Source organism: Apodemus sylvaticus, chromosome 9 (assembly GCF_947179515.1).
Source record: "Apodemus sylvaticus chromosome 9, mApoSyl1.1, whole genome shotgun sequence".
Classification (NCBI taxonomy): domain Eukaryota; kingdom Metazoa; phylum Chordata; class Mammalia; order Rodentia; family Muridae; genus Apodemus; species Apodemus sylvaticus.
The window spans coordinates 113,846,861-113,918,949 of NC_067480.1; the positions used below are offsets into that span (position 1 = coordinate 113,846,861).

The 72,089-nt window shown below is 38.4% G+C and overlaps 2 protein-coding genes across 2 annotated transcripts; one reads left to right on the top strand and one right to left on the bottom strand.

Moving 5' to 3' along the window:
- Positions 1-7,792: 7,792 nt before the first annotated feature.
- On the bottom strand, positions 7,793-55,750 carry LOC127692020 (PRAME family member 8-like). The gene is given in 6 exon segments (XM_052191898.1): positions 7,793-8,209; positions 36,909-37,106; positions 53,263-53,572; positions 54,462-55,049; positions 55,462-55,593; positions 55,595-55,750. Coding segments are annotated over 6 exon segments (1,797 nt in total). The 5' UTR covers positions 55,747-55,750.
- A 10,720-nt stretch (positions 55,751-66,470) lies between these two features.
- LOC127692021 (leukocyte immunoglobulin-like receptor subfamily B member 4A) lies at positions 66,471-68,872 on the top strand. The gene is made up of 6 exons (XM_052191899.1): positions 66,471-66,504; positions 66,645-66,680; positions 66,886-67,170; positions 67,314-67,616; positions 68,586-68,621; positions 68,847-68,872. The coding sequence occupies exons 1-6, from the start codon at positions 66,471-66,473 to the stop codon at positions 68,870-68,872; spliced, it is 720 nt and encodes a 239-aa protein (XP_052047859.1).
- Positions 68,873-72,089: the final 3,217 nt, after the last annotated feature.

A 72,089-nucleotide genomic window follows, 5' to 3' on the forward strand; every position in this document is an offset into this window, starting at 1 on the left:
TGGGCTGTGCTGCCATGTCTGCTCTGCTTATTAGCACACAAAGGAACATGAACGAATTCACATTGTAGTGTGTTTTGTGTTGCATCTATGTTAAAATACCTTTCTTTCAACTATAACACATTGCACATTTTTTCTGAGAAATGCTTGTGAAAATACAACACAGAAATGAAATACAGTGTTGTACAGTAAAGACAATCACATACGAACAAGAATTTCCTATCGCATTTAGAACAAATCATATATTGTGCAAAACACTCTCTTTTTCTGCTTAACAAGTCTAAATGCCTAGAGTTTTAAAACTCACAGTACATATAAGGTGTAAAAAAAACACTCTTCTGGTTTTTAGCACAGAAAGGAACATGAATGAATTCACATTGTAGTGTGTTTTGTGTTGTGTCTATGCTAAAACACTTTTCTTCCAGCTATGACACATTTTACAGTTTTCTCTAAGAAATTCATGTGAAAACACAATATGATAATGAAATACAGTGTTGGACAGTAAAGACAATAAAATAGGAAAAAGAACTTCCTAGCTGCATTTAGAATGTGTTGTTTACTGTGCAAAACGTTCTGGTTTTCTGTTAAAAAAAAAAAGCCCACGTTTAAATGCCTAGTGTTCCAACTTCACAGAACACGTAAACTGTAAAAGAAACGCTCTTCTGGTTACTAGTACAGAGAGGCACACAAAGGTATTCACATTGTAGTCTGTATTGTGTTGTGTCAATATTAAAATACTTTTCTACCAGCTATAATGCATTGTACAGTTTTCTCTGAGAAATGCTTGTGAAAATAAATAGTGAAATTCAGTGTTGTTCAGTAAAGAAATTCACAAATGATTAAAACCTTTCTCATTGCATAGCATATCGTGTATTGTGTGAAATGTTATTTGTCTTCTAAAGAACATACGTTTAATACCTAGTGTTTTAAAATTCATATAAAATGTGAACTGTAGAAGAAACTCTCTTCTGGTTACTAGTACAAAAAGTAAAACAAAGGCATTCACATTGTAGTGTGTTTTGTGTTGCATCTATGTTAAAATACTTTTCCTCCAGCTATGATGCATAGTACAGTTTTCTCTAAGAAACTCCTGTGAAAACATAGTACAGTGATGAAATCACTGTTGCACAGTAAACATAATCACATATGAATAAGAATTTCCTAATTTCCTTTAGAATGTATCATATTGTATTGTGTGAAACATTCTTGTTTTCTGCTAACCAACACATTTAAATGCCTAGTGTTTGAAAACTCACAGCACATCCAAACTGTAAAGGAAACACTCTTCTGGTTATTAGCACAAAAAGTAACATGCAAGCATTCACGTTGCAGTGTGTTTGGTTTAGCTTTTATGTTACAACAGTTTTCCTCCAGCTGTAATGTGTTGTACAATTTTCCCTGAAAAATACATGTGAAAATACAATATAGGAATGAAATGCAGTGTGCACAGTAGACAGTCATATACAAATAAGAATTTCCTAATGGCAAGTAGAATATATGTATTTTGCGAAAATTCTTGGTTTCTGCTAAACATATTTAAATGCATAATGTTTTATTTATTAATTTATTTTTTGTTTGATATATTCTTTATTTACATTTCAAATGATTTCCCCTTACCAGGATCTGCCCTCCCCAAAAGTCCCATAAACCCTCTTCCTTCCCCCTGTTCCCCAACCAACCCCTTCCTGCTTCCCTATGCTGGTATTCCCCTACACTGTTGCACTGAGATTTTCTAGGACTAGGGGCCTCTATTTCCTTCTTCTTGGGCATCATTTGATTTGTGAATTGTTTCCTGGGTATTCTAAGCTTCTGGGATATCCACTTATTAGTGAGTGCATACCATGTGTGTTCTTTTGTGGTTGGGTCACCTCACTCAGTATGACATTCTCCAGTTCCACCCATTTGCCTAAGAATTTCATGAATTCATTGTTTTTAATAGCTGAGTAGTATTCCATTGTGTAAATATACCACATTTTCTGTATCCATTCCTCCATTGAGGGACATCTGGGTTCTTTCCAGCTTCTGGCTGTTATAAATAGGGCTGCTATGAAAATAATGGGGCACATGTCCCATTACATGCTGGGAAGTCCTCTGGGTATATGCCCAGGAGTGGTATAGTGGAGTCCTCCAGTAGTATTATGCCCAGGTCTCTGAGGAAACGCCAGACTGATTTCCAGAGCGGTTGTACCAGCTTGCGACCCCACCCGCAGTGGAGGAGTGGCCCTCTTTCTCCACATCCTTACCAGCACCTGTTTTTACCTGAGGGTTTGATCTTAACCATTCTGACTGGTGTGAGGTGAAATCTCAGGGTTCTTTTGATTTGCATTTCCCTGATGACTAAGTATGTAGAACATTTCTTTATGTTTTTCTCAGCCATTCAGTATTCCTCAGGTGAAAATTCTTTGTTTAGTTATGTACCCCAATTTTAATAGTTATTTGGCTCTCTGGAATCTGTCTTCTTGAGTTCTTTGTATCTATTTGATATTAGCCTCTGTCAGATGTAGGGTTGGTAAAGATCTTTCCCAAATTTGCTGGTTGCAGTTTTGTCCTTTTGACTGTGTCCTTTGCCTTATAGAAACTTTGTAATGTTATGAGGTCCTGTTTGGCAATTCTTGATCTTAGAGCATAAGCTATTAGTGTTCTGTTCAGGAACTTTCCCCCTGTGCCCATGTGCTCAAGGATCTTCCCCGGTTTCTTTTCCATTAGTTTCAATGTGTCTGTTTTATGTGGAGGTCCTTGATCCACTTGGAGTTGAGCTTAGTACAAGGAGATAGGAATGGATTAATTTGCATTCTTCTGCATGCTGACCTCCAGTTGAAACAGCACCATTTGTTGAAAAGGTTATTTTTTTCCACTGGGAGTTTGTAGCTCCTTTGACAAAGATCAAGTGAACATAGATGTATGGGTTCATTTCTGGGTCTTCAACTCTATTTCATTGATCTACCTGCCTGTTATTGTACCAATACCGTGCAGCTTTTTTTCTTTTTTCTTTTCTATATTCTTTGTTTACATTCCAAGTGATTTCCCCTTTCCCAGTTCCTTCCTCCCCATGAGTCCCATAAGCCCTTTTCCCTGTTCCCCAAAGAACCCCCTCCCACTTCTCTGTTCTGATAATCCCCTACATTGCTGCATCAAGACTTCCCAGGACCAGGGCCCTCTCCTTCCTTCTTCTTGGGAATCATTTGACATATGAATTGTGTCTTGGATATTCAGAGCTTCTGGGTTAATATCCACTTATCAGTAACTGCATTCCATGTGTGTTCTTTTGTGATTGGGTTACCTCACTTACGATGATATTTTCCAGTTCCAACCATTTGCCTAAGAATTTCATGAATTCATTGTTTTTTAATTGCTGAGTAGTATTCCATTGTGTAAATATACCACATTTTCTGTATCCATTCCTCCACTGAGGGACATCTGGGTTCTTTCCAGTTCTAGGTATTATAAATAAGGCTGCTGTGAACATAGTGGCACATGTGTCCTTATTGCATCCCGGGAATCCTCTGGTTATATGCCTGGGAGTGGTATAACAGGGTCCTCTGGAAGAGTTATGCCTAGTTTTCTGAGGAACCACTGGACTGATTTCCAGCGTGGTTGTACCATCTTACAATCCCAGCAGCAGTGGAAGAGTGTTCCTCTTTCTCCATTTCCTCGTCAACACCTGCTGTCTCCTGAGTTTTTAATCTTAGCCATTCTGACTGGTGTGAGGTGACATCTCAGGGTTGTTTTGATTTGCATTTCCCCAATGACTAATGATGTTGAACATTTTTTAAGGTGCTTCTCAGCCATCCGAAGTTCTTCAGGTAAAAATTCTTTGTTTATCTCTGTACCACATATTTTAATAGGGTTATTTGGTTTTCTGGTGTCTAACTTCTTGAGTTCTATGTACATATTGGATATTAGCCCTTTGTCGGATGTAGGGTTGGTGAAGATCTTTTCCCAATTTGTTGGTTGCTGTTTTGTCCCTTTGACGGTGTCTTTTGCCTTACAGAAACTTTGTAATTTTATGAGGTCCCATTTGTCAATTCTTGATCTTAGAGCATATCTATTGGTGTTCTATTCAGGAAAATTTCCCCTGTGCCCATGTCCTCAATGCTCTTCCCCAGTTTCTTTTCTATTAGTTTCAGTGTGTCTGGTTTTATGTGGAGGTCCTTCATCCATTTGGACTTGAGCTTAGTACAAGAGCTAAGAATGGACTAATTTGCGTTCTGACCTCCAGTTGAACAAGCACCATTTGTAGAAAAGGCTATACTTTGCCCACTGGATGGTTTTAGTTCCTTTGTTGAAGATCAAGTAACTGTAGGTGTGTGGGTTCATTTCTGGGTCTTCAATTCTATTCCATTGATCTACCTGCCTGTCACTGTACCAATACCATACAGTTTTTAATACTATTGCTCTGTAGTACTGCTTGAGGTCCAGAATACTGATTCCCCTGGAAGTTCTTTTACTGTTGAGAATATTTTTAGCTATCCTGTTTTTTTGTTATTCCAGATGAATTTGAGAATTGTTCTTTCTAACTCTATGAAGAACTGAGTTGGGATTTTGATGGGGATTGCATTGAATCTGTATATTGCTTTTGGCAAGATGGCCATTTTTACTGTATTATTCCTGCCAATCCACAAACATGGAAGATTTTTTCATTTTCTGAGGTCTTCTTCAATTTCCTTCTTCAGAGACCTGAAGTTCTTGTTATACAGATCTTTCACTTGTTTGGTTAGAGTCACATCAAGATACTATATATTGTTTGTTTCTATTGTGAAGGTGTCATTTCTGTAATTTCTTTCTCAGCCTGTTTATCCTTTGAGTATAGGAAGGCTACTGACTTGCTTGAGTTGATTTTATAACCAACCGCTTTGCTGAAGTTGTTTATCAGCTGTAGGAGTTCTCTGGTGGAGTTTTTTTGGGTCACTTGAGTATACTATTGTCCCAACCCGCAGGGTCACTTAAGTATACTATTGTCCCAACCCAGTCAACAGGGTCCCTGGACCACCTAAGGGATAATGGGGGACAAGAGATACAAGAGATGGACAGCAAGACAGAATTCTGATGAAGCTGTCAGATATTATTGTTTTACATACCATAATATAAAGGAAAGCAAGCAGGATGTAGGGAGGGCGTATGAGGGGGAAAACATTGTCTCTGGGAAACAGTCTCTCAGGGGGCAAGCACTGTCTCTAATCATTGTCTCTAGGAAGTAGTCTCTCAGAATTATCACTCAGAATCTCATGACAATTGAGATTCATGGACTTCTAGGAAGCCGGCAAGCTAATATGATCAAGAGGAAGGTGAAATGGCAAGAGAATGCTATAGTAACCTAACAGCAGGTGAGCTCTGTTTGTTCTTACAAATGTGAGCTCCATATGTGCTGACCAACTTGCTATTTGGCATACCTGAAAGCTATTATTTTTCCTTCTAAAAGCAGGCTTGAACATGTAAGATGGCTGAAAGGAGGAGGTTTTGAGATCCATGTGAGAATGGTTCCTGGCATCTCTCCCTTCTCTGTATTATAGAGAGCAGAGGTCAGACAGCCATTGATGAATAAAGCAGATGAGGCACCACAAATATGGAGTAGTGCCTGTCTTAGGATTTGTATGATCCAGTCATCCATCATCCCTTTATCATCATTGGATAGCTCTGCCAGTCTCCAGAGATTCCTGTCTTAGGGGGACATGGTCCTAGGAAGGTACCATCATTCTCTAACTACTCAGCAATGGTATAATTGCTGCTGTCTTGAGTTTGAGGGCTCCTTCTGGAGTCCCAACTGGAATGGTTGTGATAGGAATGCTCTCTCTGCTGGGGCACATGATTGTGCTGTTTTGTAACTGCCCTGGGAGGCTAGGTAGCCATCTCTTAATCCTCCATAGTCAAATGATGGTAATGTACCTGAATAGGCTTGGCTGCCAAGTCATCTACGTGTTGTTTAATAAGGGTAATGAGGTGATTAAAAGCCCACGGTTCAAAAGAACATAACAATAATAGACATACAAAGGGTCCTAGTATACTGGGTAAAAGTGTAGTGAGCCATGGAGAGGTGGAAAACCAATTTTCATACCAACTTTCTGCCTGTTCTCTTTCTCTTTTGTTTTTCTAGTCCTTCTTTTACTTTTTTCATGCTATCTTTTATAACGCCTGTTTTTACTAGTATAGAAGCAGCATTTTTATTTTAAACCTACATAAAGTCCACCTTGTTGAAGGAACAGGAGATCAAGTCCTTGCCTATTTTGGAGAATGACCTCAGCTATGGAGTCAGTAGAGTCAGAGAGATCATCTATCCCGTGTTGAAGGTGTTGGACATCTTGATCGATGGAGGCACTGAGTTTTGTGTACCTTGAGTTAGAAAGAACAAGGGAAGAGATACTTGTCCCTGCTCCCACAGCTCTGAGGCCAAGCAGGACAGATAGTAATGGCAGAGAGAGGTTCTCTACAGGAGCATCTCAAAGAGTTGGAGCCATCAGTGGATGTGGATTGATCCCATAGGTGAAAAAAATTTCAGAGTGGTAATAAACTCAATGAGGAACCACCTTAATAAGAATGCAAAACTCAGGGATCTCTGCATTCTTTCTATTTTGAAAAACTGAGGTGGAGAGGCAAGATGTGAGGCCATCAAAGCACACCCACTAGGTTCCATTTGGTTGGAAAATAAAAAAAAAAATGCCAGGAGGGGGAGAAAAGATTTCATTATACAAGTGGGCGTAGGCTGAGGAGACATTTGTTCCACTAGAGGTCACACAAAGTCCCAGGCCAGATATTTGGGTTAATGAGAGACCTGGCCATGTGCCCCTCTGCCAATGGCAGTGTTGTGGATCATCAACATGGAGGAGATCACCAAGAACAGCAATTCCTTCATAAAAAGGTGGTTGGGAATGGTAGCACAACCAGCAATCTTCAACAAGTTCAGGAGAAGTCCACTTTCTGGGAGGAACCCTTGTGACAACATTTGTTTGGTAACAACTTCACTAGGGCTACACATGATGACATTCATTTGAGAAAGACTATCTTGGCCCCAGAGGTTAACAGGGAGGTCTGCAATGACAAAAGGGGTAACTGTCCCTGAATTTCCTTCCTGATCTGTCCAAGTAAGTGTCTTGACACTGATCTGTGGGTTATTTGAGTGACCTTGAAGGTGTGTTGTGGAGACTGTCAATGGCCAGCTACTAGACCAATGTTTTGAGGAAATGACAGGAGCATCTGCTCCTGAATGAAGGAGACCTATAAAAGCCTTGCCATCTAATTTCAAGGTGAACATAATGTAGGAAGGAGTAATCTCATGTTCCCCCCAAAACATCTGCTATCCCCATTTCTCCCTGGCCTCTGTGTCCCTTATTAACCGAGTTGTGGAGGACAGGTTGAGGAAGGAGTAATTGGGCTATAGGTTGTCCTGGAAAGATGGACATAAGTCCTTCTAGGAGTCTGGCCAGTACTACAATTTCACCATCATGTGACAAGTCCACAGGAGTGGGAATAACATGAAATCCTCCCTTTGACAAGGAAGTCATTCCAATGACTAAGCCAAATGTCCCAAGTGGCAGAGGACTGTAAACTCTAGTTGGAAACACTTGTATGCCATGTTCAGGTTTTAATATTGAGCTGGTGGTGGTGCACATGTCCAGGCCTGTGCTGCTGGGGGTGGCCCATTGCAGTTGGGAGATTGAACAGGGCTGTTGGCTGGAGGGACTGTTAATTGTTGTTGTTGTGGGACAAACCCAATTGCCCCAGGTTGGTCTGTTGGTAGGAGGCCAGTGGCTGCCCCTGGAGGGAGTTTCTCGATGGCCGGGGAAGGAGAGGACAGCCAAATTTATCTGTCTTGAAATGGCATTCCCATTGCCAATGGCAACCTGTGTGGCAGCGAGGACAAAGGGTAGTTGGAGGTCTTTGCCTCAGGGCAGGTGGACCTGTAGATTGAGGAGGTGAATTTTGGGGCAAAGAATTTCTGGTGGCTCAGAGGTGAGGACATCCATGTTGAAAGTGTCCGGACTGTGCAATTAAAGCAAGTCTTTGCATCTGAATGCCTGCTTTCTGAAGAGACTCCTATTGCCAGCCCTATGGCATGACTGGGTCCCATGCCCACACATAAGCAAACGTATTCTGCCAAGGCTTTAGAGAAATAATGTTTAAGCACATCCTGAAAGGCTGGGTTTGCATTTTCAAAGGCAAACTGTTTGAGGAATGGACTATCAGGGTCCTGAGGTCCAAAGATAACTCTCAGCAGCCTCTGGGAAGTACGGGGGGTGGAGTTCTTGGAGATTTCTCTCCTATTTCTCCCTCCTCTTCACCCTTATTCTCACCCAGACTCTCCTGGTCAGGGTTTGGGGCTTCATGGGGATCAGTGGCCCTGCTGTGTGAAGAGAATGGGAAAGCCAGGACTGGACTTTTCTGCAAGGATTTTTGGCTCTGGCTTTTTCTGGGTTTCTGTCTTTGAATTAAATCCTGAAGTTAGAGTGACCATCTGTCCCTCTAAAGCTTATAGTGCTTTTAAGAGGGCTACTTGCTCCCTGCCGCTTTCTACCATTTTTTGGAAAGAAGAAATCTCTTCAGTGGCTCTCTGGTGGGCTGCTTTCTCCTCCAAGCTGGCTTCCTCCCAGGGTGATAGTGTCAGCACCTGGATTATGACTAGATTTCAGAGTTTGTAGAGAAGGATAGAGCTTCCACCTACATGCTCTTTTTGAGAAATTAGGAGAAAGAGCAGATGTAAACAGAGACTGTTTTAAATGTCCCTCCTCCATTTCAATCACAACAGAGCTGTGAGTGGTAAGTCACCAGAGATGGTGTCTGGGACGAATGCTTTTTCAGAGAACACTCTCCCTCAGAAACTAAATCCTGGAGGTCAGGCCATTGTGAGGTATTCTTAATAATAGCATTAATTGGGGACCAATAATTAAAGGCAGTGATAGGGATTTTTTTTCAGGACCAAAAGTCTTAAAGGACTAAAACAATCACTTACTCTTGTCCATGTTTTCTTATCTATCACCCCTTCCTCTGGGAACCAAGGACAAATTTGTCCAACAAAGTCTAAAAGATTCTTAAGATCCTTTTTCTTAACCCTGGTCCCTCACATCTTGAGAGATTCTTTAAGCCCTGAAATGAACAGGGATTGCTGAGTGAATGCTTGTCCCATGTCTTACCTTCCAAGACCTGTACCATGACTATTAGTCTCTGGTCGAGCACCAGTGGGTCAACCATGGCTGGACCCATCTGCTCCTGGAGCTGCAATGAAGGGCCCTTCCAATATGTAGCATGGCATTCTCACCTTGCTGACTCCACAGGGGCCTCACTATTGGGTGCCAGAGTGTTCCAACCTCCAAGACAGTCATTGGGGTCCCTGGACCACCTAGGAGAGAATGGGGGATGAGATGCAAGATACGGACAGCAAGACATTATTCTGATCAAGCTGTCAAATTTTATTGTTTCACACACTGCAATATAAAGGAAAGCAAGCAGGATGTAGGGAGGAGGTATGAGGGGGCAAACATTGTGTCTGGGGAACAGTCTCTCAGGGGGCAAGCACTGTCTGTAAACATTGTCTCTAGGAAGTGTCTCTCAGGATTATTCCGCAGAATCTCATGACAAAGCTGGCTGGATTTCAAGGAAGTTGGCAAGCTAAAATGATCACAAGGAGGTGAAGTTGAAAGAGATTGCACCTGGAGGCAGGCTGGGAGGACACAGCGTGCTCTGGTGGGTCCGGCCCCACAGAGCTTAGGTTCCAGTCGTGAGGCCTCTGACAGGAGCCTTCAGATCTCCGCTTTGGGATCCAGAACTGCCTGGACTACAACACCACATCACCAGGCCCTGCAAGAGGCCAGAGGGGCACCTGGGAGGCCGGTTGGGAGGAGACAGTGTGCTCTGGTGAGTCCAGCAGGCCCCAGGCAGGAGCCTTCAGGTCTCTGCTTCGGGATCTGAACATCCTAGGCCACAGCACTCAGTCTCCAGGAAGTGCAAGAGGCCTGCTCTGCACCCGGAGGCAGGCTGGGAGGACACAGCATGCTCCGGTGGGTCCAGCCCCACAGAGCTTAGGTTCTAGTCCTGAGGCCTCTGGCGGGAGCCTTCAGTTCTCTGCTTCAGGATCCAGAACAGCCTGGACACCACATCTCCAGGCCCTGCAAGAGGTCAGAGCGTCACCCGGGAGGCCGGCTGGGAGGAGTCAGTGTGCTCTGGTGAGTCCAGCAGGCCCCGGGTGGGAGCTTTCAGGTCTCTGCTTTGGGATCTGAACAGCCTGGGTCACAGCACCCTGTCTCTAGGTAGTACAGGAGGTCAGCTGTGCACTGGAGGCCAGCTGGGAAGAGGCACCTTGCACTGGGGAGTCCAGCATTGACAAGAAGACCAACTAACACCAGAAGAACTAGATGGCAAAAGGCAAACACAGGAATGTCACTAACAGAAATTAAGGCAATATGGCAGCATTTGAACCCAATTCTCCTTTAACAGCATGTCCTGGATACCCCATCACACCAGAGAAACAAGATTTGGATTTAAAATCACTGGTCATGATGCTGGTACATGAACACATGAAGGACATACTTAAAGAAATTCAGGAGAAAATGGATCAAAAGTTAGAAGCCCTTTCAAAGGAAACACAAAAATCATTGAAAGAAATTCAGGAGAATACAAAAGCCAATAAGGAGGAAACACAAAAATCACTTAAAGAAATACAGGAGAACTTTGGTCAATAGGCTGAGGTCATGAAAGAAGAAACACAAAAATCTCTTAAAGAATTACGGGAAAACACAAACAAGCAAGTGAAGGAGCTAAGTAAAATCATCCAGGATCTAAAATCAGAAGTATAAACAACTAAGAAAACTCAAAGGGAGACAACTTTGGAGATAGAAAACCTTGGGAAGAAATCAGGGGACATAGATGCAAATATCAACAACAGAATACAAGAGATAGAACAAAGAATCTCAGATGCTGAAGATACCATAGAAACCATGGACTCAACAGTTAAAGAAAATGCAAAATGCAAAAAGCTTGTAACCCAAAACATCCAGGAAATCCAGGATACAATGAGAAAGCCAAACCTAAGGATTATAGGAATAGATGAGAGTGAAGATTTACAACTTAAAGGGGCAGCACATATCTTCAATAAAATTATGGAAGAAAAGTTTCCTAACCTAAAGAGAAAGATGCCCATGAATATACAAGAAACCTACAGAACTCCAAACAGACTGGACCAGAACAGAAATACCTCCCGTCACATAATAATCAAAACCCCAAATGTACTAAACAAAGAAAGAATATTAAAGGCAGTAAGAGAAAAAGGCCAAGTAACATATAAAGGAAGACATATCAGAATCACACCAGACTTCTCACCTGAGACTATGAAAGCTAGAAGATCCTGGGCAGATCTCATGCAGACTCTAAGAGAACCAAATGCTAGCCAAAACTACTATACCCAGCAAAACTTTCAATCACCATAGATGGAGAAACTAAGATATTACATGACAAAACCAAGTTTACCTGTCTTAGTCAGGGTTTCTATTCCTGCACAAACATCATGACCAAGAAGCAAGTTGGATCTCATGGAGGCACTTCCCCAACTGAAGCTCCTTTTTCTGTGATAACTCCAGCCTGTGTCAAGTTGCCACACAAACCAGCCAGTACAATTGACCCCTTGTCAACTTGACACACAAACACATCACTATTAAGCCTCAACCCTTACTTTCTTATTCATCCCCAAGATCTAAATTACTTTTAAAGTCCCACAGTCTTTACATATTAAAAGTTCAATCACCTTAAAATGTCCAATATCTTTAAAATTCAAAGTCTTTTAAAAATTTAAAATCTTTTAACTGTGGGCTTCACTAAAATACTTTCTTCCTTCAAGAGGGAAACATATCAGGGCACAGTCACAACCAAAAGCAAAACTCAAACTGCAATGGTTCAATGTCTGGGCTCCTCCAAGGGTGTGGGTCACTTCTCCAGCTCTGCCCTTTGTAGCACACAGCTTGTCTTCTAGGCTCCAACTGCCTGTACTTCACTGCTGCTGCTGTTCTTGGTGGTCATCTCATGGCACTGGCATCTCCAAAACGCTGCTATCTTCCACTGTAATTAGGCTTCACCAATAGCCTCTCATAGGCTCTCTTCATGGTGACAAGCCTTTGCTCCTATGCATGACCTCTTCAAGTCCTGGGCCATCAGTTGCAACTGAGGCTGCACCTTCACCAATGGCCTTCTGTGGCCTCTCACTGTGCCAAGAGCCTCAGCAGCTCTTCATGACCCCTTCATGCCTTCAAAACCAGAACCATCTGGGTAACTCTTACACAGTACCAAGTCCAGTCACAGCACAAAATACAACTGTGGCTATCTCTGGAATATACTCTCTGTGCTCTCAGAAAACACTTCCAAGAAGATTTTATCTCAGTGATGCTGGTCTCTCTTCTTAATCACCACTAATTTCTTAGCTCCAGCTAACCAGCATCAATAGTCCCAGTAACACAAAGGTTTGCTTTAGTGGTTCTGGTATCTCGTTACTTACAGCTGATTCTTCACCCCAGCTAACCAAAACCACAGAATCTTCACAATCAAAACATGGCGACTGTTAGAGTCTTTAATCTTCACTCTGAAATTTCACAAGTCAGGCCTCCATCTTCTGTATTGTTCTTAACACTATCTTTCAAGCTCCTACAAAACTTTCCACAGAGTTCTTAACATCCTAATGGCTCTTCTAGCTCAACGTTCCAAAGTCCTTCAACAGTCCTCCCCAAAACATGGTCAGGTTGTCACAGGAATACCCCACCTCTAGTACCAATTTGTCATAGTCAGGGTGTCTATTCCTGCACAAACATCATGACCAAGAAGCAAGTTGGATCTCATGTAGGCACTTCCCCAACTGAAGCTCCTTTCTCTGTGATAACTCCAGCCTGTGTCAAGTTGACACACAAAGCTAGCCAGTACATTACCCAATATCTATCCACAAACCCAGCCCTACAAAGGATAATAGGAGGAAAACACCAATATAAGAAGGGAAACTTCACCCTGGAAAAAGCAAAATAGTAACCTTCTTTCATCAAAGCCAAAAGAAGATAACCAATCAAATTTAAAAAGTAAAATAAAAAGGGATAGGAAGTAAAATCACTATTCCTTAATATCTCTTAACATCAATGGGCTCAATGCCCCAATAAAAAGACATAGACTAACCGACTGGATACGTAAAAAGGACCCTACATTTTGCTGCATACAGGAAACACACCTCAGTGTCAAAGACAAACACTACCTTAGAGTAAGGTACAAGCAAATGGTCTCAGGAAACAAGCTGGAGTAGCCATTCTAATATCAGATAAAATTGACTTTCAACCCAAAGTCATCAAAAGAGACTCTGAGGGACACTTCTTGCTGGTCAAAGGAAAAATACAACAAGAAGAACTCTCAATCCTGAACATCTATGCTCCAAATGGAGAGGCACTTTCATTCATAAAAGAAACTTTACTAAAGCTAAAGCACACATTGCAGCTAACACAATAATTAGGCATAACTTCAACACTGCACTTTCTTCAATGGACCGATCAGGAAAACAGAAACTGAACAGGGACACAGTGAAAATAAATGATTGAAGCTTTGGACTAATTAGAATTAACATATATGTATATATATATATATATATATATATATATATATATATATATATATATATAACACTTTATCCCAAAGCAAAAGAATATACCTTTTTCTCAGCACCTCATGGTACCTTCTCCAAAATTGATCATATAATTGGTCACAAGACAGACATCAACATGTATAAGAAGATCGAAATAATCCCATGCCTCCTATCAGATCACTTTGGAATTAAAGGGGTCTTCAATAGCAACAAAAACAACAGAAAACCCACATACACGTGGAAACTGAACAATATTCTACCCAATGATACCTTGGTCAAGGAAGAAATAAAGAAATTAAAGACTTTTTAGAATTTAATGAAAATGAAGACACAACACACCCAAATCTATGGGATACAATGAAAGCAGTACTAAGAGGAAAACTCATAGCCCTGAGTGCCTCCAAAAAGAAAATGGAGAGAGCATACACTAACAGCTTAATGACACACCTGAAAGCCCTAGAACAAAAAGAAGCTATTTCACCCAGGAGGAGTAGAAGGCAGAAAACCATCAAACTCAGGGCCGAAATCAATCAAGTAGAAACAAAGAGAACCATACATAGAATCAACAAAACCAGGAGCTGGTTCTTTGAGAAAATCAACAAGATAGATAAACCCTTAGCCAGACTAACCAAAGGGCACAGAGAAAGTATCCAAATTAACAAACTTAGAAATGAAAAGGGGGATATAACAACAGAAACTGAGGAAATTCAAAAAATCATTAGATCCTACTACAAAAGCCTATACTCAACACAACTGGAGAATCTGGAGGAAATGGACAGTTTCCTAGACAGATATCCAACACCAAAACTAAATCAGGATCAAATAGATCATCTAAATAGTCCCATAACACCTGAAGAAATAAAAAGGGTCATGGAAAGTCTCCCAACCAAAAAAAGCTCGGGACCAGATGGCTTCAGTGCAGAATTCTATCAGAACTACATAGAAGACCTAACACCAATACTCTTCAAACTATTCCACAAAATAGAAACAGAAGGAACTCTACCCAACTCGTTCTATAAAGCCACAATTACACTGATACCAAACCCACACAAAGATCCAACAAAGAAAGAGAGCTTCAGGCCAATATCCCTTATGAATACTGATGCAAAAATACTTAATAAAATTCTTGCCAACCAAATCCAAGAACACATCAAAACGATCATCCACCATGATCAAGTAGGCTTCATCCCAGAGATGCAGGGAAGGTTCAATATAAGAAAATCCATCAATGCAATCCACTAAATAAACAAACTCAAAGAAAAAAATATGATCATCTCATTAGATGCAGAAAAAGCATTTGACAACATTCAGCATCCTTTCATGCTAAAAGTCTTGGAAAGAACAGGAATTCAAGGCCCATACCTAACCATCGTTAAAGCAATATACAGCAAACTGGTAGCCAACATCAAACTAAATGGAGAGAAATTTGAAGCAATCCCACTAAAATCAGGGACTAGAGAAGGCTGTCCTCTCTCTCCATATCTTTTCAATATAGTACTTGAAGTTCTAGCTAGAGCAATTAGACAACTTAAGGAGGTCAAGGGGATACAAATTGAAAGGGAAGAAGTCAAATTATCACTATTTGCAGATGATATGATAGTGTACTTAAGTGACCTGAAAACCTCCACCAGAGAACTCCTATAGCTGATAAACAACTTCAGCAAAGCAGCTGGTTATAAAATCAACTCAAGTAAATCAGTTGCCTTCCTATACTCAAAGGATAAGTAGGCTGAGAAAGAAGTTAGGGAAATGACACCCTTCACAATAGCCACAAACAATATAAAGTATCTTGGTGTGACTCTAAGCAAACAAGTGAAAGATCTATACAACAAGAACTTCATGTCTCTGAAGAAGGAAATCGGAGAAGACCTCAGAAAATGGAAAAATCTGCCATGCTCTTGGATTGGCAGGATTAATATAGTTAAAATGACCATCTTGCCAAAAGCAATTTACAGATTCAAAGCAATCCCCATCAAAATCCCAACACAGTTCTTCACAGAGTTAGAAAAAGCAATTCTCAAATTCATCTGGAATAACCAAAAACCCAGGATAGCTAAAACTATTCTCAACAACAAAAGAAATTCTGGGGGAATCAGTATCCCTGACTTCAATCAATACTACAGAGCAATAGTGTTAAAAACTGCATGGTATTGGCACAGTGACAGACAAGTGGACCAACGGCATAGAATTGAAGACCCAGAAATGAATCCACACACCTATGGTCACTTTATCTTTAACAAAAGAGCCGAAAACATCCAGTGGAAAAAAGATAGCCTTTTCAACAAATGGTGCTGGTTCAATTGGAAGTCAGCATGCAGAAGAATGCGAATTGATTCATTCTTATCTCCATGTACTAAACTTCACTCCAAGTGGATCAAGGACCTCCATGTAAAACCAGACACACTTAAACTAATAGAAAAGAAACTGGGGAAGACCCTTGAGGACATGGGCACAGGGGAAAAGTTCCTGAACAGAACACCAGTAGCTTATGTTCTAAGATCAAGAATTGACAAGTGGGACTTCATAAAATTACAAAGTTTCTGTAAGGCAAAGGAAACTGTTAAAAGGACAAAACAGCAACCAACAAATTGGGAAAGGATATTCACCAACCCTACATCTGATAGAGTGCTACTATCCAATATATACAAAGAACTCAAGAAGTTAGACCCCAGGGAACCAAATAACCCTATTAAAAATGGGGTACAGATCTCAACAAAGAATTTTCACCTGAAGAAATTCGGATAGCCGAGAGGCACCTTAAGAAGTGCTTAACATCATTTGTCATTAGGGAAATGCAAATCAAAACAACCCTGAGATTTCACCTTACACCAGTCAGAATGGCTAAGGTCAAATACTCAGGAGACAGTAGGTGTTGGCAAGGATGTGGAGAAAGATGAACACTCCTCCACTGCTGGTGGGGCTGTAAGATGGTACAACCACTTTGGAAATCATTCTGGTGGTTCCTTAGAAAACTGGACATGACACTTCCGGAGGACCCTGCTATACCTGTCCTGGGCATATACCCACAGGATTCCCTGGCATGCAATAAAGACGCATGCTCCACTATGTTCATAGCAGTCTTATTTATAGTAGCCAGAAGCTCGAAAGAACCCAGATGTCCCTCAAAGGAGGAATGGATACAGAAAATGCCTATCTAACTTTTTAAAAACGTTATCATATTTGTGTGAGATGTGTGCATTGGCATGTGCATACCATGTTGGTTGCAGAGGTCAAAAGACGATATTTTTGTGTTATTGTTAATGCAAATAATGCCCTCATAATGAAAGCAGCTGCTCATATTTATCTCGATCCATTGGGTATGCACATATCCTTTCCCCTCTAACTTCTGGATATCCAATCTGCAACTGAGTGTTCTATGTACTCTCTGCTGGGCTCAGCTTTTCTGTAGGTCTGCCTGGTTGCCTCCTACAGGTAAACTGGGGTGGTGGTGGGTCATAGGAAGGCCTGATGGGCACATTACTAAGTGTGGAAACCACAGTGGCACAGATTGTGGGCTGTCTGGTTTCTTCAGACTCTGGAACAGCTTTTAAGGGTAAAAAAAAATGGAATCAAGTCAGGCATGGTGGTGCACACCTTTAATCCCACCACTTAGGAGGCTGAGGCAGGTGGATCTTTATGAGCTGGAGGCCAGCCTAGTGTACATCATGAGATGGTGTAGACTCATCAAAATTAATTATAAATAAATTATTTAAGACACGTCCCATCTCCAAACAGTGCAGAGGGTTAGTGGTGCATCTGGAGGCTGGCCACGGGGAGGCATCTTGCTCGGGTGAGTCCGTCTGACCTGGCAAAGCGGAGGATCCATCTGGCGGCCTCTGGCGGGAGCCTTCTAGTCACCACCTCTGGATTGGAAGCAGCCTGGGCCACGCACCCCATCCCCAAGCAGTGCAGAGGGCCAGCGGTGCATCTGAAGGACGGCTGCAGGGAGGCATCTTGCAAGGGTGAGTCCTGCATTGACAACAAGACCAACTAACACCAGTGAGATCTAGATGGCAAAAGGCAAATGTAGGAATGTTACTAACAGAAATCAAGGCAATATGGCAGCATCTGAACCCATTTCTCCATTAATAGCAAGTCCTGGATACCCCAACACACCACAAAAGCAAGATTTGGATGTAAAATCACTGGTCGCGATGCTGTTACAAGAACACATGAAGGACATAAATAAATCTCTTAAAGAAATTCAGGAGAAAAATGATCAAAACCTAGAAGCCCTTACAAGGGAAACACAAAATTCACTTAAAGAAATTCAGGAGAATATGGATCAAACGATAGTAGTCAATAATGAGGAAATGCAAAAATCACCTTAAAAAGTACAGGAGAAATTTGATCAACAGGTAGAAGTCATGAAAGAAGAAACACAAAAATCTCTCAAAGAATTAGAGGAAAATACAAACAAGCAAGTGAAGGAACTGAGCAAAAACATCCAGGATCTAAAAACAGAAGTAGAAACAACTAAGAAATTGCAAAAGGAGACAACTTTGGAGATAGAAAACCTTGGGAAGAAATCAGGGACCATAGATGCAAATATTAACAACAGAACACAAGAGATAGAAAAAAGAATCTCAGATGCCGAAGATACCATAGAAAACATGGACTCAATGGTCAAAGAAAATGCAAAATGCAAAAAGCTTGTAACCCAAAACATCCAGGAAGTCCAGGACACATTGAGAAGACCAAACCTAAGGATTATAGGCATAGATAAGAGTGAAGATTTACAACTTAAAGGGCCAGCAAATATCTTCAATAAAATTATGGAATCACACCAGACTTCTCACCAGAGACTGTGAAAGCTAGAAGAACCTGGGCAGATCTCATGCAGACTCTAAGAGAACACAAATGCCAGCCAAAACTTCTATACCCAGCAAAGCTCTCATTCACCATAGATGGAGAAACTAAGATATTCCATGACAAAACCAAGTTCACCCAATATCTTACCACAAACCCAGCCCTACAAAGCATAATAGGAGGAAAACACCAATACAATTCAGTTCCTTCAGTCCTTCCCCTAATTCCTTCATTGAGGTCCCTGAGCTCAGTCCGATGGTTCAGTGCAAGCATCCATATCTGTATCCAGAAGGCTCTGGAAGAGCCTCTCAGGAGACAGCTATATCAGGCTCCTGTCAGCAAGCACTTCCCAGCATTTGCAATAGTGTCCAGGTGTGAAGACTGTATATAGGTTGGATCCCCAGGTAAGGCAGTCTCTGGCTGGCCTTTCCTTCAGTCTCAGCTCCACACGTTGTCTCCATATTTGCTCCCATGAGTATTTTGTTCCTCCTTCTAAGAAGGACTGAAACATCCACATATTGGTCTTCCTTCTTGAACTTTCATGTGGTCTGTGAATTGTATCTTAGGTATTGTGAGTGCACACCATGTGTGTTATTTTGTGATTAGGTTACCTCACTCAGGATGATATTTTCTAGTTCCATCCATTTGCTTAAGAATTTCATGAATTCATTTTTTAATACCTGCATAGTACTCCATTGTATAAATGTACAACATTTCTATATCCTTTACTCTGCTGAAGGACATCTGAGTTCTTTCCAGCTTCTGGATATTAAAATAAGGCTGCTATGAACATATTGGAGCATGTGTCCTTGTTACATGTTGGAGCATCTTCTGGATATATGCCCAGGAATGGTAGAGCTGGGGCCTCATTTAGTATTGTGTCCAATATTCTTAGGAAGTCCAGACTAATTTCCAGAGTGATTGTACCAGCTTGTAATCGCACCAGCAATGGAGGAGTGTTCCTCTTACTTCACATCCTCACCAGTATCTGTTGTCACATAAGTTTTTGATCTTAGTCATTCTGACTGGTGTGAAGTGAAATCTCAGGGTTGTTTTGATTTGCATTTCCCTGATGACTAAGGATGTTGAACATTTCTTTAGGTGCTTCTCAGCCACTCAATATTCCTCAGTTGAGAATTCTTTTTTTTTTTAACCCTATACCCCATTTTTAATAGAGTTATTTGGTTCTCTGGATTCTAACGTCTTGAATTCCTTGTATATATTGAATATTAGCCCTCTATTTAATGTAGGATTGATAAAGATCTTTTCCTAATTTGTTGGTTGCTATTTTGTCCTATTGATGTGTCATTTGCTTTACAGAAACTTTGCAGTTTTATGAGGCGCCATTTCTCAATTCTTGATCGTAGAGCATACCTATTGGTGTTCTGTTCAGGAAAATTTCCCGTGTCCATGTGCTCGAGGCTCTTCATCACTTTCTTTTCTATTAGTTTCAGTGTGTCCGGTTTTATGTGGAGGTCCTTGATCTACTTGGACTTGAGCTTTGTACAAGGAGATAAGAATGGATCGATTTGCATTTTTCAAAATGCTGATCACCGGTTGAACCAGCACCATTTGTTGAAAATGCTGTCTTTTTTCCACTGGATGTTTTTAGTTTCTTTGTCAAAGATCAAGTGACCATAGGTGTGTGGGTTCATTTCTGGATCTTCTATTCTGTTCCACTTATCTACCTGCTTGTTTCTGTATCAATACCATGCAGTTTAAATCACTATTCCTTTGCAATACAGCTTAAGGTCAGGGATGGTGATTTCCCCCAGTTCCTTTATTGTAAAGAATAGTTTTTGCTTTCCTGTTTTTTTTTATTATTCCAAATAAATTTTCCAATTGCTCTTTCTAACTCTATGGAAAATTGAGTTGGAATTTTGATGGGGATTGCATTGAATCTGTAGATTGCTTTCAGCAAGATGGCCATTTTTACTATATTATTCCTGCGAATCCATGAGCATGGGAGATCTTTCCATCTTCTGATATCTTCTTTCATTTTTTTCTTCAGAGACTTGAAATTGAAATCCAAATTCTTGTCATACAGATCTTTCACTTGCTTGGTCAGACTCACACCAAGGTATTTAATATTATTTGTAACTATCATGAAGGGTGTCATTTCCATAATTTCTTTCTCATCCTGTTTATCCTTTTAGAGGAAGGCCACTGATTTGTTTGAGGTAATTTCATATTCAGCCACTTTGATGAAGTTATCAGGTTTAGGAATTCTCTGGTGTAATTTTTGTGGTCACATAAGTATACTATCATACCATCTGCAAATAGTGATATTTTGTCTTCTTCCTTTCCAATCTGTATCCATTTGACCTCCTTTTGTTGCCTAAATGCTCTGGCTAGGACTTCAAATATTATATTGAATAGATAGGGAGAGAGTGGGTAGCCTTGCCTAGCCCTTGATTTTAGTGGGATTGCTTCAAGTTTCTTTCCATTTAATTTGATGTTGGCTACTGGATTGTTGTATATTACTTTTACTATGTTTAGTTATGGGCCTTTAATTCCTGATGTTTGCAAGACTTATCATGAAGGTGTGTTGAATTTCTTAGCATCTAATGAAACAATCATGTGTTTTTTCTTTGAGTTTGTTTATATAGTGGATCATGTTGATGGATTTCCCTATATTGAACCATCCCTGAATCCCTGCAATGAGGCCTACTTGATCATGATGGATGATCATTTTGATGTGCTCTTGGGTTCAGTTTGTGATAATTTTGTTGAGTATATTTGCATTGTTATTCATAAGGCAATTTTGTGTGAAGTTCTCTTTCTTTGTTGGGTCTTTGTGTGGTTTTGGTATCAGTATTAACTGTTTCTTTCTAGATTGAATTGGGTAGTATTCCTTCTGTTTCTATTTTCTGGAATTGTTAGATATGTCTTCTTTGAAAGTCTGATAGAATTCTGCACTAAACCGATCTGGTCCTGGGCTTTGTTTGGTTGGGAGACTTTTTATGACTTGCTTTTATTTCTCTAGGGGTGGTGGTACTATTTAGATGGTTTACCTGATCCTGATTTATCTTTGTTTCCTGGTATCTGTCTAGAAAATTGTCCATTTCATCCATATTTTCCAGTTTTGTTGTTTTTGTGGTAGAATCTGATTTTTTTTGGATTTTCTCGGTTTCTGCTGTTATATCTCCCTTTTCATTTCTTATTTTGGTAATATGGATACTGACTCTGTGCACTCTTATTAGTCTGGCTAAAGGTTTATCTATTTTGTTGATTTTCTCAAAGAAGCAGCTCCTAGTTTTGTTGATTCTTTGTATAGTTCTTTTTGGTTCTACTTAGTTGATTTCAGCCCTGAGTTTGATTATTTTCTGTTGTGTACTTCTCTTGGGTGTATTTGCTTCTTTTTGTTCTAGAACTTTCAGATGTGCTATCAAGATGCTAGTGTATGTTCTCCCCAGTTTCTTTTTGGAGGCACTCAGAGCTCTAAGTTTTCCTCTTAGAACTGCTTTCACTGTGACCCATAAGTTTGGGTATTTTGTGCCTTCATTTTCATTGAATTCTAAAAAGTCTTTAATTTCTTTCTTTATTTCTTCCTTGACCAAGCTGTAATTGAGTAGAGTGTTGTTCAGCTTCCATGTAGATGTGTACTTTCTGGTTTTTTTTTTTTTTTTTTTTTTTTTTTTTTTATTGAAGACCAGCCTTAGTCCAAGGTGATCTGTTAGGATACCTGGGCTTATTTTTATCTTCTTGTGTCTGCTGAGGCCTGTTTTGTGAATAATTATATGGTAAATTTTGGTGAAGGTACCATGATGTGCTGAGAAAAAGGTATATTCTTTTGTTTTAGGATGAAATGTTCTATAGATATTTGTTAAATCCATTTGGTTCATAACTTCTGTTAGTTTCACAATGTCTCTGGTTCCATGATCTGTTCATTGCTGAAAGTGGGGTGTTGATGTCTCCCACTGTTATTTTGTGAGGTGCAATGTGTCCTTTGAGCTTTAGTAAAGTTTCTTTTTATGAATGTGGGTGCCCTTGCATTTCAAGCATAGATGTTTAGAATTGAGAGTTCATCTTAGTATATTTTTCCTTTGATGTATATGAAGTATCCTTCCTTATCTTTTTTGATAACTTTTGGCTGAAAGTTGATTTTATTTGATATGAGAATGGCTACTCCAGCTTGTTTCTTTGGACCATTTGCTTGGAAAACTGTTTTCAAGCCCTTTACTCTGAGATAGTATCTGTCTTTGACACTGAGGTGTGTGTCTTGTATGCAGCCAAATGCTGGGTCCTGTTTACATATCCAGTCTGTTAGTCTATGTCTTTTTATTGGGGAATTGAATCCATTGATGTTAAGAGATATTAAGGAATAGTGATTGTTTCCTCCTTTTATTTTTGATGTTAGAGGTGGAATTATGTTTGTATAGCTACCTTCTTTTGGGTTTTTGAAAGAAGATTATTTTCTTCCTTTTTCTAAGGTGTAGTTTCCCTTCTTATGTTGGAGTTTTTGATCTGTTAGCCTTTGTAGGACTGCATCTGTGGAAAGGTATTGTGTAAATTTGGTTTTGTTGTGGAATATCTTGGTTTCTCCATCTAGGTTAATTGAGAGTTTTTCTGGGACATAGCAGCCTGGATTGGCATTTGTGTTCTCTTTAGAGTCTGTATGAGATTTTCCAAAGTCTTCCAGCTTTCATAGTATCGGGTGAGAATTCTGGTCTAATTCTGATAGGTCTGCCTTTATATGTTACTTGATCATTTTCCCTTACTGCTTTTAATATTCTTTCTTTGTTTTGTGCATTTGGTATTTTGACTGTTATGTGATGGGAGGAATTTCTTTTCTGTCCCAATCTATTTGGAGTTTTTATATATTCATGGACATCTCTTTAGGGAAGTTTTCCTCTATAATTTTTTGAAGATATTTATTGGTCCTTTAAGTTGGGAATCTTTGTTCTCTTCTATACCTATTATCCTTAGATTTGGTCTTCTCATTGTGTCTTGTATTTCCTGGATGGTTTAGGTTAGGAGCTCTTTGAATTTTGTGTTTTCATTGACTGTTGTGTCAATGTTTTCTATGGTATCTTCTGCCCCTGATATTCTGTCTTCTATTTCTTGTATTCTGTTGATGATACTTGCATCTTTGACTCCTGATCAATTTCATAGGTTTTCCATCTCCAGGACTGTCTCCATTTGTGATTTCTTTATTGTTTTTATTTACATTTTTATATCCTGGATGATTTTGTTCAATTCCTTCACTTGTTTGGTTGGGTTTTTCTGTAATTCTTTAAGGAATTTTTGTATTTCCTTTTTAAGGACTTCTAGCTGTTTACCTGTGTTCTCCTGTATTTCTTTAAGGGAGTTTCTTATATCCTTCTTAAAAGTCCTCTATCATCCTCATGAGATGTGATTTTTAAATCAGAGTCTTGCTTTTCTGGTGTGCTGGGGTATCTAGGACTTGCTGTGTTAGGAGTTCTAATGATAAGTAGCCTTGGTTTCTGTAGCTTAGGTTCTTGGGCTTGCCTCTCACCATCTGGTTATCTCTGGTGTTAGTTGGTCTTGCTGTCTCTGACTGGAGCTTGTCCCTTCTGTGGCCCTGTGAGCCTGTGATCTTAGTTATGTCAGCACTCCTAGGGAGACCAGTTCTCTCCTGGCAGGATTTGTGCACGGAGGGCCGTGGGACAGCCTTAAGTCTGGAGTGCATATGGAGACTGGTAGAAGGATTTTAAATTGGTTTTCTACTTACTATGATTCTGTGAGATGTTTTTGTCCCCTTCCTAGTTTGATTTTTCATTTTATAATTTTATTCCTTTTAAATTTTTTAACTTTTGATTTTTTGCCTTTTCTCCTGTGATTCTTTCCCTTTCCCCTTTTTCTTTTTGTTTATTTGATTTTTTATTATAATTTTTTTATTTTCTTTTTGAGGGCTGGTTACAAGGGTGGACGACAGATATGGAAGGACTGGGGAATGGGTGGAATTAGAGTATATGATGTGAAATTCACAGATTCAATAAAAATATATTGATATTTTAAATGTCAGAGACTTGACTGATTACCTGGACAGAAACCCTAGGTTTCTCCATGGTCATTTGGGCAGAGGTCCTAGGACAGTATCAGTCTTTGGCTGCCAGGCCCAGAAATCTGGTAGACTTTCCTGTAGAATAGAACCTTGGGGCAACTGCAAAATGGGGCAATTCACTCTCCTGTGTCCTGCTTGTTCACAGTTTGGAAAGCATTCTGTCAGCAGTCAAGGTGAAGGGCAGGTTTTCATCCAGTAGCTGGCCTTGACACATTAAATACAACCTCCAGGTGGACTTACTTCTGTTCCCATCTACTTTGGAGGAGAACAGGAGTGCTGCCAGGAAACAGCATATCTCTCTATCATGAAAAGCCTTTTTATTGAACATAAATGTCATTTTCTGCAGATCTCTGGAGAGTTTGAGGACCATCTATCTATTAACTATTCCTGATATAATTACTTGCTCTAGTTACTTAACTTTGAAAACTGAATAAAACTTATTCCTGTAATTAATTATATTAACATGACTACAAGTATAGTTCTTAACATATTACAGAATTTGTTGATTTGTAAGATGACTGACAATATTAACTTGCATTTTTTAATTATCCTTAACAGTTTACAATAATTTAGTAAGTCTAGGCCTTAATAAGACTAGGACTTTATATTCTATATCTATTATGTTTACACTTAAAACTAACAATTTTTAATTGAAGCTCTTCTAGTATCAAAATAAAACTTTTAATCATTGACACAGTCCATAGAGAGTGGCAACTTTGTTGATGCTTTTTTTTCCATAGTACTACAATACTTTTAATCTTTTTTCTAAGGAGACAGAATTGTGTCTATAAAATAAATAATATCTTATGTATTAATCTGAGTGGAACACAAATCTGATAACATTAATTACACGATTTAAAGCAAAATAGAAACCTATTCTTCAGATTTATAATGTGGACTAAAATAGTTCCCATACAGTAAATATGAGATTATAGGCTTTGGTGTGATTTAAAGGATATATATGATCATATATCTGATTAAATGGGTAATGTTGATCCTTTTATAGTGCACCATTATAGACCATTGAATTTTTTTATGGCTTAATTTATCAAAACAGCTAAAACTTAAAAAAAAAACAAAGAAAACTAGACAATTATTGCTGTGAACATGACTAAACCTTAGAAACTTATAAATCTTGATTATCAAACATATGTTGTTACTTTTCTAAATTTTCTAGTAGCTTGGTGTTAACCAGTTACCAATGACATAAGTCATTAGGCTTACATCTTAAATTAACTTTTATTAATCTGAATAGACCTTTATAACCTCAAAATTTTATCATCATATACAGTATATTTGTAAAAGAATTGAATGACATATACAGTATGTTGTAGCAGATATAACCTTAATTTTCTAGGAACATACTTAAGTTTGTACCAATTTAAAGTATTTGAGCCTTGTTGTTTCCTTAATATAAAAGGAGATACAATGAGAAATGGAGAGCTCATTAGGACTCAGAAGTTTTTTACAGTTGTTGCTTTATGCAATGTGGTTACATTAATATGGTGAGTTCACATAGCATGTACTCTTTAGCCTTAGTAAAGATGGTTGTTAGCTATGTGGCTGCTTATATCCTGATTAAGATCACCAGCAAAGATGGGAGAGAGCAACATGGTTTCTACTTAAAAACAACTATTTTCCTACCTATACATATATTAAGATATATTATTTTAAAGGTTTATGGTTAAATTATATATAAATATAGTTTATATATAATTTATGAATTTATTAATTTATAATTTATAATATTGTATGTATATATTGATATAAGAGAGTATCAACAATAACTTAAAAATCCTGAGATAAAAGTTTAGAGCATAATCTTAGGGTATTGTTTTTGGATCTAAGGTCAGAGGTCACATGAGGACAAGCAGTAGCTTAATAATGTGACTCCAGAATTTGGAATCAAATTCACAAACAAAATCTTCATATCTTAAGAGGAGGGTTATTTCCAGCAGGCTCTGCATGTGGAAAAGGTGCATGCTGAACACACCACAGCTGGCCTTCTCCTTTGTTATTTTCCCCTGCTCCCACCTCAACACAGTGTTGGGGGCAAGGAGATCAGATAGAAACAAACAGGGCTCAGAAAGAAGAAAAAAGAAATAGGGAATGAGGAATTTTTATGTTCTCATGATCATCTGGTTAGCAGTGGCATTAGGATTGATTATTTAAGGGGTATGGAGGCCAAATTTGACTGAAAAGGGGCAGATAAGCTTAGAGGCTCTTAAGTTGGGCACTAGGTACAATCCTGTTAGGTCTATAGTATTCTTTTCTTTTTTTTCTTTTTTCTTTTATTTATTGAATATATTCTCCATTTACATTTCCAATGGTAAAACCTTTCATGATTTTCCCCTCCCCAAAATCCCCAACCCCTCCTCCCAACCCTGCCTCCACATATATGCCCCTCCACTAGACCCACTCCCACCTCTCCCCCCCAATTTCCCTTTGTTGGGGCATCTATTGGGCCTTCACTTGCCCAAGGACCACTCCTCCCACTGATGCTCAACAAGGCATTCCTCTGCCACATTTTTGACTGGAACCATGTGTACTCCTTGGTTGATGGTTTAGTTCCGGGAAGTCTTGGGGCTTCTGGGTGGCATTGCTATTCTTCCCATGGGGCTGTAAACCCCTTCAGCTCCTCCAGGTCCACTCCCAGACCAATGGTTGGCTGTTAGGATCTGCCTCTGTATTTGTAAGGCTCCGGTAGGGCCTCTCTGGAGACAACCATGGCATGTTCCTTTTGGTATACACTTCATGTCATCCTTAGTAGTGTCAGGGGTTGGTGACTGTTTATAGGATGAATCCCCAGGTAGGGAAATCTCTGGGTGGCCTTTACTTCAGTCTCTGCTCCACACTTTGTCTCCTTTATTGCTCCTGTGAGTATTTTGTTCCCTTTCTCAGAGGAACCAAAGCACCCTGACTTTGGTCTTCCTTTTTCTTGAGCTTCCTGTGGTCTGTGAATTGTAGCATGTCTATTTTGAACTTTTTGGGCTAACATCCACTTATCAGTGTGAGTGCATACCATGTGCATTCTTTTGTAACTGGGTAACCTCACTCAGGATGACACTTTCTAGTTCCATCCATTTGCCTATGAATTTCATGAATTCATTGTTTTTAATAGCTGAATAGTACTCCATTGTGTATATATACCACGGTTTCTGTATCCATTTCTCTGTTGAAGGAAAGCTGGGTTCTTTCCAGCTTCTGGCTATTATAAATAAGGCAGCTATGAACACAGTGGAGCTTGTGTCCTTATTACATGTAGAAGCCTCTTCTGGGTATATGCCCAGGAGTGGTATAGCTGGGTCCTCAGGTAGTACTATGTCTAATTTTCTGAAGAATCGTCAAACTGATTTCCAGAATGACTTTACCAGCTTGCAATCCCACAAAAAATGGAGAAGTGTTCCTCTTTCCCCACATCCTCTCCAGCATCTGCTGTCTCCTGAGTTTTTCATCCCAGCCATTCTGACTGGTATGAGGTGGAATCTCAGTGTTGTTTTGATTTGCATTTCTGTGATAACTAAGGATGTTGAACATTTCTTTAGGTGTTTTAGAGCCATTCTGGTTTCCTCAGTAGAGAATTCTGTGTTTAGCTCTGTAACCCAGTTTTTAATAGGGTTATTGGTCTCTCTGGACACTAACTTCTTGAGTTCTTTGTACATATTGGACAGGAGCCCTCTATCGAATGTAGGTTTAGTGAATATCTTTTCCCAATTTGTGGTTGCCCTTTTGTCCTATTGACCCTGTCCTTTGTCTCACAGAAGCTTTGCAGTTTTATGAGGTCCCATTGTCAATTCTTGTTCTTAGAGCACAAGCTATTGGTGTTCTGTTCAGTAACTTTTCCCTGTGCCCATGTGTTCAAGATTCTTCCCCACTCTCTTCTCTATAAGCTTCAGTGTGTCTGGTTTTATGTGTAGATCTTTGATCCACTTGGACATGAGAATGGGTCAATTTGCATTTTTCTCCATGCTGACCTCCAGTTGATCCAGCACCATTTTTAAAAATGCTGTCATTTTTCCACTGGATGTATTTAGCTCTTTTGTCAAATATCAAGTGACCGTACATGTCTGGGATATTTTCTGTGTCTTCAATTGCATTCCACTGATCTTTCTGCCTGTCTCTATACCAATACCAAATGGTTTTTTTATCACTGTTACTCTGTAGTAGAACTTGAGATCAGGGATGGTGATTCCCCCAGAAGATATTTTGTTGGGGAGAATAGTTTTGGTATCCTGAGTTTTTTGTTATTCCAGATGAATTTAAGATTTGTTCTTTCTAGCTCTATGAAGAATTGAGTTGGGATTTTGATGGGGATTGCATTGAATCTGTAGATTGCTTTTGGCAAAATGATCATTTTTACTATATTGATCCTGCCAATCCATGAGCATGGGAGATCTTTCAATCTTCTGAGATCTTCTTTGATTTTTTTTTCAGAGACTTGAAGTTTTTGTCATACAGATTTTTATGACAAGAACTTCCTTCCTTAGGGTCACACCTAGGTATGAAATATTATTTGGGACTGTTGTGAAAGGTGTCATTTCCCTAATTTTTTCTCAGCTTGTTTATCCTTTGAGTAGAGGAAGGCTACTGATTTGCTTGAGTTAATTTTATATCCAGCCACTTTGCTGAAGTTGTTTATCAGTTTTAGGAGTTCTTTGGTGGAATTTTTGGAGTTGCTTAAGTATACTATATCAGCTGCAAATAGTAATATTTTGACTTCTTCCTTTTTGCAGGGTGGTAGTGGCACATGCCTTTAATCCCAGCACTTGGGAGGCAGAGGAAGGCAGATTTCTGAGTTTGAGGCCAGCCTGGGCTACAGAGTGAGTTCCAGGACAGCTAGGGCTACACAGAGAAAGCCTGTCTCAAAAAAAGTCTTCTTTCCAATTTATATACCTTTGATCTCCTTTTGCTATGTGATTGCTCAGGCTAGGACTTCAAGTGCTATATTGAATACATAGGTAGAGAGTGGGAAGCCTTGTCTGGTCCCTGATTTTAGTGGGATTGCTTCCAGTTTCTCTCTGTTTAACTTGATGTTGGCTACTGGTTTGCAGTATATTGCTTTCACTATGTCTGGGTATGGGCCTTAGATTCACGATCTCTCCAAGACTTACCATGAAGGAATGATGGATTTTGTCAAAAGCTTTTCCAGCATCTAATGAAATGACCATGTGTTTTTTTTCCTTGAGTTTGTTTATGTAGTGGATTACATTAATGGATTTCTGCATATTGAACCATCCCTGGATCCCTGGGATATAGCCTACTTGATCGTGGTGAATTATTGTTTTGATGCAATGTTGGATTTGGATGGCCAGGATTTTGTTCAGTATTTTTGCATCAATGTTCATGAGGGAGATTGGACTGAAGTTCTCCTTCCTTGTTTGGTTTTTGTTTGGTTTAGGTATAAGTGTTATTGTGACTTCATAGAATGAGTTGGGTAGTGTTCCTTGAGTTTCTATTTCATGGAATAATTTGAAGAGTATCAGTAGAATATCAGATCACCTTTGAAGATTTGATAGAATTCCCCACTAAACTCATCTAGTCCTGAGATTTTGTTTTTATAGGAGAATATTAATGACTCCTATTTCCTCAGGACTTATGGGTTATTTCGATGATTTATTTCATCCTGTTTTAATGTTGGTACCTCGTATATATCTAGAATTTCATCAAGATTTTCAGACTTTGTTGAGTATAAACTCTTGTAGTGGGATCTGATGATTTTTTGAATTTCCACCATTTCTGTTGTTATGTTTCCTTTTTTCCCTTCTGACTTTATTAATTTGGGTAATGCCTCTGATCTCTCTGGTTAGTTTGGCTAAGGGTTTATTTATCTTGTTGATATTGTCAAAGAACCAGCTCCTTGTTTTGTTGATTCTTTGTATAGATCTTTTTGTTTCTATTTGGTTGATTTCAGCCCCTAATTTGATTATTTATTGCTCTCTACTTCTCTTGGGTGTACTTGCTTCTTTTTGTTCAAGAGCTTTCAAGTACACTGTCAAGCTATTAGTGTAAGCTTTCTTCATTCTCTTCTTGGAGGCACTCAGAGCTATGAGTTTTACTCTTAGCACTGCTTTCATTGTGTCCCATAAATTTTGGTATGATGTGTCTTAATTTTCATTAAATTCTAACATGTCTTTAATTTCTTTCTTTATTTCTTCCTTGACCAAGCTTTGTTAGGAAGAGCATTGTTCAAAGTCCACGTGTATGTGTGTTTTCCATTGTTTTTGTTTGATCTTATGACCAGCCTTAGGCCATGGTGATCTGATAAGATACATGGATTAATTTCAATATTTGTGTATCTGTTGAGGCCTGTTTTGTGACCAATTATATGGTCAATTTTGGAGAAGGTACCATGAGGTATATTCTTTTGCTTGAGGATGGAATGTTCTATAAATATCTGTTAGATCCATTTGGTCCATAACTTCAGTTAGTTTCACTATATCTCTGTTTAGTTTCTGTTTCCACGATTTGTCCATTGTTGAGAGTATGGTATTGAAGTCTCCCCCTATTATTGTGTGGAGTGTAATGTGTATTTTGAGCTTTAGTAAAGTTTCTTTTATGAATGTGCATGGCCTTGCATTCAGAGCATAGATGTTCAGAATTGAGAGTTCATCTTGGTAGACTTTTCCTTTGACCAGCATGACAATTTTTGGTTGAAAGTCAATTTTATCTGATATAAGAATGGCCACTCCAGCTTGTTTCTTCAAACCATTTGCTTGGAAAATTGTTTTCCAACCTTTGACTATGAAATAGTGACTGACCTTGTCACTGAGACAGGTTTTTTGTATGCAGCAAAATGTTGGGTCTTGTTTACTTATCCAGTCTATGTTTTTTATAGGGGAATTGAGACCATTGATATTAAGAGATATTAAGGAAAAGTGATTGTTGCTTACTGTTATCTTCTTCATTAAAGTTGAAATTCTGTTTGTGCAGCTATCTTTTTTGTATTTCCTCTTTAAGGGCTTCTACCTGTTGATCCATATTTTCCTGTATTTCTTTAAGGGTTTTTTTCCTTTTTAAGGGCTTCCACCTGTTGAACCATGTTCTCCTATATGTCTTTAAGGTAGTTCTTTATGTCCTTCTTTAAGTCCTCCATCTGCATCATAAGATGTGATTTTAAGTCCAGCTCTTGCTTTTCTGATGTGATGGAATATCCAGGATTTGCTGTTGTGGGAAAACTGGGTTCTGATGGTGCCATGTGGCCTTGGTTTCTGTTAGTAATGATCTTACATTTGTCTTTTGCAGTTTGTCTTTTGTATCTAGTTCTCTCTGGTGTTAGCTGGTCTTGCTGTCTCTAACTTCTCTGTCCTAGAGGCTTGTTTTTCTATACTCCTGGGATTCCCTTTCTCTCAAATGCCCTGCAAACAGCTGGTTCTCTAGTAAGTATCTGGAAATGGGGTCTTCCCTGTGGCAGACTTGGGAAGGGTTGAATGCCATGCAGGCTGCTAATTCTCAAATGTCCTGCTGCTGCTGGTTCTCTAGAGAGTATCAGGAAGTAGGATCTTCCCTGTGGCAGAAGTGGCACAGGTCTACCATATCCGAAGGTCTGTGTTGGGGGAGGATGGAGGGGTAGAAGGGACAGAGGGGAGTGGTGATCTGGAGGGACAGCAGGTTTTGGTGGTTGCTGTGTAGTGAGGCCAGAGCAGCTGTGGGCCTCTATTGCTGGCGGTGGTTCTTACCAAATACCCTGCTGCTGTTGGTTCTCTAGAAAGTATCAGGAAGTGGGCTCTTCCTCATGGCAGAAGTGGCATGGGTCTACCACATCTGAAGGAACGTGGTTTCTTTCCTTTCTTGGCAGATAAATGTTCATTTTCTTCTGAAGACACCCAAAAGAATCTATGGGATTTCAAGATTTTAAGGACTCTTAGAGACTTATACCTAGTGTTCATACAGACAAAAGTAACATATGCATATAGTAAAATACAGAAATGAGGAATTTTTCAGTACAGCTCCTTAATTGTAAAGTTAGTCTTCTTATTTATTTACCAGAATCCAAGCATCTAGCATCTAATAAAGTTAGAATTCATGTATTGAAGTCATGGTGAGAATAAATGTGGAATTAGCGAGTTAGCCACATAGAGTAAGGCATGCCAGCATGAGTTAATAGTGCAAGGTAGAGTTTGAAAAGAGCAACACTTTGTGCAGAAGTGAGCATTTTAGAAACATAAACATAATATTTTAGTGTATGAGAAGTTTGACAACAATAGTATTAAAATTTGTGTTTAAAAAATTTTAAAATTATTCCAGAATGTCAAGTTACAGATATTGTGGGTAAAGTTTTAACAAACAAATTCACATTCATGGAACTCACTTAAAAATGGTTATTTCTAACTGTATTTGTTATCCCTGTATAGTGGAAAGTGGAGGCTATCCTGAGCATTTCAGGTAGCAGTGTATCAACTAATAAGTTCCAGGTTTAATGAAAGACCTTGTGTAGGAAAAAAACTTTGTGGGTAGTAGGTAGCTCACTGATTAACACTTGCTATTCAGACCAACTGATCTAAGTTTAGTTCAGTTTATAGAGTTTTGCAGCAGCAGTTAGATCATTCACTTTGTCAGCCATCACCCAAATAAAAGGATAAGCCAATGTAGCTGGATGATGTAGGGCAGTTGTTCTGCTGTCTGACAATGTGTATCACCTTGCTGGCATATGCTGTATCTTGGAAGTACATCTACAGCCATAATGTTAGAAATTTTATGACTTCTTCTTTTAATGTTTAAAGAATTGGCAATTTCTTTTGAAATATACAGTCCATATACATCAGTAACAAATATTTTCCTAGTGATCTGTTTGACTCTTGAAATGTTCCACTAAGCAGAAAATTGCATTTCACTTGTAGCTTTCCTCAACTCCATCATCCTAGAACTATCCAGAACTTTTGAAGAGTCTTCAGTCTAAAATAGACAGGTTTTTTTTTTTTTTTTTTTTTTTTACCATTTCAGATGGAACTTTAAAAGTGGAAATATAGGTAGTTTTTTTTTTTAAATGCAGATTTTGGTACTTCAGTATTATAAAATTTGAATTCTGGAGATGTTTTAATATAAAGAAGTTTGTCTTTCTAGATCCATATACCACATACAATAGAGTATACTTTAAGACTGAAAAGTTTCTTTTAGTATATATTATGTTTAACCATTATTTCCAAAGTAACAGCTCTCTGCTCAAAGATGAGCCTTCTATAGTTGTCCACATTCACTGATATCAAGCTAACTCTTTCACCTAATAAAATTTTTATTTTTAAAGTTCGTGTGTATGAATGTGTATATGTGTATGTCCCCAAGAATGTAGTATATGAGGAGGCCAGTAACATCTTTTTGAGTTACAGATGTTTAATAAGCTGCTCAGCATGGATGCTGGAAACTGAACATGGAACCAATTTTGAGTTCTTTACAAGAGCAGCAAGCTGCCTTCACTACTGAGCCATCGTTCCAGCATGATATTTGAAATCTTCTGTGGAATTCAATGTGAGCTGAAGTTTCACAGGGAATTACCAAACTGAGGTCATTTCTTATATTTTATAGCAGAATACATGAGTTGGGACTATTCTCAGCCATCAGATCAAGTTATGGAAGGATACTAGAATTGCTTTTCTTCTTTCACATCAGATATTTATGATAAGATCTTTTTTATCTATCTTGCAGCATCTTTGTTAATGGAGTTATATTACTCTAACCCCAGATGGATGCCATTTTTCTATTGCCCCCTCAAGTTGTCTGTTTTTTCCAGTAGAGGATTCTATCAATCCAAGTATATTCTTTGGTTTTAAGAGTCAAATTATGTCATGACTTTTCATCTGGGTTTAAAGGAGATCTTATCTTTCATGTCAACTAGAAGTGAAGGGTCTTTCCTTTTTGTGAGACAGGGTTTCTCTGTATAGTCCTGGCTGTCCTAGAACTCACTCTGTAGACCAGGCAGGCCTTAAACTCAGAAATCCACCTGCCTCTGCCTCCCAAGTGCTGGGACTGAAGGCATGCGCCACCACCACCTGGTGGCCTTTCCCTTTTGTAATGTGCCTGCTTAGACAAATTGTTTAGGTCAGGAAGTCAAGCGTAGGAAAATGGAGACTTCAAAGCTAAGAAGTTAAGTACTGACTGTCAAGGCTGTTCTCTAACCTCAACACATGCACCGGGACACATGTTCAACACACAACAAATACATGTGAACAGGAATACACATCATACATGGATATTAAAACATGATGTTAAGAAACTGATTGCATATGAGTAGGGGATAATTATTTACTAAAAACATCAAAAATAAGTCAAGAATGAAAGACTTTTCAGGAGATCACTTCAGCAACAGACTTTTGAACAAAATTCTTTTTTTGTGTGTGGGGGGGTCTATTTTAGTTCATTGATCAATTTATCCACTTTTGTGCCAATACCATGTAGTATACATACATACATACATACATACATACATATATATATATATATACATATATGTATATATATATACACATATATATATATATATACACACAAATTTCAAATATGTATCCTCTTCCCTTTCCTCCTTACACCTATCCTATCCTCCTCCCCCTGTTTACCACCCCCTTTCTCTGCTCTGTCATTCCCCTACACTGGGGAATTGAGCCTTCATAAGACCAATGGCCTTTCCTCTTATTGGTGTCTGAGAAGGCCATCCTCTGCTATACATGTAGCTGAAGCCATTGGCCCCTCCATGTGTACTCTTTGGTTGGTGGTTTAGTCCCTGGGAGCTCTGAGGGTACTGGTTGGCACATACTATTGTTCCTCCTATGGAGCTGCAAACCTCTTCAGCTCCTTGGGTCCTTTTTCTAGCTGCTCCATTGGGAACCCTTTGCTCATCTTATTGCTTGACTGTTAGCCGTGGGTATTTTGATCCACTTTCCAATAAGAATAAAAGTCTTTATACTTTGGTCTTCCTTCTTTTTGAGCTTCATGTGATTGGCAAGTTGTAACTTGGGTATTCCAAGCTTTTGGGCTAATACCCACTTATCCAAGTGCATACCTTGTGTGTTCTTTTGTGATTGAGTTACCTCACTCAGGATATTTTCTAGCTCCATCCATTGCGTAAGAATTTCATGAACTCATTGTTTCTAATTGCTGAGTAAATTTACACATTTTCTATATCCATTACTCTATTGAGGGACATCTGGGTACTTTCCAGCTTCTGGCTATTATAAATAAGGCTGCCATGAACATAGTGGAGCATGTATCCTTATTACATGTTGGAGCATCTTCTGGGTATATGCCCAGGAGTGGTATAGCTGGGTCCTCAGGGAGCACTATCTTCTGAGCAATCATCAAACTGATATACAGAGTGGTCACACCAGCAATGAAGGCATGTTCCTTTCTCCACATCCTTTCCAGCATCTGCTGTCCCCTGAGTTTTTGATGCTAGCAATTCTGACTGGAGTAATGTGGAATTTCAGGGTTGTTTTGATTTGCATTTCCCAGATGACTAAGGATGTTGAACATTTCTTTAGGTGTTTCTCATCCATCCGGTATTCCTCAGTTGAGAATTCTTTGTTTAGCACTGTACCCATTTTTAATAGGGTTATTTGATTCTCTGGAGCCTTGAGTTCTTTCTATAAGATAGAAACTAGCCCTCTGTCTGATGTAAGATTGGAAAATTCTTTTCCCAATCTGTTACTTGCTATTTTGTCCTATTGAAATGAAAGTGTCTCATTAAGTCAGGAAAATCACTAATGGAAATGTCCCCCACAAGACCTTTACCACATTAAGGGTGGCTCTGGCATTATATATAGCAGAGGAAGGCCTTGGGCATCAATGGGAGAACTGGCCCTTGGTCCCATGAAAGCTCAATGCCCCAGTGTAGGAGAATGCCAGGGCAAGGTGGCAGGAGTGGGTGTGTGTGGGGCACACACCCTCATTGAAAGAGGAGCAGGACTGGGATACAGAGTTTTTGGGGGAAATTAGGAAATTGGATAACATTTGAACAACAATACTATTATCTTCGTGGTCTGAGTCAATACTACAAGGGGAAAGATAAGAAGGTAGAGAGAAGAGAAGAGATCATGGGTAGGAATCTTGAAAACATGGCCAGGAGGCCTGGCCAGTTGGAGTAAGAGCAGCCTAGATGAATATGACAAATCATATTGTGGGATTATTGGCAGGGAAGTCGACGTAACAGCAGAGAGGGTAGATATCTGCCCAGTTCTAGTGCTCACTAAACCTTTTTATTAATATGAAAATGTTAGGTCTCTCATCTAGGAATTGAATGATCAAAGGAGTTGTAGAAACCTTCAGCTGAGGAGCCCCGGGGACTACTGTCACGGAGAACCACTTGAGTAGTGGCTCTGAGGTTCCTGACACCTCATAAATTGCCACATAGCAGTCTGTGGATTCGAGGGGGAAATCAGTGGTCAGCCTAATACACATCCTCACCCATGGGATTTGCTGTTCCCAAAGTTCTGTTGGCTGCCACCATCACCCCCCACACCCAAACCCACTGGCAGGTTCCTTGAGTCAGCCCTCACTTACCATCCTACTCACAATCCACAGTTCTGTGTTAGGAGGTTTGGCGGCAGCTCTGGCCACAACCACTACACAGGGAGTTAGGATGCAGGCAAGGACTCCTGTGAAGCTCATAGCTGGTGGTGGCATCCTGAAGCACCAGATGTGGGCATGCTCCCCATCCTGAAAGGCTCCAGGACTAGTGGGAGTGCTCTCTTTGTAAGTCTGTGGGAGGAGAGCAGAACTTTATTGGGGTGAGAAATGGGGGGGGGTGAGCAATGGGGAAATCATGTGACCTCACACCTGTACCTGAACCCCAAGCCACCCCACCTGCTCTGGTCCCTCTTTCCCATGCTGCTACAGAGCTCCCAGCACTCAAGTGGATTCTCCCTCAGTTTTATTTTGTGCTTTGACCCCAAACTCTGGTAAAAGTAAGGCAAATTTCATTATGTTTTAGGTCCATTTTATACTTAAACACTCTCAGTAGTTTTTCTAGGATGCTTTTGCAGTGCTTAAGCGGGCCTTGAGAGACTACCAGAAGAATGTTTCATTGTATTCTTTTCCCAGCCCACAGGAGTAGCCTTTCTGCCAAGAATAAACAAGTCCTAACTCTGCAGACTCCTACACAACTAGGTAGGATACTATTACTGAACTGTGCTTTCAGCTTCACTAAAATTATGTCAAAGAACAGGAACAAGTGTAGAGCGAGGGGGCGGGGGAGACACCTGTTCTCTCAGAAGCCAGAATCCCCAGCAAGCTTCCTCAGGCACGGCTAGGGAAGATAGAGTAGGCTGCAGTCTATGGGCACCAGCGTTCCATTCCTGTGCACAGCCAGTCAACAGTTCCTCACACATAAACACAAACAATGCCCTGCCAGGATTAGTTCAAGTCATCAGACTTGGTGACAAGTGCCTAATTTACCAGCTGAACCATCTTGTCAGCTCCTCCAACAGTTTTGAAATTTAACAATAATACAGAAATGATAAAAAATTCAAATTTTCCTCCCAACCCCTGCTCCCACAATGATGACTTTGAAACTAATCATTTATTAATAGATTCCTAGGCTGTAAGCTTTAGTTCATTTCCTTACTAACTCATAACTTATGTAACCCAATCAAACTATTCTCTCTGCCACACAGTTACTTACCGGTCCACAGCCTCGTGTGTCCAAGCCTGGTGCTAACCTTCTTTATTCTATCCTGAGTTCAGCCACCTGCTGGTTTATGTACATCTCCTCAACCTCTGCTCAGATCTCATGCTTTGGGCCTCCACAGTGTTCCCTGGCGAATCTCCCTCTATCCTGAATTCATCAACCTGCTGGTTAGTTACCGCTCCTTCAGTCCCTGACTGCTTCTTCCTTACTGTCTTCCTTCAGCATCTCTCCCAGTGTGTCTCTCGAATCTCTCTTTATTCTCTTACTATGTCCCAGAATCCTCTCTTCTCCTGCCTGTGCCCCACCTCCGATTTCCTACCTCAGCTCATTGGCCATAGGCTTTTTTATTGTCAGGTGATGCTTATAAGAAATTTCTCTCTCTTTTTTTTTTTAAAAAAATATTTTTATTTTCTACATTCTTTGTTTACATTCCAAATGATTTCCCCTTTCCCGGATCCCCCCTCCCCATACGTCCCATAAACCTTCTTCTCTCCATCCATTCTCCAATCACCTCCCTCCTTCTTCTCTGTTCTTATATTCCCCTCCAATGCTAGATCAATCCTTTCCAGGATCAGGACCCTCTCCATACTTCTTCATGGGAGTCATTTGTTATGTGATTTGTGCCTTGGGTATTCAGGGCTTCTGGGCTAACCTTACTTGGAACTTAAATAAAAATGGAAAAAACTAAAGAAATTCTTCAAGAAACATGGATTCCTTGTGCAGTTTAATCAAAGGCACAAGCTGTGAAATATATTCTACACTACTTGTGTGGCCTATATTGTGCTATAATTTCATTCTAATCCCTGTGGATTTTTAAAAAAATAATTATTAAATGCACATTTGTGTTCCAGCTACAGAAGTCACACATGGATCTGGAAGTTCCCTAGTAGGGAAAGGCCAAGAAAACCTGCAGTGTAAAAGATAAATCACAAAATGGCCTGCATGAGATTTTTAGTTTTCTCATTAAGCAGCAGCAAACTCTGCTTCCAAGCAAGACACTGACTTTGCTTATTGCAAGCAAAGCTTAGTTAGGTGAAAGCAGAGATTGAGAGCAAAATCATCTGAATATGAGAAAGAAATCAGAAGCCTGTAGAGCAGTTCATAGTCTAGATGTCAGCAGTGTGATGAACAGTGAAGAGGGGAGGCAGCTAGGTAAAAAGATGACTTAGTGCCATCCTTACCTCAGCAGATGAGCACATCTGTGGAACATGGTGTGCAGTTACTGATCTAGCAAATGTGTTTTCACCACCTTATCTCCATTAACATCCCCAGAAACAATTGGCTTGATTTGGCATTGACAGTTATTCACTGTAAAGGCATATACCTTTACAGTTTGTCTTGAGGATATATTATGTTTACATCCCTGTGTCAAACTAAGGCAGAAGGGATCCCTATCATCTGTGTCTTTCAATAAAGAAGATATTAATGAAATATAGTGCACATTATGTAGAAATTACCTACAGGGCACAAGGTGTCTATTGATTTGGACTCATTGGTAACCCATAAGTGCATCAGAGGACTGAAAATAAATCCAACTATAATTTAGTAGTCTTCTAATTCAGTAAAATGCTTAGAAATCTAGTGGTGTAGCACATTCAGAGACATTAATTCCCCGGTGAAAGATAAGTCATTGCACTGGGCCACTCCCACCACAAAGAAAGAAGCACAACATTTAGTGTGCCTGTCAGGACCCTGGAGACAGCACACACCTCACTTGGATTTGTTACCCCAGCCAGTATACCAAGTAGCCCCGAAAGCTGCTAGCATTCTGTTGAGGGCTTAAAACAGGAAAAGGTTCTGAAAAGAACCAGGGTGCTGTGCAGGATGCTCTGCCAGTTTCACGGTCAGATAAGAGTGTTGTTTGGAGCCTTTGGCAGGCCCTTATTCTGAACCATAGGTTTTGAAATTTGGACCAATGAATGCTCTACTGTCATCACTCAATCCCACCATTTCCCCTTTTAAAGGCAGGTCTTGGCCTGCTATTCCATGTTAGTGGAAATTGAATATGTTGAGCCAGGGGAATGTTAGGAAGCCCCAAGAAAACACACATATGATCCAATCAGATGCAACTCAAAGCAGGGTTTTTATAACTCTGCTCAGTTATAACTCAGGCCCTCTTCCCCAATGCATCACCATTGTGCTTGTTGGTTTTGATGATGGGGGTGTCCCCAATGTCTATAGGGGCAAGGCTTTATGTTAAGCATCAAGCAGAGAGTACATGTGCAAGCATCTAATTGGAAAGCTACTGTGACTTTTAAAATAATTGCCTGGTGCTGGAGGTCACATCATAAATTTGACTTCTGCTCCCATCTAAATAGATGGCCATTAGGCAATGGATGGGCCTGTAACCTGGGGATGCATGTTTGTTGTGGGGAATACCCTGAGACACTGGTCTTGCTGAAGGTATAATCTGGAAACTTTGGTCTTGTTGGTGATTAACCTAGAGACTGGATTTAGGCTCAGGCTTTGTTGGGGTCAACTTGAAAACTAGTGCTAGGTATCAGCCTGTGAGTTTTCCTGAGTTCAAAGTTATGTGTGGTTCTCTAAAATGGAGTTTGACATGAAACATTTTGGCATTTTAGTGAGGAATGGCAAAGGAGATGCTTTAGCTTCTGTAGGCCAAGATCTGGTACCTACTTACATAAACTCAGGTGACAATAGTTCCCTGTTATCTGTAATTTTACAGCACCAGTCTAGAGACACACAGGTCTCCTGTCCCACCTATTGACTGTCTGATTCACTGTCAGTCTCGGGAATTGGATTTTTTTCTAGGAAATTCCACAAAAAGAGATCACTGAAAGAAATACTTTTAAAGATAAAGATATTTATAAATTAGCATATTTTGTCTGTATAAAAATTCTAATATGTATATGTCATATCTTAAAGAACAGATATATTTTTCTTGTATGAGTGAGGATTATGTCCAATATGAATAATATCTCCTGATCTAGCAGTTGTAAGCTCTTTAAAATTAATTTAGAACCTTAAGGGATTCAGACTCTGTTAGGTACTAGAATTTGGATAGCAATCAATGAAGTAACCTTTGGACCAGAATTGTATGTTTACATATATCATGTCCTTAAAGGTCCTTAAATTTTTAGCGTAACCTTATGTTACCTATTGCAAAGAAAGACTCAGACCCATATTATTATTTTATATTTCTTTTACCTATGTGGATTTATTGATTAAATATATTTTCATCTTTTCATGTAAATTTTGAAGTTTAATTTCATAAGGAACAAAACGAAATAGTGCCACATTAGGAGGTTTAACTTAATTGTAATCCATTTGATATTATGTACATTATATTAAATACAAACCATGATCTCATGTTTATAATCTATACATAAGTAATAAAAGGGCATATTTTAGTAAGCCATGTATTTGTGTTTATTGCTTGTTGGAATTCACTTTCCAAAAAATTTCACATGAATTCCTTTAGCAAACATATTATTAGGGCAGAAAGTAAACCAGACATGTGTGGAGCAGAAGAGTCCTGAAGGGCAATTTATCTGAGAGGAAAATTAGCTGCAGAAATAGCTGCCAGTGACATCCAGCACAGGGTAGCACAAATGTTCACTGCTGACACCAGTCTGTCTGTCTGTAGGCAACTAATTCTTTGATTATCAGTTGGGTTCTGTGAATATCAAAGTTTCTACTTCTTTATTAGTATCCAACTGAAAGTCTAAAACAACCTAGAGCTGGAAAAAGTATCCAGTCTCCGATTCTGACAGTTGTCTGGCTGCATTAGTGATATGTCTTACACCCAATCTGCTGTTTCAGAAAGCTCAGGGCATCATTCTCTGGGATAAGGTTGTCAGAGGAGGTCTGAGAATGTAAGGTCTCATAAGAATATTTTTCTCCGTGTTACTATAGTCTGAAAGCCACTAGACCTAGAAAAACCAACAGGGAGTAAAAGGTTGAAATAAGATAAACTGAGAAATATTTCCTACCTGATTCTTTATGGTCTCCTTATGTCCCCAGGTTACACCACCATGGCCAGTAAGAGGAAAATATAAAAAACTATATAAAATGAAATAAAAAACAAAAATAAAAAATATAAAAATTCACAATATACTAGCTTTGGACTAGCCAGCTCCTGTCTTTGGGGATGGACAAACAAATGTAGTAGAATCCTCACCATTCAGGAATTATGTTAAGCAGGAAAGTCCATTAACTTCACAGTGGCACAATTGCCACTCCTGGGAAGCCAGGCTCACAGATGCCTACTCACGGAATTTTCACATCACCTTTCCATGACTCACTGAGCCTTTCCCAGGACCACATCTTCCTCACTGGTTTACAGTGAGATGGAAATCCAGCTTCCTTTGGCCTCTCTCTCATTTCTCTAAGCTCCCCATTCTCACTCTCAAGTACACTCCTCCTCCATCTTGCAGGCATAAATATGGGTGAACTCTCTAGGGACTAATTGAAAGCCCTGAGAGCAGTGGGTGTTGTGACATCACTAGAGACATCACAGGGGATGCCCAGAGCTCTCCCGGATTCACTAGACTGTTCAGAGAAGGGGTTGTTTATGTCATGGGGAACAGGATTTTTCTTCCTGTTAATGCTCTTCCTCTACTGAACAGAAGCTGAGGTGCCCATCCCGGGAGACTCTCCTGGGACACAAATGTTGATCACCTCCATTTCAAAAGCCAGAGGTCTCAGCCACTGAGATTTCTCAGTGTCAGAACAATGGGAAAGTGCTGTGCTTTATTTCTAAATGTGTTAGCAGTGGAGACCTGGGTCAGGATGGAGAGAAGAGCCAGCCCATCAAGTTGGCAGCAGAAGACTTGAGATGTCCACTTTCTTCCTAGGCTTTGGCTGCACGAACTTGTTAGAAGGCAGTTCCAGGGTCACCTCCAGCATGTGGAGATTCAGGACGGGAGGGACTTTCTCAGGAAGGTCTTGCTTGGAGATGATGGCTGCAGACAGGGATCAGGAAAACAAGATGACTCAGATATGACACTGTGACTGAGAGATGAAAACAAAGGGTATAGTGCATTCTCTGTATTCCCTGCTCTGTCACTCAGGCTGTGAGAGACTCATCTCACCAGACACTCCCCAACAGTTGTGTGTCCAAATTTGTCAACAAATGTCAAATTATACATGTTCTGAATAGCTCTTGTCTGTCTCTTTGCCTTAGAAATATGTACAAAAATGTTTTAAAATTGGATATTTTCATAGAAAATAATACAGATAAAATGATAGACATATTAAACATGTCTAAACTAATTGAAGTGTTAAGTAGAAATATTTTCTGATAAAAGTGTAGACTTTCATCAAAAGTATTTCTGATGAAATTGAAGAAATATATAGAAACGTGTTAAAATTGAAGATATTCCTGGAAAATTATTATACAGATAACATGGGGGATATAGGAAACATTTCTAAACTAAATAAAGAGGTAAGTAGAAACATTTTCTTTTAAAATTGAATATTTATATGGAAAATATTTCAGAAAATATTGAAGAAACATAGAAAAATGTGTTAAAATAGAAGAATTTGTTGGTAAATAGAAAACATATAAAATATATCTTAATTAATTGACCAAGCACACATAAGCACATAGAATCATATTTTAATGAAATTGAAGATTTTGATGGAAAATATATGAAAAAATGTAGAAATATATAGAAATATGTGAAAATTAAATATTTCATAGAATATAATACAGAAAAAATGTTAGAGAAAATTAAATATTTCTAAAATTACTGAAGTCTAAGAAGAAACACTTTCTGATTAAATATAAGATTTACATGGATACTGGTTTTGAACAAATTGAGGAAATATATAGAAAAACATGTTAAAATTCAAAAAATTGGAAAATAATAAAGGTAAAATAGTAAACATAGAAAATATATCTGTACTAATTGACAAAGCAGATAGAAAATATTGCTGATAAAATTGTAGATTTTGAAGAAATGTATTACTGATATAATTGAAGAAATATAAAGTAAAATATTTAGAATATTTTCATGGAAAATAATACTGATAAAATTGTTGACATAAAAATTGTAAAATAATTAAAAAGGAAGTAGAAATATTTTCTGGCAAAATTGAAAATTTATAAGGAAGTATTTTTGACAAAATTGAAGAAATATATAGAAAGTGTTAAATAGAAGAAATAGTTAGAAAATAATACAAATTAAAAGCAAATATTGAAGAATTTACTTTTACTAAACGATCAAGGATAGAAAAATTTTCTGATGACTTTGAAGGTTTTGATAGAAAATGTGTCTGATAAAATGAAAGAACTCTAGAAAAAAGTGTTAAAATAGATTTTCATAGAAAATAATACAGATAAAATGGTAGAAATAGAAAACAAATTTTGGCCGGAGAGATGGCTTAGTGGTTAAGAGCACTGACTTCTTTTCCAAAGGTCTTGAGTTCAAATCCCAGCAGACACATGGTGGCTCACAACCATCTGTAACAAGATCTGACACCCTCTTCTGGAGTGTCTTAAGACAGCTACAGTGTACTTACATATAATAATAAATAAATCTTAAAAAAAGAAAAATTTAAATTAATTAAAGAGTAAATTAGAGTCATTTTCTGATGAAATTGAAGATTTTGATGGGAAGTATTTCCAATAAATTTGAAGGAAATATATATAAAAACATGAGAGGATTGAAAAATTTTCAAGGAAAATTATACAGATAATATGGTAGACATATTAATCATTCTTAAACTAATTGAAATGATAAATAGAAACATTTTCTGATAAATTTAAAGATTTTCATGGAAAATATTGATAAAATTAAAGAAAGTTATAGAAACAAGCATTAAAATTATAGACAACAATTGTTGGAGAACAATAATCATAAAATATTAAAAATACAAAATATGATTTCTAATTGACCAAGCATATAGAAAAAATTAATATTTAGATTTTAATGAAAAATATTTCTTTTAAATAAATTTTATTAGAAATATATTATATTTTAAATGATTTCCCCTTTCCTGGTTCCTCATCCCTGAAAATTCTATAAGCCATCTTCCCTCCCCCAGTTCTCCATCAATCCTCTCCTGCTTCCCTGTCCTGTTATTCCCCTATACTACAGCATTGAGCCTTTCCAGGACCAGGGGCCTCTCCTTCCTTTGATTTCCAACATCTGAAGAAATCTAGAAAAAAGTGTTAAAATAGAATATTTTCATGGAAAATAAAACAGTTAAAATGATAAACAGAAAATATTTCAAAAATAATTTAAAAGTTTAGTAGAAATACTTTAAGATAAAATTGAAGATTTTGATGGAAAATATTTTTTGATAAATATGAGAAGTGTTAAGATTGAATATTTTCATGGAAAATAATACAAATAAGATTATAGACAGACAACTTTTCTAAATTAATTAAAGAATTTAGTAGAAATATTTAATGAAAAAGTGAAGAATTTGATTGAAAATCTTTCTGATAAATTTGAAAAGTGTTAAGATTGAAGAAATTCATGGAAAATAATAGAGAAAAATTATTTATATATTAATCATTTATCTATTAATCATTTATATATTAATCATTTATTAACTACAGTGGTAAGTAGAAATATTTTCTGATATAATTTAAGATATTCATGGAAAATATTGATAAAATTGAAAAAATATATGGAAAAAGTGTTAAAATTGTAGAATTTCTTGGTAAACAATAATGGTGAAATAATAAACATACAAAATATATCTTTACAAATTGAAAAAGCAAGTACAAGAAATATTTTAATAATATTGAAGATTTTCGTGAGACATATTTCTGTTAAAATTGAAAAACTATAGAAAAATGTATTAAAATTGAAGATATTCATGGAAAATAATACAGATAAAAAGGTACACATAGAAAACATTTCTAAACTATTTAAATAATTAAATAGAAACTTTTTTTTATAAAATGGAAGATTTACATAGAATGTATTTCTGATAAAATTGAGGAAATATATACAAAAATGTCTTAAATAGAAGATTTTCATTGATAATAATACACATAAAATGGTAGACGTATTAAGCATTTCTAAAATAAGAAGTGGTCAGTAGAAACATTGCTTGATAAGATTGAAGAAATACATAGGAAAAGATGTAAAATTGAAGAATTTTTTTGTAAAATAATACTGGTGAAATAGTAAACCTACAAAATATATCCTTACTAATTGACCAAGCACGAAGAAACAATTTCTAATAAAAGTGAAGTTACTGATGGAAAATATTTCTGATAAAACTGAAGAAGTATATAAGAAAAGTGTTCAAATTAGAGATTGTCATGGAAGATAATACAGATAAAATGGTAAATATATTATATATTTCTAAACTTAATGAGGTGGTATCTAGGAACATTTTCTGATAAATTGAAGATGTTCATCTAAAATATTTTTTGATCTGGATGGTGGTGGCGCACGCCTGTAATCCCAGCACTCTGGGAGGCAGAGGCAGGCAGATTTCTGAGTTTGAAGCCAGCCTGGTCTACAGAGTGAGTTCCAGGACAGCCAGGGCTACACAGAGAAACCCTGTCTCGAAAAAACTAAAATCCTAAATGATGAAACTGAAGTAATATGTAGACAAATGTATTAAAGTTGAATAATTTAGTAGAAAATAATCATGATAAAATGCTAAACATAGAAAATATGTCTTTATTAATTGACCAAGTGCATAGAAAGTTTGGTAAAATTTGAGATTTTGATGGAATACTAATAAAATTGAAGAAATATATAGAAAAATGTGCTAAAATAATAGCATTTCTTGGAAAATAATAATGGTAAAAGCTAAAAACATCAAATTTATCTATACTAAATGGCCAAGCACAAAGCATACTTTTCTGATAAAATTGAAGTTTTTGATGGAAAATATATCTTTTTTATATTATATATATATATATATATACATGTGTATGTATGTATGTATGTATATATATATATATATATATTCTATATTCATTGTTTACATTCCAAATGATTTCCCCTTTCCCAGTTCTGCCCTCCCCATAAGTCCCATAACCGCCCTTCCCTCTGCCCATTCCCCAATCAACCCCCTCCCACTCCTCTTTCCTGGTAATCCCCTACAATGCTGCATCAAGCCTTTACAGGATGACGATCCTCTCCTTCCTTCTTCTTGGGAGTCATTTGATAAGTTAATTGTGTCTTGGTATCCTAACTATAAGCCTTGAAATGCCCAACTTTAATTCTAACCCTGCTTACTGTTGGGATATTTCTTAATTATACATTTTGAAGTAAGAAACCCGTTCCTAATCTTGATCCTTTGAGTTTTTCAGATCCACCTTTAACCGTGATGATCATGCTCACACTGCTGCTGTACCTTGGTGAGATATGATCGGGGGGAATGGACACATGTCTGTATTAGAACCTACTCAACAGCCAGGTTTATTTTCACATGGAAACCCTAGGGATTCCCCTCTGTCTTTCTATGTGAAAATGGTGTGAATAAAGTAAAGAACACAGAGGTTCCCAAAGGATGCATGTTCTTCCTCAGCATGACTTTTCCCCTTCTCCTTCATTTTATCCTCCCTACCTCTCAAAGCCCTCCTGCAGATGCAGTCACAGGGCGGCTGGAACTTAACCCTGTTCATCTCCCAGCTCCCAGCTGTGTCTTCCATTATTTAAGATCCAATTGTTCTTGAGAGAGGGGCGTGACTCACTCATGAAAGGAAAAATGCAGCTTTGACCTTTATGCACAGGCCTGCTCAGAAAACCACATCCTGTTGCACAACAAATAGGGAGGGCAGGGCTCTTGTGGATGATTTCGATGCTAAATTCAGTCCGAGTTATAAGAAGTCATTCAGCTTCTCTGTGTAAAAGACAGTTCCACACTGTTAATTAATGACACAATTTTAAAATCTGGGCCTTTCTATTTCGCGGAAATGTTGGGACAAAACAAAACAAAAACTTAACGTCATCTATGTGTAACCTAGAATACAAACTCAGAGCAGTCTGAGGGTCAACAGAGCTGATGAAAACATAAAGGAAGATTGGAATGAGGCCGTATGATTACATTGTCCCCACAGACGCAGACTTTTATACAAGTCTCACCTTAGCAGCAATTAAATTGACCCAGCATATGTGGCTACTTAGGAAGAATTGCACTGTTGTGATTGTGTTACATTAAAGTCACTTTGCAGACCGAGAGCAGCTGAGGGAGGTTTTCTGAGTCCAGTAGTATTTAAATGAAAATTTCATCCATTCAAACAATGCCTGCTGAGCTTCTAGCACAACCCAGCACTGTGAAAGAAAAGGCTGCTGGGTAAAAAGCACGGGCCTTGCCTCACTTTTTTTTCTTTTTCTTTTCCTTTTTAAAAAATTTTTGTTTTATTCACATGTCAAATAGGATCCCCTTTCCAAGTAAGTTACCCCCTGAAAATTCCCTATCCCATCCACATTTCCCGACTCAACCCCCGCCCACGCCCCAATTTCCTGACTTGCATTGCCTTATTCTGGGGGAATTGAGCCTTCACAGGACAAATGGCCTCTTATTGATATCTGAAACGGTCATCTTCTGGTACATATGTAGCTGGAGCTATGAGTCCCTCCATGTCATTTATTCATCATTTATTCATTTATTCATTATCTACTCATTATTCATCATTCTCATTATTCATTCATTCTCATTATTTATTCATTTATTCATTTATTCATTTATTCATTTATTCATTTATTCATTTATTCATTTATTCACTTATTCACTTATTCACTTATTCACTTATTCACTTATTCATTTATTCATTTATTCATTTATTCATTTATTCATTTATTCATTTATTCATTTATTCATTTATTCATTTATTCATTTATTCATTCATTCATTCATTCATTTATTTATTTATTCATTTATTCATTTATTCATTTATTCATTTATTCACATACTCACATATCCACATATCCACACATTCACATATTCACATATTCACATATTCACATATTCACATATTCATATATTCACATATTCACATATTCATATATTCACATATTCACATATTCACATATCCATATATTCATATATTCATATATTCATATATTCATATATTCATATATTCATATATTCATATATTCATATATTCATATATTCATTTTATGCCGGTTTATTTTTTCATTAGCAGCCGGTTAGAGCTTGTTTTCCTCCTTCCTGTCAGCCAGCAGGAAGTGTTCAGGGTACTCTTAGAGAGTCAGCTTAGAGAAGCTGCCTGCGACAGTGGGCGGGGCTTAGCGCAACTGGCCATTACTGTGGGTGGGACTTAATGCAGCTGGGTGTTACTGTGTGTGGGGGCGGGGCTCCAGTGACTGAAAGGGAGGTGAGTGGGCGGGGATAAGCACCAGTCTAGGCAAATTCTGGGCCACTCTCAGAACCTGTCACGCCCACCGTGTCCGAACCCCGCCCATGCGACCCCAGCCCTGCCTCCTCTGTCTTCAAACCCCGCCCATCTTTGGCTGAGATAAACCCAGAGCTCTCACAGCTTCTTCCCTTATAACCAAAGGACAGGCGGCCGCTGCAGGAAAATGAAGCTGTCCCGTTGAGGATGGCAGCTGCTGTCCCTGAAGAACCCCTCAGCTGGGACCTTTTTGCTGATTTTTGTCTGAGTCTGCCTGGGGCCTGATCCCAACACACAGGCTCACGACAGAACCTGGTGACTGATGGGAGACATAGATTGTGATGATTTGTTCTGTTTGTCAGAAGCAAAAACTCAGATCAACCAACTCCAAAATTCCAGCTCCAAAGAATCTCCTGTGCAGAATAATAATAATAATTCTGCTGCAATGAACAAAGCAGAAAGTAATTGGAGAACTGAAGAACACTTTGACAACAGATATGGAGATGCAGAGTTTGGAGATTGCTCAGCTGGCTTTGGTCTTATTTAGGCCCACTATTTCCTCATGCTGCCTTTAGTCATGGTGAAGTGTATACTGTGAATGTGGAGGTTTATGAATTGCTTTTATGTTTTTGAACATGATTACATGATAGGAGTAATTTCAAAAGAGTGTTTGACCTTTGGGCTCTTTATAGTTTTGAGACTGCTATAGACGATGGGGACTTTTGAAGTTGGAACTCATGTATTCTACATGTTTAAGTGTGATCCCTATACACTCATGTGTTTGAGCAATCATAGGGGGGTCAGGCAGTGGAATAAGGTAATTTAAATATGCCAAGCTAAGTGTGTGGCATTATGAGGTGTTGTGGCCTTGTTGGAGGATGAGAACCCCCATTAGGTCCCTGGAAGACAGTTTCTTCCTAGCTGCCTTTGGATAAAGATGCAGAACTCTCAGCTTCTTCTCTAGCATCATGTCTGCCTGCATGCCTGTCATTCTTCCTGCTATGAGGAAAATGGACTAAACCTTTGAAACTATAAGCCAGCCCCAATTAAATGGTTGCTTTTATAGGAGTTGCCTTGTTCATTATGACTTTTCATAGCAATGGACATGACAGGACAGAAACACCGTGAGGTCTTTTAATGTGGCCAAAACTGCACAATTCTGTAGTGTTTATTTTCATGAAAGATTGTGTGTTACAGAGAAAATTCATGACTGTGTTTAGTATAATGAAGCCTTTGTACACCTCTATAGTCTTCATCATTATAAAACTATTCATATCAGAGAGAAATTCTACAAATTTTAGCAATGTGGTTAAACCTTAATGTCATGATATTTACTGAGTTCCAACACAATTGCAACACCAGGACAATGCAAATAATAACAATCTTTTGTAGTCAAATAGTTACTGATTAATACATTCTAGAAAAACGTATCAAGAAGCTTATCTGAATCACCCAATTCTGTCCCCACCACGAGCCAGAATCTGATATAGATTTCATACATGAAAATCACAAACAGCCATGCTAAGTTACAGCTATATTTCCCACCAATCAGGATTTTCTTCTGTTGTTACTCTATGTGAAATTATACAGAATGTGGGTTGTATGGTTTACCCTATCACAACCACTGGTTCTTTTTTAGTTAGGAACAGACATTTTATTTTGAGGGGTAAAACATGAATAACAGAAATTAGGATTAGGAACAGTCATTGTGTTTCAGGAAACAAAATAAATCATGAAAGCTTGCCAGATATTGTTAAGTATGCAGGTCCCCTATGACCTGGGACTTGAACTTAGTTTCATCTTATGATTAAATGTACTTTAGCAACAAAAAGGCAGTCCTTAGAACAAGTTTTTTTTTGCTTGTTCCGAACATTTTTGTATCATAGACATCGTTGAATATATAACAGAACACACACTGAAGAAAAAAACTTATAATCATGTGATACAATATTTTCACAACAGTTATCTATGAATGCATAAAAAATACATCCTGGACAGAATTCTGTGAATATGCCAATTGGTAAAGAAAGCCTTTGCATGCAGCAGTAGTCAGAGAAACCATAAGAAACTTTCATAAATGTAGAGAAACCTCATAAACATTGTCAATGTGTTAAAGTTTTGTTCTTTCTAGTATCTTTATATAAGAGTAAACTCTTTAGCAGGTAATTAATCTTTTAAAGCATTTGTATATCATAGTAGTTTTTTAGAACCTTCAAGAATACCAAAAATAATTTGTAATTAAAAAGATTTTGCTAAGTTCTTAGCCAACACACCTTTATTTAGTTACACTGGGCTATTATGTAGAAAAATGTGACAAATGTCAACAATTAATTCAAATTTTCTGTTATCTCTCTATTTTATTTACTCTTGCAAATTCATTTTTGCATACAAAGGCCACTAAATTTTATTTTCATTTTTAGTTAACCATGAATCCAATTATTTTGCTGACAGTGTTCATCCACTCTAGTTTTCGTTCATTTATACAAACTATTATATCTTCTGCAAAGAAAAATAATTATAGTTCCGCCTTTGTAATTTGTATTACCTTCCTCTCCTTCAGTTTTATTGCTCTAGCTAAACTCTTACATAATATATTGAATATATAGATATAGAGAGAATGGACCACCTTGCCTAGTTTTGGAATTAGTGGAATTAATTTTAATTTCACTCCAGTTAATGTTGGCTATAGTGTAAAGTGACATTTTTATATTTAGGCATGTCCCTTGTATCTTTAATCACACGAAGAATTTTTTCATAATGTATTTATATAAGAATATAATAATCTTTTGATGTGTTTCATATTTTATTTTATTTGTTTTGTCTATTAAGTATTTTTGCATCTGTGGTTTTAGGGATAATTGGTCTCTAATTCTCTTTTATTGCTCAGTCTTTCCTGACTTGATATATGAGTAATCATGGGTTCATAAAATAAATTGGCTAATATTTCTGTTGTTTCTATATTGTTGAATACACTGAATTCTTGTCAAGTCCTCTTTGAAAGTCTGGTAGGAGTCTCCCCTAAAACTCATGGACATGGACTCATATTGGTGGCAAATTTGTAATGAATTCAGTTTTCCTAAGTGTTTATGTCTGTTTAAGTTGGTTTTCTTAGTTTCCTTTAATTTTGGTAAGTAGAATCTATTAAGGAAATTATCCATTTCTTTTTTATTTTCCAGTTTGGTGGAGTGCACGCTTTTTAATCTATGCCTTTACCACTCTCTAGATTTCTTCAATGCTTGTTATTTTGTCCCCATTTCATTTTAGGTTTCATTAATTTGGATATCTTCATATATTAATAAAGGTTCATGAATCTTGTCTAATAAAAGGCTCAAAAGACCAGCTCCATGTTTCATTCATTCTTCTTCTTCTATTTCTATTTTGCTGGTTTCAGCTCCATAGCGATAATTTCTTGATTTCTCTTCCCTGTTTTCATTGCTTCCTCACTTCTTTCTGTTGTAGCCTTTGAATCGTGCTGTTAATTTACCAGCATGAAAGCTTGTTTTTTTTTTTCATGTAGGCATTTTGTACTGTGAACTTTCTTCTTAGCTCCACTTTCATGTTCTTTATGTTCCATGATATTGTGCATGTTGCATATTCATTTCCATTGAACTCTAGAAAGTCTCTAATTTCTTCTTTTATTTCTATGCAAAACCATTTTATCTCATACAATTAGTTTGTCGTCAGTTAGCTGTCATCCCTCATCTCTTACAACACTGAGACATCAACAGGTTTTTGGCCCACATCACGTGTTTTGTCTGATCAGAGAGTCTCATGGGTCTGTTGCAATCAAGGACATGAGGAGCCCAATTTCTAGGGGCCACCCACTGGCCTGTCTTGTTGTTCTCTGGGATGGAATTTAGTCCTTTCTCATCAGAAGACTCCTCTCCTTATAAATAATTGTCCATGCATTGCAGAAGCTCCTTCATTACAGCAGTGGAGACGTCATTCTCATAGAAATTGACAGAGGTGAGCTGTGAGCACTGGCCCAGAGCAGGCAAAAGGATTTTGAGCTGAGAGTCATTCATCCTGCAGTTCTCTAACTGCAGGGTCTGCAGAGTTTCAGAAACATTCTCTAGGAGAATTCGGAGACTCTTGGAACATGACTTGGGAAACACTACACCATCAAAGTGCAGGTGTTTCAGTTGACACAGCCTCTGACACTCTGACGTGTGCTTCAAGTCTGACTTGGAGAGTTGGCAGATAATCATAGACAAGGACTCCAAGGGGCTCTTCAGGCATCTAGAGAAAGAACAAGAAAATTGTTCTGATTCATGGTGCAGGAGGACACGAGTAAGATTGATACTGACACAGAGAATCCACATATGTGGAGTCAATCTATGCTTATGTTGAAGGTCCACCCTGGGGAAACAGCATGATGGTGTCTCCTCATAGCATTGTTTACTGAAGCATATTACATTCAGGTAGGGTGGGATCAGACCGCATGTCTGCAACAACCCTTCCTCACTCTGTCAGAGAACTAGAGTTTGCACCATCACACTAGGAGAGCACACCTAGAAAGAACTAGCACAGAAGGGTTCTGGCAATATCATGGCCTATGTCCTGCAGACTTTATCCATGTCCCGGCAATCTCCACAGTCTTTATCCCTGATCACAGTGTTTCACCTCTGACACTGATGACCCCCACCACAGTGTCACAGATTTCCCGTCTACTTAGTCAAAACTTGTGTTCAAATCTTTATGGAGAAGTAGAGGCTGACTGACTCCAATAGAGGAACAAACTGGTTCCTGTTCTCACATATCTTTGCAGACTGTAGTTGTGGAGCCTCCCCATATCTGGCCCCTCTGCTCTGTCCTGTTACCTTGAATCAGTTTTGCCTGTATCCCAAAGGGTAATATGAAAAGCACACTTACAGCATCTGACCCACACAATGGACATGCGTACAAGACAGCTTTCTCAATATCCCCTACCCCAGCCCATACTATTCCACATGAGTAAGGACCGAATCATGTGTGCTCCATTAAGAAGGAAACAATCCACACATTGATAGTGTAATAAGTGCATCACGGTAACATCCTCTATGACTGTCACACCTAAGATGCTCACTAATGACTGGAGTAAAGGGAAAGGTTGTTGCTATAAAAGAAACAGATCACTATCCTTCTGTACCTGAACAACTGTTTCATGTTGTCACTGGAAAAGTAGCCACCATTCATGGAGAGGTGTTGGAGATAGTTGAGTTTGGAGGACTGAGAAAGGAGTTTGGCAGCACAGTTCTTTACATCTGCAAAATGAAGCACACCACTAAGTGAGATCCTCAATCTTATTTCCCTTAGATGGAATTTGCGAAGATTTCTCATCTGGCCAAAGCAAGGTGCAAAGCAACCTAGAAAGGATAGGACCTGCTTTGTGTATATTTCCAATTCCTCCATATAGTTTGGCTGAAAAATATTTAAGATCTCCCTGATAATCTCCACTGGGAAGTGACAAATCTTCATCTTCAGACAGCATAGCCTCAAAGAGTCTTTTCTCTGCTGGGCCCATTGTAGTAAGCATGTTTGATGTTGTTGCAGAGAGAAGTCAAGGCTCAGGTCAGTGACCACCTTCAAATGCTGCCTCAGTGCACATCTAGGAATGTGCTTTGCAACTTGTTTCTCATTCCCAGTCTTTGCTGAGCAGACTTCATCCTTTCTTCCAGCCCATACATCCCCAAAATCCTGGTGCACATCTCTCAAGTCCAGGACTTGAAGCTTCCTGCTTCTGTGAAAGATAAAGGCAAAGTTTCATAATGTAAAATGAACCAACATGGAGTTAGCCAGGATCCCACATGTCTAAGATCAACTCCATCACAGTACGTCACACCAGGCAGGCAAGGAAACTGCATGAGATGCATCTGGAGACATGACCCTCTTGACTTGTGACTCTTCCCTATCTAGTGCCTGTAGGAAAGGCACAGAAAGGCTCATCCTAACATGGCTCCTTGTACCCTAAGCTGTCCTGACCTATGAATATCATTTAGATCCGCTTTCAAATTGAATAGTATTTCCACATATCCCCATGTCAATGGCATCATTATCCCCTGTGCTGTTTCCCCCATTCTTCCTGCCCTAATGTGTGTCTTACCACTATCCCTATGATTCCCCTTCTAGTCTCCTTGGGCCTTGCTTACCTGGGACTAGCATTCTGTGTCTGCAGTATATCTATGCCATCCAGCACAGCTTGCAAGCCCTCCACATCAGGGGTTTTCATCAGGGCCCCCACAGAGAGGCAGGGAAAGGGCCAGGCTGCCACCATTGCCTTCAATATCTGTGTGTCTGCCATTGAAAGCCTCTAGGAAGAGTGGTGGGAAAAGCACTGTGGGCAAGTAGTCCAGATCGGAGGAGTTTATGGCATCTTTCCTCAGCAGCCCATCCAGTGCCAGCTTCTGGAGTGTGGGAGGGTTGTAGGTGCTCATCCTGCTAGATATTCAGTCGGAATTAACCTGGTGAAGCATTTAGAAGACATTATTTCAGGCTAAGTTTTGATAAGTCCTATTTCTCACATATTTCATGAACCAGAAGGCCAGAGCCTTTAATCCTAGAACTTGTGAGGCAGAGGCAGGCAAATCTCTATGAAATATGGATCCCCTGTGTATTATCTTGGGTTCTCTAGAGTCAGAGAATGTATGGGCAGACTCTATATAGTTAGAAAATTTGTCGATGACTTACAGTCTGTAATCCAACTCCCCCAAAATGGGCAGCAGCAGCTGTGGATGGAAGTCCAAGGATCTAGCAGTTGCTCAGTCCCACGAGGCAAGCAGGCAAGGAAGAATGAGTAAATCTTCCTTCTTCCAGTGTCCTTATATATCTGAAGTAGAGGGTATAGCCCGGATTAAAGGCTGTAGGTCTCCAACCGAGTGTGTGGACAAGATTAAAGGCCTTTGGGTCTCCTGCAGAGGGTGTGGCTTAGATTAAAGGCGTGTGCCTCTACGCCTTTAATCCCAGATGATCTTGAACTGGGAGATCTACTTGTCTTAATCTTCTGGAATTCATAGCCTGGACACGCCTTCATTCAAGGGGTTCTGCATCTGTAAACTGGCTCAAGTGTGTAAATGGATTCACTGGCTGAGGTTGCCTTTTGCCATGATCCAATGCAGCCTTTCTATTATTTGTTTGAGGATTTTTCTGCTTATACAGATCAAACAGATATGCAGTAGGTTTCCTATGTATTTCATCCCTGGAAACACCATGATTGATTAGCCAGCACCAAAGGTTCAAACGACTTATATCATTATAAATTCCACCTCTCTGCCCATTATGGGGTATGTTATTATAAACATTGTTTTGTTTACACTGTCCATTATAATAACTACAATCACCTTGTCTCTGGCAATTCAATGCTGCCACCTGGCCCTTGTTAACTGAGGGCCCATCGAATTTAATTCATCCAGTTGAGCAGCATTCTGTGGCAAAGAAAACAGCATCTTCACCAGTGCATCAGCATGTTGCTGGTGGCTAGACTTATATCTATTCCAAAATAATTAGCGAAGTTAATCAGGTGTTTTTGTATTGACACAGAATCAGTATTAAATTATAAAATCAGAAAGTGAACTGATACATCTAGAAGGGAATACAGTTTGAGATTGGTATTTTGTTTTTGTAGTTGTTAATTAGTTGATGTTAGATGGAGATCACTCATTGGATTATCAGCATGAGCTACCACTGCTATCCTTCCAGAGATGGATAAAGTGTGACTTTCAAGCTAAAATAATTCTTAGATGTGAGACTATTTCTGCTTGCAGAAGTGGGAACTAATCTGTATTAGTTTTACAGTGAACATCAGAGAGTAAGGAGAACTACATTCATACTCATCTGCAAATAGAGCACCAGGCATACAGACATACTAAGATTTTTTTGGAGTCCTGACACTACCACACCCACCATCGTGGAGTAGTAATACATCATGTCCATGTCCAGGGACTGGAGAGTGCTAGCCTCTTTTCTTATACAGAGAATGTTCTGCATTTTGAGAACTTTAATTTTCAGTTCTGTTTCTCAGCTCTAGACTTTGACAACCTTTGCAATTTTGACCCAATATATGAACCATTTGCAAATGATGATGGCAGATAGGGACTCTTCTTTGATATGATTTACATGATACAAACTACTTGTATCCAAACTATGTTATAAAACAGTCTGAAAGTTAACCAGTCCTGTGCAGCTTGATGTCACAAGTACCTCTGAACTCACTTCTATGGTGATAAATGGGGCTAATATTAAACAATCTGGATGATGGCAAGGCTCATAATTTAGATGCTAACAAGATTTAGGTTGGAATGGGCATTTGAGGATGGAAGCCATTACATCAAAATCAATCTTTATAAAACCCAGAAGATTTCTGAAGAAAGTAAATATACCATTAAGTGTGTTAAGATTCTTTTTATGAAAATTGAATGTTTTGGTTAAAAAGGTCAGTGAATCTATAGACGATTGTTCAGCAAATGGAAATCAAATCCAAAGGCATGTTTCCTTTTCCATTTCCTTCCATGTGTCTTCCATGTTTATCCAGGAGAACAGAAGGATCAGTTTCTCTGACATCTCCTGTGTCGTGAGTCCTCCTAGCAGCATCAACCTGCTCCTACCTTTGTGGAACATGGCTCTTCAGGCATGGCGTTCCTCTTGCCATATTGAAGTCTCATAGCTCTGATTACAGAGATGTGGCCTACCTACAGAAGATAGGCCCCATCATTATTCCTTCATGGTTTAGAGGTTTCTAAGACAACTGCTGTCCCAGCACAACTATAGGTATTTAAAAGATGCAGGACAAAGATGTTATGTAGTGATGTAACCATTGAAAAATTGCCAATATTAGTTTACATAATTGAACATGTTGTTATCTCAATCCTTGGCAGTCAGTGAGTGGCTGGTTGGTGAATTTCTATGACTTCAACCCAGTGAGACCTACATAGTGAGTTCCAGGAGAAAAAGAATGACAGAGTGAATCTCTATCTTAAAACACACACACACACACACACACACACACACACACACACACTCATGCATGCATGTATATGCACACACACATACACACATGCACATGCACACGTACATGCACACACAAACACAGAGACTCACACATACACACACTCACACACACATGCACTTACACACACACACACAATCACACACACACACACAATCATTGACCATACAACTCTAAGGAGATCAAATGAAGTTGTTGGTTCATCAGCTAGATTTGTGTCTTATCTTTTTTCCTGTCACTGGTGTCTTATCTTGGGGGAGTAGTATTTTTCATGTATACCAATAATTTGTACATCCAACATTTCCTGAGTGTCTCAAGGGTGAGGACGCCAATGGGCCATGAGTGTGATCTGGTTGAAGGAAAAACAGGAAGAAGATCTCTGAGAAAAAAGACTAAATGATTCTGATTCCCCTCAGGTGAAGGTGCTGGCTCAGAATGACCAGGTTTCTTTCATATTAAGTCCATAGTGATTGAGCTTATTCAAACAGATGTAGATGCATACAGTGGAAACTGTCTGCATGAAGAGACCACAGTCAGATTTGGAATTGCAATGCCCACAGAAGGCAACAGAGGGTGTAGGATGGCAAGATTAAGATATGCACGAGATTCAGCAGAATCTGTGCCAGAAACCAAAACCAAAATTAAGAAACTAATGTAGAAAGAAACCACATAGTCTGGTGCTAAACCCGGAATAGAACAGGAGATAAAAGGGCCAGATCCCCACACGATCAGGTCCTCTTTCCCGGTGCCTGATAGTACTACATTCAGATGACACAAAGAAGAATGCAGACTGTGTACACCATATGCTGTGTGTCTGCCCATTTGGCAAGAAGACAAATTCTGTACACTTGTGGCATCTGGAAGATGACATGACCCCCATTTTTACAACCCTGCTGTATCTTGGTGATATGTGAAGATTGGGAAGGAGAAATATTTCCTGAGAGGAAAGCCACTTTACAACTATGCCTTAGCTTATGAGGGTGTCTCAGCAGCTCAGTATCTTATTTGTACATACAGGACCTACTCAGACTTTAGTGCCAACACTCATGGCTAACTCTCTTGCAGAACTGATTCTGAACCCCAGGAACCATGTGCTGGTAGGTGAGTGTCTTCCCAGTTGTTGCACATTGTACATACTCAGAGAGAATTTATTTCCTCTGTTACTGGGGATACAAAAGGAGTCTTGAGTCAAGAAGCTGTGACATTTCACCAATGGAAGCTCTTTTGTCTGTGATAAGTCCACCTTGTGTCCAGTGGACACACAAAACCAGCCAGTACACTAGGTACCTGTGACTGCTGTGTCATGGGCCACAGTGTTCATGCTCTATGAATGGTGAATTCCATACTTGTGAGTCTGATGCTCTCTTATTTTTACTTTTGAATAGAAGATGCTGCATGCTTGAATGAGTTCTGATTGTAACAGGTATGTTGAAACTATTATCATATCTTCCAACTGTGAAACTTCTGATCCATTCTCCTGACATCATTTCTAAATATGTTCAGATACACAATTGGCACTGGCCTGATAACACTTCAACCAGCCACGTATTCTCATGGGGGCCTCAAAATCCAGGATGCCATAGAAATGAAGACTGAAATGTCCTCAAATATACATTCCGGCCCGTGTTTTTCACCTCTGCTTAGAACTCAGAATCAGAGCTATGCTAAATATTATACTTTTTGCTCAGAAATGACTTACATGCCCAGGAAATTTTTTTTGCCACTATATGAATTTTAAGATCTCCCTTTTCTTTCTGCAAAGCATGGCATTAAATTTCTTTTCTAGTGAACATTGGCCTTTAGATTAAGTTTCTTCATTTTTTTCTCAGCAAATATCTTTGTAAATAAGAAAACTTCTTATATTTATATTAATTTTACTTAGAAAATTTTATCCAGAACTTTACTCTGAGGTAAAATCAAACCTTGTTACTGAGGTGTGTTTTTTGAATGCAACAGTGTGATAGATCTAGTTTCACATCAATTCCGTTAGCCTGTGTGTGTTTATTGAAAAACTGAGTCCATTGATGTTGAGAAATGTTAATGACCAATGATAGCTAAGTATGTGTGTGTGTGTGTGTGTGTTTCCCTTTTGGTTTTGTTTGTGTGATGTTACTTATTTTCTTTGTTTTATTTGATACAGTTAACCTATTTGAGTTGGAATTTTCCATCTAGTTTTTTCTGTATGACAAGATTTGCAAATATACATTGCTTAAATTTGGTTTTGTCATGGAATATCTCGTTTTCTCCATCTAACATTATTAAAAGATTTGCTGGGTAGAGTAGTCTTGTCTGATATCTGTGGTCTCTATGAGTGTGCAAGATATCTGTCCTGGCCATTCTGGCTTTTATTTCCTATATTGTCATTATAGGTTACTTAGCCATTTTCCCTTACAGATTTCAATAATCTTTCTCTGTTCTCTATATTTGGTGATTTGATTATTATGTGGTGGGTGGATTTTCTTTTCTAGTTCAATCTAATTGGTGTTCTGTAAGCTCCTTCTATTCTTATAGGTATCCCATTCTTTAGGGTGGTGGAATTTTCTTTTACAATATGTTGAAAAATATTTCCTGAGCTGTGGTTTTGGGAGTATTCTTCTATCCTACTATTCTTAAATTTGTCCTTCTCATAGTGTTCCAGATTTCATATGTGTTCTGTGTCAGGAAGTGTTTAGATTTTGCATTTTCTTTGACCAATGTACCCATTTCTCCCATCATAACTTTTATGTCAGAAATTCTCTCCTCCACCTTGTATTTGGTTGGTGATGCTTGCCTCTGTGGTTCCTGTTCTCTTCCCTAGGTTTTACAACTCCAGGACTCCATCAGTTTGTGCTTTCCTTTAGGAATGTACTCATTTCCTTCTTAATGACCCCTATCTTCCTTATAAGCTAGGGTTTAAGGTCATCTTCCTGACTTTAACACTAGTTTCAGTAGTGTTATGCTATTCAGGGGTTGCTGGAGGATAGCTGGGCTCTGGGGTTGCCAAATTGCTCTAGCACTTGTTGGCTTTGTTCTTACACTGGGCATCAGACATATTGTTATCTCTAGTGTTGATTAGATCTTCCTCATCCTAACAGCCCTCGTTGGGAAGAAGACAGAGTGTTAGGCCTGCCAGGGAAGTTCATGGAATGGCACACTGTTTACCTTGTCTGGTTGTACCTCAGATAGACATGAATATTTCTAGGGTCTCATATGCCTCATCAGGAAAGGAGGCAGAGCTGTGTTCCTGGTGATGCACTCAAATGACAAACTGTAGCTCATCTCTGCTGGCTGAGAAATGGAGTGGTATGACCTGGACACCCCAGGGGCTCCAGCAGGCCCCCTCAGGAAGGCAGGTAATGGAGTTAAGGGGACAAAATGGTGTTTAACTCTGATTTATATGCTTCAGGTGGATGTGGCAGATAGTTCTAATTCTTAATGGGGAGATGTTTCATAGTCACATTTATTTTGCAATGTGTCTATCTGTTTCAAGAATATTGTATGAAACATTTATGACCTTAAATATGAAAGAATATCTTCCTCAAGGTAGGAAACTTTGGTTACTTTTTTCCTGCATGTATACCACTTTGTACCTCAATTTTTCTCTGTGTTTTTACTGTGGCTGAGAGGTAAATCATTATACAGAAAAAAAATGGAAAAAGGCAAAACATGGTGGTGAGTTACTTTAATCCTGGCATTCAGAAGACAGATGTAACAGAAGTGAGTGCTTTTCAGGCCCATCTGATTTACATAGCATGTTCCAGACCAACCAAGTTTACCTTTGAAAACACTGAACCATTACTTCTTTGTAAATGGAAAATATGAATTATTTTATCTCACTCCTAGTTTTAGTAGAAATGGCTTCCATTTCTGTCCATTTATTACTATACTGGCTACAGCTTGCCATGACCATTTGTTTTACTTTTGCTATATCTTCTATGTTTTCTTCTGTTGTTTTCCCAAAATGTTCTAAAAGAAACACAGAGAACAAAAGTTAGGTCTTGCTTATATGTCCTGATCAGAGTCCATCACTTAAATATTACATGACAGAAACTTAAGCAGATTTAGAGGCAAGAGCCATGGAGGAATACGTCTATTGACTGGTTTCCATGCCTACTTGAACATGGTGAATGATCATTCTGATGTGTTCTTTGATTCTGTTAGTGAGAATTTTATTGAGTATCTTTGCATCAATATTTAAAAGGAAAATTAGTCTGAAGTTCTCTTTCTTTTGTTGGCTCGTTGTGTGGTTTTCTTTTGCTTTAACTGTGACTTCAAAAAATAAATTGAGTAGTTTCCCTCTGTGCCTATTTTGTGGAATAGTTTGAAGAATATAGGTATTAGGTCTTCTTTGAAGGTTTGACAGAACTCTGCACGAGACCCATCTGGTCCTGGGCTTTCTTTGGTTGGGAGGCTATTAATGAGGCAATCTATTTATGTTGGGGTTATGGGGTTTTTTAGATGTTTAATCAGATCATGAATTAACTTTGCTACCTGGTATCTGTGTAGTAAATCTTCCATTTCAGCCATGTTTTCTAGTATTTTGTTTGATTGTTTTAGTAAATGCTTTTGTGGTAGAATCTGATTATTATTTTAATTTCATCAGTTTTTCCCTTTTACTGTCTGATTTTTTTATTTTATTTTATTTTATTATTATTATTATTATTTTTTTTTTGATTTGGGTACTGTTTCTGTGCCCTCTGATTAGTCTGGTTAAGGGTTATCTATTTTCTCAAAGAACACCCTCGTGGTTTTGCTGATTCTTTTTATAATTCTTTTTGTTTATGCTTGGTTGATTTCAGCCTTGAGTTGGATTATTTCCTGACATCTACTCCTCTTGGGTGCATTTGCTCTTTTGTTCTAGAGCTTTCATTTGTGCTGTCATGGTGCTAGTGTATGCTTCTTCCAGTTTCTTTTCGGAGGCGTTTTGATATCATGTCCCTTCATTTTCATTAAATTCTATAGTGTCTTAATTCTTTATTTCTTCCTTGACAATGGTAGAGTATTGTTCAGCTTCCATATGTTTATAGCCTTTCTGTTACTTTTGTTGCTATTGAAGACTTAGTCTGTGGTAATCTGATATAGTACAAGGGAGTATTTCAATCTTTTTTTTTCTGTTGTGGCCTGTTTTGAAAGCAATTGTGTGGTCAATGTCAGAGAATGTGCCATGAGGTCCTGAGAAGAAGATACATCATTTTGTTTTAGAATGAAATGTACTATAGTTAATTGTAAAATCCATTTGGTTCATCATTTCTGTTAGTTTCACTGTGTCCTGTTTAGTTTCTGTTTCAATGACATGTACAGTGATGAAAGTGGGGTGCTGAAGTTTTCCACTATTATTGTGTAGGGTTAAATGTGTGTTTTGACCAGTAATAAAGTTTCTTTTATGAATCTGGGTACCCTTACTTTAGGGGGAGAGATGTTCAGAATTGAGTCTTTTTCTTGTTGGATTTTCTGTTTGACGAATGCAGAGTGTCCTTTCTCATCTCACTGGATAAATTTTTGGTTGAAAGTCTATTGGTTGTCATCTCCAGCTTGTTTCTTGGTACCATTTCCTTGGAAGATCCTTTTCCAGCCTTTTACTCTGAGGTAGCGTCAGTCTTTGTTATGAAGGAGTCTTTATGCTGTAAAATGCTAGATCATCTTGGTATATTCAGTCTGATAGCCTATGTATTTTTATTAGTGAGTTGAATCCATTGTTATGTGCATGTGGTTCTCTCCTTTTGTCTTTGTTGTGAGTCGATTAATATCTTATGTCTTGTTTTTGTTTTTTTTGTTTTTGTTTTTGGTATACACACCATCATTGTGTTGGGGTTTTCCTTCTAGAATTTTCTGTAGAATTGGATTGGTAGATAGATATTTTATTAATTTTGTTTTTTCCTGAAATTCTTCAGTCTCTCTATTTATATTGATTTAATGTTTTGCTTGGTATTGTAGCTTTTGCTGGCATTTGTGTTCTCTTAGAGTATGTATGACCTCTGACCGGGCTCTTCTGTTTAGAAGCCTTATAGGTCTTCCTTTATATGTTACTTGACCACATTTCAATTGTAGTTTTGAATAGTCTCTCTTTGTTCTGTGCATTCAGTGTGTTGATTCTTACATAACAAGAGGATTTTCTTTTCTTGTCAAATTTATTTGTTGTTCTATAGGCTTCTTGTACAATTATCATCTCCTCCTATAGGTTGGGTAAGTTTTCTTCTATGATTTGGTTGAAAAATTTTCAGGTCCTTTGATCTGGTAATGTTCACTCTCTTCTCTCCCTGTTATTATAAGATTTGATCTTTTCATTGTATCCTGGATTTCCTGGATATTTTGGATTAAAAGTTTCTCAAGATTAGAAATTGTGTCGACAGTTGTGTCAATCTCTTTTAAGATATCTTCTGCACCTGATAATGGGTATTTCAAACTCCACCCATTTATCTAAAGCATTTATCTTCTCCTCCTATCTTTCCAGATGAGATATAATGGGAGAGAGATGGTGATTTTTGTCTCAGCTTTAAGAAATGTGGAGAAAATTTATTTATTGTTTATTTTTTGTTTCTATCTTCAGAATTCCAAAAGTACATTATGAAATTCCATTATATCAATGATAACAGATATAACTTATTTAGTATGGAGAGACATAGATTGTGTTGGGAACATTGTATTTGATTGAATGTTAAGATTTATCATGTTCTGAAAAATATGGCTACTTTTTCTTTATTAGTTGCATTAAAACATGTCTTCTGTGAATTTTACAGTTTTGGTTTTCATTACATTCCTTTAACTATAAATATTATCTGGTCTGAAGACTACATAATCACTACGTTCTTCATTTTCTCTATGTAATATACAGGCAAGTGGAGAAAGGGAAATGTTGATATTCTAGTTATAGATGCTGAACTGAGACTATATGTACGCCAGTAGTTCAAGAATAATTAAAACCACAATGGTTTGGGTAATTCAGTGAAAGGGACAAACAATTCACTACCCACACAAGAGTTAATACTGCTAAAAACAGATAATTAATGACAACTAAATGTGCAATCACGAACTAATGATTGTAATGGTTATTACACAACTAAAGGCCACTTACATGAACATGGGAATTTTTTTTTAATCTATGCCACCAACAAAACCCTCTAAGTCATTTACTCTTATTTATGTATTTCAAGAATTAATAATAGCTGCATGAGTACTCATGTTGTGCAAATCTCCCATTTTCCATAATAAATTGCTTATATGAATAGTACACAAAAAATGTGTTGACATCACAGGTACTGATATTGGAAAAGGAACCCCCATCTTTCTTTCAAGGCATCCTCAGAGGATAAATATCCTCAATGCACAGGCATCCCGAGGACATGTTACTACTATTATCTTTTGGGCTAATAGAAGCCAGTTACTATAGTTCAGGTGGAAGAATGGACGATTACGGTACTAAACTGAATAATAAATCCAAAGGTTCCTACATTCTCATGCCCAGGAAGTAAAGTTAAAATTCTAGAATAAGAAAGACCTTAAGTTAATAATCTTTCAGGATGATCTAAGTCTTGTGGTATCCACACATTTACAACATCTTGATAGTGCATGCATGTAGAAAAAGGGGTCAGCCTCACAGAAACAAGAAAAAAAGAGAGAAAAGTCTTGGTAAAATGTTGTTCCCTAGTTGCAATGGATCAGGACAATTTGGCATAGTGAAGGAGACCACTGGAGCATAGCCAGCAATGAGAGCTGACGTGCTATGAGATAAACCTTCAGGAACATATGATTAGAGTCTGTGAAGCCCCTTTGGATTACATCCTCCAATTGAAAGAGCATGGATGGCTCTTGTCTTAGAACACAGTCTTGGTTTGGACCAACATCACATTTCCCTAACCTGCATGTATAATTGTTTCTAGTTTAAAAAATAATGTCCTTCCTTTTGAATGTACTCTGGCTTGGAAAACAGAGGGATGGTGGGAAATCTTTGAGAAATAGAAAAAAAAAGTTCTTTAAAAGCATGTCAGAGACCTGAGTGAGTGATGACTCAATCCTCTCTACTGAGGAAAATACAGAAGTTACTCCTATAATAGCTATGATGTTAAAAAACCCCAACAAGAAGGACCTGCACACAAGATGATATCTGTATAGTGCCTGATGTTACAGAATATTTGCCACACTGGCCCAGGAGAACATCTACGGACACTGCTAGGACTCCCCATGATAGCCATACTCACAGGGCTGTTGTACCTGGGTGAGATATGAACAGGGGGTGTGGATGCTTACGTCTCTAAGGGAAACTACTCAACAGCCAGGTTTAATTTCACATTGACAACCTAGGGAATCCCATCTGCCTCTCAATGTGAAAAAGTCTGAGAGAAAATTTTCTTTCAGGTCTTATTGTGGAACCCAGGACTGCAGTACAGGCAGGTGAGTGTCTCCAGCCATCCCCAGATTTGATTCTTCACTATGATGAGAAAATCTCTATTTTACTGTCTAGAGGGTCTAATATTCACAATGGTAGTGGGGGAAAAAGCATTCATGTGATAATGTCTTCTTCCATGGGAGTGTTGTGTTCTAAGATATGATGTCTGAAGGAAGATGTTCTGGGACTCAGCCTTTGATTTCTTCACAGAACACCTCCCAAAGCCAATTATCTGGGCTGAGCTATGCTCTGTGTTTGCCTTACATACACCTGTGATTATCTGGTGTCAGGGTTCCTATGAGGCCCGGGAGTATCGTCTGTATAAAGGGAGAAGTGTAGATCCTTGGGACACTCAATTCCCTCTGGAAGCCAGGAATAAGGCCAAGTTCAACATTCAATGCATGACAATCGCCTATGCAGGCATCTATAAGTGTTATTATAAGAGTGATGCTGGATTTTCAGAGCACAGTGATGCCATGGACTTGGTTGTGACAGGTGAGTGGACACTCAAAGAACCCAGCACGTGCTTTCTCCTAAGATGGAAATCTATTCTCCAGGAGCTCTTCTCTCAGAGTCCAATCCTGGAGGACAATGTGTGTAACTCATGATAATGTCACATTCTACTTCTTGTATCCCAGGAGCGTATGGAAATCCAAGCCTGTCAGTCTGGCCCAGCCCTGATGTGACCTCTGGAGTTTTCATAGCCTTTATGTGTAGCTCACACATAGGATTTGGCAGATACATTCTGATCCAGGAAGGAAAACACCACCTGTTATGGATCCTGGACTCACAGTATCAGAACAATTATTCATTCCAGGCTATGTTTGTTGTGGACTCTTTTACTCCCAAACACAATGGAACATTCAGATGTTATGGCTTTTTTAAGAATAAACCTCAGGTGTGGTCAAACTCAAGTGACCCCCTTGACCTCATGGTCTCAGGTAATGTTCTCACATTGTTCTCTTTCCTAAGATGATCTCTTGCTTAGAATAGGAGGGAGGATGTCGTCATTAAAAAAAAATCTTTTTGATACAAAAAACATTTATCCCTCATTATAAGTTTATTACTCAGCATCTCCTGAAGTAAGTTCCTCCAGCATTCACTATAGATTAGAAGAAGTGTTTGAGGGAAATGAACAATTCACCAAGTAATTAGATGTTGTCACTATACTATTTAGATTTCTACTATTTTCTTAAATCACCATGATGTAAAACAATACATAGAGAAAAGAGTTTATTCCATTTGATAGCTTATAGTCCATCATGGAAAGAATTAGGGGGATATACTCAAAGTAGTAACTGAAGCATAAGCCATGATTTAGTACTGTTACAGGCTTTCTCCCCAATACCTACTAAATTGCTTTAACCTCAAGATCCAACTCTCCAGGGTCAAAATCACCCATTGATATTTGGCCTTCCCACATCAATTGTCAATAAATCAGAAATCTTTCCACATTTTTCCTGCAAGTCAATATGATACACATTTTTTGAAGTTTCACTGATGACTCTAGGTCATATAAAGTTAGCAAAAAATCTAAACAGAACATGCCTTCAGTGCTATAATTAGTCCTTCATTCTCAATTGTCTTTACTTCCTAAAATACTGTGCCTAAACTCATGGTAATTGCTACTCAACAGAGGCATTTGGTATTCATAATGCACACAGTCAGTCAAGTAATTGTCAGTCCCTGAGAGTTTCTATCCTCTCCAGCATTAAATGAATGCTTTTTGGAGTATTGGCTGTGAGAGTTGTGATCTTTACAAATGTCCAAGAACCCATAGGCACAAAATTTGTATACAACAACATTATATCTGAATGAACTTATGGTGCAAAATGAGGACCCACAGAACAAGACAGGACATAGTCAAGAGCTGGGAGCTCAAACATTCACTTCTCCTTCCATTTTAGCAGATGCCAAAGAGAAGTCCCCTACCCACACTGAAGATGGTAAGTGATGACTCTCCTGGAGGGGATACACATTGTGTTGAGATATGTTGGTGAAGCTTTCAGTGAAGTTCAGAAATTGGGCAACTGGACTTGCTCTCCACTTAGATGACTGATTCCTTACATAGCTTATGGTCCAATATCTTTCTCTACTTGTATTTCAGGCCCTTTTTTACTCCACCTTTTATTTCCTGCTTTCATGAAAACATTGAATAATTTTTTTTCTAGGCTCCATCTCCATGAACAAATTTTAACGAGTATTTAAGGGACATCACAATGTCATTTTGAGATTCTGACTGAGGAAAAACCTCTTCACTGACCTTTTATCTTATTTCTGCAAATTAAAACAACAGATTTTCCCATACTTTGACATAATTTACTCAAATTCTTTCATTCTTTGTGAACTCAGACAATGAGAACATTCAGAAAGCATGAACAATTAAGAAGCAGGTGAGAAAGAAATTTCCAAATTAAGAGATAGGCACAAAGAGTCTAGTTCTTTCAGGGAGAGGGAGCCTCTATACACAACAATTTAGTGCTAGAAAATTTTGGCGTGACTTTAATTCTCTGACTTCTTTATACAGAAACCCCATCCTCACACCACCAAGGTCACACAGTTGAAAATCAATCAGAATGCTTTTAGCTGCCTTGGTTCTTGTGACTCTAGTGATGGTGCTGTTAGAGGCTTGGACCTTCAAGAAAGTGGAACAAGATTCAACCAGGAGATAAACAAGAAAGACTACTAGGCTCCACACCTGAACAGACAACTGAAACGTGTTGAGCGATCCCATACATGTGTGTAAAACCTGGGTATTCCTTAAGGTTTTATACTCAGAGAAGGTCAATGTAATAAGCATATTCTGAGTGTGGGGAATTACGGGGATTACATTCAGGAGGATCTGGTTTGTTCCTCTCTGCTCCTCTCCCCACACTTCACTGTGAATATTTGCTCCCTTCTTCTCTTTTGAACACCAGGTGTTATGCATGCTCTGAAACTTTCGGTCAGCTTCAAATAACATTTCCTCTAAATTTCCTGAGTCAATATTGCTCATCATGAGCCTTTACCTTTATCACTGAGAAAGACAACAACCATACTCACAGTTAGTACATTTCCTCAAACTTCAGAGAAGTTAGGGCAATTATTCTGAAGCTGTGCACTTTTCACATCATTTTGCACTAGCACTCATGAAACACCATTTTATTAAACAAGGTGTCCACTCCATATTTGCTAATCATTATGTGCATTACTTCAAATGATCTCATACTTCCAAGTTAAAGTCATATGTGGGTGGTTCTATGTTATGGACAGTCCCAGCCAGAACTAAATCCAAGGGAGAATTCTGGATATCAGGAGAGGTAACAGGTCCAGTGGGTAACAAACAGACACAACCACACACAGAAGCAACTGGAATCTGAAATTTTTTTTTTTGGTATCTCCTAGTCCAGTCCAGTTAACATCTCAAAATAAGCATCACATTCATCTGTTAAAGCTTCAGTTTTCTCAGGCAGTACAGGGTGTTTACACATAGTCCGTCCATAATCCAGTTGGACAATTGGCACATGCATTTAAACTGCTTCATCTTGGCCCTGCTGTCATGCTAGCCTGGGACCTGGTGAAGGGCGGGTCCCTGGCCTAGCTTCCCAGTGTTGATTGTGGCATTGCAGAGCTTGGGAAGCTGCCTGGCTCCGCTGTCTTCCAAGAGCACCTCTGCCTAGTTGGCCCACTGCATTCTTCACTGTGCCATGCCAGGGGCCACCACAAGCCACCAGAGATCAGCTCTGGTAGCCACCTCTAGCCCCCAGCTCAGTGAACTAACCAGCTGCACCCCTTAGGCCCAGCCCAGTGAACTAACTAAATAACTACCCAGTGTCTCTCTGAGTAAAAAGTATCTACAGTCTCCTGAATCACACCTGGATAAGCTAAAAAATGTTGTTTTGCCCAAGGACTACCTGGGTGGGGTCTGCAAAGTTCCTCACAGGCTTCCATTGCTATTCAGGTAAGCCTGGGTAGAGATAGCCTGTCTGCATAACAAGCAAGGTCCAGAGTTGAAGGCAGAACAGGATTAACTTGTCTGCTGTGGATGTCCCTGAGATATCCAATTCAGTTGCAAAACAGAAAGCCAGGCCTCTGGAGTGGGGAAAGTAGATTCAAGCTATGTACCAACTCAAATGTAAATTCTTTCTACCTTGTCCAACACCTACTTGTGTGGCAAGGACATTCTATAAGGTTCTTCATATGTAAATATCCTTAGTGTGGGCTCAGTGTTTCAAATCTGTCTGCCCTGCAAGGATGACTAAAAACAAAAAGGAATCTGCGACTTTAGAGTTCCTGGAGAATTCTACAGCCTGGTAAAAAATGCTATATATATATATATATATATATATATATATATATATATATATATATATATATCCAAAATGTAATTACATAAACGATTGGAACAAAGTGTTGCAGAACATTTTTGGTTGCAAGATGGATTCTTTTATATTTTAATATGCTCAGTATTACTTAGTTCTGGACACTAGGAAGGAGAGTTTCAGTAGTATAGTAAATTGCCAACTGAGATTTTTAGCTTCTGTTCTTACAGGGTGTTCCACAAATTTCCCAGGAGACATTTCTCACCTCTGTCTGTAAAAATTTGTTTTACAGATATCACTGGGTCACTCTGGCAGTTCTGAAGTGATACATACTTCTAATTTGAAATCTCACTCTTCACTGATGTTTACTCCAAAAGTATTTTTTTTTAATGCCCCCTTAGTATACCTGGGTATAATCATTAATTCTGAATATTAACTTTCCCCCTAATTAGGGAAGCAAGGTTTCTTTTTAAAGACAATTTATTAATTCCTTGAAAATCTCATGCAATATATTTTGAGCATATTTCTATCCTCTCCACAGCTTCTCTCCAATAGTCCCTTATATGCATACATTTTAAGAGCTTCTGGGAAGATAAAATAATTTGTGTAAAATTAAACCTTTATTCCTTGTTAGCAGATGTTGAGTGACATATCTCTTTGACAACTTATTTATTTTAACAAAAAATATGCACAAATTATTTACTGTACTTGTCTGAGAAGGAGCACATCGTGTCTTCCTCATTTCCACAGGGCATTTCTGACTTAATCTATTAATATAATGTTACTTCCAACTTCTTCAAGTGTGATTTCATTAAAAAGATGTTGTTCTATATCCCTATGTTCCTGTGGGAATTTATGAGTATTGGCCATACGACAATAAAAGTAGTGCTTCTACCTTGATCTTCATATTTATTGTTCTCTAAATTCATGTTGTTCCCATGAATGGCATTGCTGTATTCTTAAAGAGTTAATATTTGTTAACAGTTATGTGGTATACTCCTATTTATACAACACTGGATACTCTCAAATTATTCATTATGTATTATTAAGTTCTAATTTGAGATATGACCAAAAGCACTCTTTGTCAATGTTTTCATTCCTAACATGTTATAG

Coding starts and splice junctions, on each gene's coding strand:
- LOC127692021 (XM_052191899.1), top strand. CDS start 66,471: ATGATAGCCATACTCACAGGGCTGTTGTACCTGG. Junction 66,505..66,644: donor CACAGGGCTGTTGTACCTGG/GTGAGATATGAA, acceptor ATTTTCTTTCAG/GTCTTATTGTGGAACCCAGG. Junction 66,681..66,885: donor CAGGACTGCAGTACAGGCAG/GTGAGTGTCTCC, acceptor ATTTCTTCACAG/AACACCTCCCAAAGCCAATT.